The 72,089-nt window shown below is 41.1% G+C and overlaps 3 protein-coding genes across 4 annotated transcripts; 2 read left to right on the forward strand and 1 right to left on the reverse strand.

The window, feature by feature from the left end:
* The first annotated feature begins 14,553 nt into the window (after positions 1–14,553).
* On the forward strand, positions 14,554–17,310 carry LOC147868860 (NAC domain-containing protein 37-like). Its single transcript, XM_087324116.1, has 3 exons — positions 14,554–15,019; positions 15,491–15,807; positions 16,471–17,310. The coding sequence occupies exons 1-3, from the start codon at positions 14,587–14,589 to the stop codon at positions 17,086–17,088; spliced, it is 1,368 nt and encodes a 455-aa protein (XP_087180242.1). The 5' UTR covers positions 14,554–14,586; the 3' UTR covers positions 17,089–17,310.
* Positions 17,311–19,510: 2,200 nt separating this feature from the next.
* On the reverse strand, positions 19,511–28,046 carry LOC147868861 (Thioredoxin family protein). Its single transcript, XM_087324122.1, has 12 exons — positions 27,674–28,046; positions 26,541–26,608; positions 26,196–26,268; positions 25,373–25,391; positions 25,167–25,286; positions 24,953–25,022; positions 24,190–24,233; positions 24,021–24,062; positions 20,466–20,525; positions 20,307–20,374; positions 20,172–20,229; positions 19,511–19,799 (listed from the first exon to the last, which is right to left on the reverse strand). The coding sequence occupies exons 1-12, from the start codon at positions 27,991–27,993 to the stop codon at positions 19,692–19,694; spliced, it is 1,050 nt and encodes a 349-aa protein (XP_087180248.1). The 5' UTR covers positions 27,994–28,046; the 3' UTR covers positions 19,511–19,691.
* A 5,184-nt stretch (positions 28,047–33,230) lies between these two features.
* Positions 33,231–45,603, forward strand: SNX2B (sorting nexin 2B). 2 transcript variants are annotated; one of them, XM_087324134.1, is made up of 6 exons: positions 33,231–33,383; positions 34,256–35,366; positions 35,483–35,692; positions 37,290–37,550; positions 37,761–37,847; positions 45,295–45,603. In XM_087324134.1, exons 2-6 carry the CDS (start codon positions 34,296–34,298, stop codon positions 45,394–45,396), a joined length of 1,731 nt encoding a protein of 576 aa, XP_087180260.1. In that variant the 5' UTR covers positions 33,231–33,383; positions 34,256–34,295; the 3' UTR covers positions 45,397–45,603. The 2 variants fall into 2 exon arrangements, with proteins under 2 accessions (XP_087180260.1, XP_087180255.1); XM_087324129.1 differs by having other exon boundaries at positions 33,242–33,388.
* Positions 45,604–72,089: the final 26,486 nt, after the last annotated feature.

A 72,089-nucleotide genomic window follows, 5' to 3' on the forward strand; every position in this document is an offset into this window, starting at 1 on the left:
TCGCATTTCCCATCTTCTGCAACAACGATTCGTGTGTTTCCTTGGTTGTGGCCGAGAGGTGAAGTTTGGAAAGTGTCGATTAATTTTCCATCATAATGTTGGTGAGAGTGGGCATCCTTGCTTAACACCAATAATGCTATTGAAAAAATCTGAAAGTCTATCTCTCATACGCACACAACATATAACCTTATCATATATTCGGGAAATTGCAAGCATATATTCACTTGGCACCTCAAGTTCTTCCATCCGCCTCCAAAGATGCTCACGAGGTACCATATCAAAAGCTTTCTTGAAGTCGACAAAGCAACAATATAAACCTTTGCCTCTAAGGTGACTTTCCTCCATTAATACTCGAAGAGTGACAAGATGATCAATGGTGTTATGGTGTTTTCGAAAACCAGCTTGTCCATAAGCTCTCTTACCATTTTTTTCTGCCCATAGATTTACCTTTGATGGATGTAGCTCAGTTGGAAAGTTTGCCCAATGGAGACCAGGTGGTCATTGGTTCAACTCCTACATTCCACCGTGGCATCTAGTGAATTAAGAGATATATATGAAGTATATAATAGAGAGAAGTGAGAAAATTGGGTTTCGAACCCAAGACGTAGTGCTTGTAGTGTTAACAACTTACCACTAGGGTAAGCTAATTACGAAAAAGAGAGAGAGAGAGAGAGAGAGAGAGAGAGAGATGTATTTGTCAAAGTTAGAGCTCCAAAAGGAGGAAATTTTAAAAGAGACATAGCTAACACGATACTCTAGGCTAAGGTAAGGATTGAGTTATTCTCAATCCTAAGGTGGGAGATCATTTTAAACTGTTTTATTACTTTGCCACTTATAATAAAATATGTCAAGTGTGAAACAAACTAGATCCTAGGGTTTGAACCTATATAATAAGGCTAGCTACCTTCACGAGGGTCCATCTTTATTATTTTGATAGAGAGTCTAAGAGTGTGCCAAAGCTCTAGCTTCATACACTTATACCTCCTTCATCTTCAAACCCAAGGTATGATCCATGTTTGAAATCGGTGATGTGGGACACTGACAAGGGACTCATATTCATATCTCACTGTCGTTGAGGGATGGTTGGATGGTCTAAGACTCTAATGTCATTTCTTTTTCTCCCTTAATTTTGCCTAATGCAAATTTTGAATCTTACAATATTGTACAAGGATAGTTCCTCAACAACCATAACATGCCCACCTAGACATAGTAATAACACATCAACAATTGTAACAAGCTACATAATTGTCTTCATCCATCACTTTCAAGTGGTCAATTTCAAGCAAGGAAATGGTTTGGTATCATGAGTAAAAAAACTATTATTAGATTTCACAATGATGAACAAAGAATTCTTAAAAACATTTGTCCAAGGACTAAATGGATCTTGATTGAGCCACTATTCGGTTTAAATTAAGTATAGATTGAAATGGTATAAGACTTTATCCTTTTGATGCACAATTGAAATTGAAGACCAAATATCTTCTCTCTAGTTAATGAATAGGTTCATCAGAGGACTATGTAGCCAAACATTGCATAACTACCTTACCTAGAATAAGTGTACCTCCCTCAACCAAACTTGGGATGAAATTATGACCATGGGAAACAACTCGTAAGGTCTCCAAATACCTAGGAAGACACCCATCAACAAAAGAGGACAAATGTATACTTCTCCTCCACCAAGTTAATCCACTTGAAAAGTAGAAAAAACAATGGATTACCCTATATGCCAAAACATTTGTTACTAATTGTTGAGCATGAGGTAGAGAGTGGAAGAGAGGTCCATGCCGGAAAACTCACACAATGAGCTCAATATGGCTTGCACTAACCATCTGGAGAAGTGGTGTCCATCTATATTAACAATACTTCCATTTTGTTGAACTTTGTAATAACCCCTTGAACACCTTCGATAGTCCTCCAATGATCGAAGTGCACTCTACTTAGCTTGGCAATGGTGAAGCAAATATATTTCAACGAGGATATATCTTCCCCAAACACAAAGACCCAATTCTTCAATCGAGCACCACCTTAAATCTATTAACATCCCCTCTTTATGATATATTTGGGTTAGCCAAGATCTAGATGCAAGAAACGTTATTTTGTAACCTCTCCCACTTCTATTCCTTGAAAGTTGGCTCTCCTCCACATAGTTGTTGTATCAAACCCTGACTATTCAAATTTGGTTGAGACTCTTGTATGCAACTCACCTAGGCATGACCACAACTCTCCCTGAGTGTCAGTAGATTTGCAACTCCCTATACATTCTCAATCACCTAGCATTACAACTTTGTGAAGAAATAGTGTTCACTAAGCAAGAGTTCATGACCCTCCTCAGATTCACCTTGCTCTTATGGCAAGAGGAATAAACATATGAAGTCATTTTCATCAAGGGAGAATTTCATATTTCAATGGAGGATTTCCCCTTGAAAAGCATACATCTACCCAAACACACATTAATGTAGCCACCTCGTTCTCCGTGTTCCATATTTCTTCTAATGCCTTGGAGATCCTCACTTTCATTGGCATCCACCCTATTTTCACAGCATATAACATTCGTGATGTCGTCCACCTTGTTTTTAAGATTGGTATCCACCATCCTCCCCATTGAATTTACTAACGATCCCATCATGTTCCCCCATGCCAATCTCTCAGGCCAATTCTCCACTTCATCTTCATCAAAACATCCCACACAACACCAACAAAGCATACACCTTATAAAGTAATTATACACTCAAATCTTTGGTAAATAGGGCTAGTTCGGGTCCATTTCTTCCATCTTTGGTAAATAGAGCTTGTTGATTCGAGTGTATAATTACTTTATAAAGTGTAATTTTTTGGACATAGGGGTAGTTTGGTAAATTTGGAACTTCCACGGGCATTCTGGTAAATAGACGAACTTCCAGGGGTATCCTGGTACTTTTCCTTAAAACCTATCTATGTCCCACACACATGAAGAGTTGTCCCTCTTTCATAATCTATCGTTTAAGAATTAATATTAAGTGTTAAGCTTCATCATGTTGTGAGAGCATGGTTGGTTTAACCACATGTGTTGGCAATAGAAGTGTGTTTGGTTGAAAATTCTTATATTAATGTATGCTTGATTTAATGATTAGTATTATGTGTTAAGTATGTTAAGTTGTCCATTTACCCATTATTACTAGTGGTGGTGAGGATATAGCTCAAGACCAATGCCCCACTTACCCAAATCATTACCTAGGAATTGTTACTCCACCATAACTTAGATAATGGTCAACTAATCATGTTAACACTTTTGTCATTAGTTACATAGAGGGGAACTCTTAGTGTAGACTTTTAAGTTAACATAACAATTGTAGGTGGGAGAAAGAGTGAATGTGTCTAGATGGGATATGCCATTTTTTTTCCCCAAAAAAACTCCTTCCATCAGTTATAAAATTTTATAGATGAGAGTGTTATATACAAGTCCATGTAGGGACACGATAATTCCATCTTATGTAGATGGGATATATCTTGGTCTCATTTGTTGAGTTATTAAGAAAATTACCACCAAGCCATAGGCATTGAATCTTACCCAACTTTCACAATCAACTTGTTCTTATCAATTTCCTTAAACATATGAATATACTTGTTCTTGTTAGGTTTGGTGTCCCAAACAATCTTTCGTAATTTGCTCCAACGAGATCATGCTAGCAATCTAACCAAATGTGATATTTCTACATAAACACAAGCAAGATTCACATTGTAAAGTTGTGTGGATGTAGTATTTTAAGAGTAGCTTACGCTTCAATTAACAACCTTAATGTTTATTGCATATCTAGCTTCTAAACTTGTTAAAGCATTTAATTATATATGGTTCCCCAAAGAAACACACCATTTCTTGATGATTAGCTATAACCTAGTGTGAGCATCAACGTTTTACATCATGACATTGATACGATCAAATGCAAAATTTTGCCCCTCATATAAATAATACATTTGAAGTTCTTTCTAAAGGAGTTGAAAAGAAAAAGTGGAACTTACACATAGTATATCTATGTTAATATTCAAATAGTTCATATGCAAATTAAAATATGCATTTAAGCATGCAGCTGGCAAACTTCCTTCACTTGGAAATTTTGTGCACTACCATGACGCAACCCTTGGGTTCTTGTTGTGCAAAGTTAATTATGGCACAATTTGATTCTCACGAGGCTATGAACATTCTCTACAATATGAATATATTTTTGAGTTCGTGTTAGTAGTTTTATTAATAAATTGTTGATGAGGCAATTGTTGTTAGAGTGAATCATACCAGGTGAAACATTCAACACAAATTATCAAAGTCTAAGGTTAATGTTACAACTATGCCAATAATTTATAACCAAAGGCACAATCCTAATATGTACATGGCAACTTACTTCCGGGAAGGGAGAATGAATTTGGTGCACATATGTATAAAGATAACATAGTTTTTCTAGCTCTATCCTTACAAAAAGAAAAAGCACAGGGGAAGCCCAAACATAATCTTTGTATAAACAATGTATTACTTCACATAAAAAGCATCAATGCTTTCTACTCTATATGCAAACGGCACACTTGCCATTCTTCTCAAGATTGATGCAAGTGATTACAAACAAGTTGGACAATTTAATTGTTGGTCACATGGCACAAATACCTTTGTGATAGTCCAACATCGCATTTCATAAATGTAAGGTTCAAGTTGTCCGCATTTTTGCCATATCCCTAAGGGGATTCCTTTCAATGCTTATAATGTTACTTGTCTTACCTAAAGGGATTCAATTGTATAAAAATGAATAGTGTTTCCTTTTGAACAATTGCTTTACGATGATAATTGTCTTGCTTTTCAATCCTATGGGTAATTTAGGTGTCATCTATCATATAATGATATCAATACTAATTACTACTCAATAAATATGATGTCAAATTATCTAAAATCAGTCTCCTTCTAAGGTTTCTTGATCTCATAATGGCACTCTTTCGCCAATCATGTATCATGTTAATTATTATTTTTCTAAATTATCTCTATGAACAATTTGAAGTTGCCTACATGATAAGAACATCAACTAATCTCCCATACTCATCATGTTGATCCCATGTAAATAAATTCTCAATTACAAACATTTGTTAACTAATGGTAATTATTTTGAGCAAGTTAACAACCCCCTCCCCCAACTTATTCATTCCTTATATTGATCCTCTACAATGGTTATATATGACTCTATCATATCTCCTTCCTTTCGTAAATGACTCCTCTCTCTCTAACGTGTTGAACTTAAGCATACAAAGGTTTGGGAAGTTTTCATACTAACACTGATGCATTACAATGTCTATGCGTGTGCGTGTTCCTTCAATTTCCCATGAGTAGTATACTCAATAAATTCCACGGCTTACTAGTTAGGTGTACAAGAGAAAAGACAAAAAGAGTGACGAGTCACTTATTCATTAGCACTTTTTATTTTTGTAGTTTGAACACATCTTCTTGTTTATTTTGATTTTTCTCTTAGTTTCAGAGATAAATAGATGAATAAATAAGAAAATAAATAACGCAAACCAAAAATGTGGCAATAGGTGGCCGACAAAAAGTGGCCCACCCCATCCCCCCAACTCTGAAAAAAAAAATTGTATTTTTGTTCTACATAATTTTACAGGCACAAAAAAGGATCCACATCGTATTTGTTACTAAAATAAATATGTATTTTTAAATCAATCCTTGGATTCTGCCCGAATGTGACCCTTCATAAGAAAGCAATAAGTAAATATGGGTTAATCTAAAAGACAAGTACACAATTCCATTCATTCGTTTCTTATAAACTATGTCGTATCTTCAACATAATGTTTCGACTCTCAATGGTCACGTAATTTTCATAAATATCTATTACTTATAGGGTTTTTCTTAGTGATCGGATATTTCAATGTTGCTAATTAATTATGAACAAAATGTACTTTTCCTTTTTTAGCCTCATTAACAAAGACCAAGGTTAGCCATAAAAGCTCTCGATGTATCCTTGGTTTGTCTCAACTATTGTACAACTTGTATCAATATAGGGGGTATTATTATTGTTCCAACCTTACAAACTATTGGTTGTCATATATGGTTTTGTTTACAGTAGCATGTACATCCTTGAATTTATCAATTTTACAACTGGCAATTTTTCGTTTGTAACTCATAGGTAAGTCATTACAGTGCCAGTAGTAAGCCACAAATTGTTGAGAAACTTGTTGACTTCTTGTGTTTGTGTGTGTACACATACATCCTTTTGAAAAATGTGGAGAGATTCTTGCACCATGTCACAAGGAGTGTGTTTCCTTGTTTGTTTTTGTAACTTCATCTTGTCTCAACGAATGATTTATGCATCATTGTTTATATGGTGTGATACCAAAGTTTGTGCATCTATCTCTCGCAACATGAAGAATTAATGTGAGCCCATGACAACCGTCATTTCAAGCCAATTGTTCATTGTTCCTAAATAGTCGTGGAGCAAGATATCCAAAAGTCCTCTATATAGCATTTGTCAAAACTAATTCTCTTGCATGACTTTCTTCATCGAAAGACTCATTGCCCCAATGTAAGGTAATGTTTACACGTCCTTGATATGTGGACTTTCTACCATCCATAGACATATGTGTCAATTTTGATTGTTTTATGAATCCATTGCCAATAATTTGCTCTCAAAATAATAAAGTCAACCATGCTTTTCCTAATCTTATGGGTAGATAGAGTTCATATGATGTCGATTGACTATCCTAGGAGGCCAAATTATTTCTAAATGCTCCCAAACAAATGTCTTCAAAAAGATTGTCTAACCAAAGTTTGTTGGCTATTCAAGTACAAGAGGATGTGTACACCTTCTATTGAAAACTATCCCATGTCTATTATGAAAAACTTAATCATACAATAGTCTACATCTATGACTTGGTGATTGCTTTTTAAGAAAATGGTGGCTTATTTGAATGATATTTTTGCAGTTCAACACATTCACATTCTAAAATTTAAACAAATCTCGAGTGATGGATTTTATGATATGCTCATTTAAAACTCATCATAGCTTCACATTTTGCTCTAGTTTTAGAAGATTACCATTGATAGATTCGAGAGAACACAATAATGTTGCAGTTTAAACGACAATGCTACTAAACTAAATGAACCTGCGTATTTTATAGGAGCCTAATTGTTTTGAATCTTGTTGTTTCCCCAAACACCTTAATCAACTTTGAAAACAAAAGGGCTCAATTGACCACATAATTTCTCAAATAATATATACCATTGGTATTTCTAGGGATGAACAAAGGTGTTTGAAACTAATGGAAACTTATATGGACATTAGAGAAAATAAAGACATGCATAGGGGTATTTTCATGTTTTCCCCTAATTGTTATCCCTCAAATTGTTGTCTTTCTAGTATTTTCTTTGCTAAATGAGGTGAGCTTCTGTTTTCAAGCTCAATCAAATAAAAGTTATAGATTAGAGACATAAACACGATCAATGGACTCTCTATACTTGGTGTAAATTCCCCTTGAATGGCATACATTTACTTTTCCTATATGACTCCATTCTAGATAATGAAAACATTTTAACAAGCTACCCGTGTTATTATATTCCCTAAACACATAAAAGTGATTGTCATTAAATTCTAACTTTTCATCTCAATTCCTACAATATCACAAGAATGCCTCCATCCCTTGAAATTCATACAAGTCACAACTCAAGGAAGATCATGATTCATTACTAGTTAGAAGCACACTTAAAACATACTTGTAAATTTTGTATTTGTTTTGACGTATACATTGGGATCAAAACCCCGTCAACTCGTCATAATTATCAAGGTAATGCGATAGACTACAGAGAAATACACTTCTCCCAACCAAATGCCCACAAGCTATGGATTGGTTACCATGGTTCAAGAGCACATCTCTCCATCCTCATGTAGATGAAGCACCAAAGTAAAGATGAACATGCATGATGGACTATAGATACCCCCATTTAGAGTTTGAAACTTAATCTAACTTTTAAAGCATAGATATCTTGAAAAGGGGTATGCACTTGTAATGCCCCTTTCTGTTTGTTTGATTTAAAATCATCATGGTTACATGATTTTCTTGTAAAATTTTGGTTACTTGCATGCATGTTTTCTTGCCTTTAAGTGTCATTTGCATTGTCATTAAGTAATAATTACCTAGATCATTTTCTCAAATCTCTAGAATTAATATCACCAAGTTAATTTTTATTTTATGATGATTTTTTCAAGCTCACATTAATAGTACTATGGGTGTCATGTCATACCAATCGTTAGTCATGTTTTTTTCTTTCAAGACAAGTTTATTATTGGTGTTTGATCCATTTATGTGATCATTAGCATTTCCTTAACTTTGGGTCCAATGATATAAAATCCATGCATACAATACTCATTTATTTGAATTTGTGATCTTTCAAAATATGGGGAAACATCACCTCTTCTTAAACCTCCCTTTCAACAATTGGCCTATTATTAATATTAGGTAACATGTTTATAACCCAAGACACTAACGATCTAGTCTTAAGACAACCTATGATATGTTAGGAACACTTTGCACAACCTACATTAGAATAGATCTCATCAAGATCATGGTGGCGCCTAGACAATCCATCCATATTGAAATTGACTAATCATTCCCTCATGTGCAATGTTGCAATCTCAATGGTAGATGTGATAATATCTATCAACATGAACCATTTGAAACGTAGACTATGTTTTTAGGGTTCAATATTTGAAAACGCTAAATAAACTATAATACGTAATGCATATATACACGCTCAAAATTACAAAACCCTGAACATATTAATAAAACCCTAGTCATGCAATTTCCAAAAGGTTCATATGACATAAGATAAAAGGGACAGAAGGAGAGGGGTAGCTTTGAGAAGTCACCAAAACCGTAACAAAACTCAAAACCATAACTTCAGCATGAATATGCTTTTTAGGTTTCATCTTGTACTTGAAAGACTATAAATGCCCTCTCAATAATGCCATAAATAGTTACTAATGTTGTGGCAACATGTACATTTTTGTTACTTACGATTACAATGATTGCCGTTTGTGGGCTCAATACGTTTCATATGAAAAGGATCTTAGATGTAGATACGAATTTGGTGTCACTATAATGATCAAAGAATCATATGTAGCTAAATAACAGAACTCGTTATATTTTGTAGCCATATTCCAAATTTAATGATTTCAAGATGATGAAAATCGATAAGAATAACTTGAAGATGTTGCTGACAGTACTTTTAAAGTTTAAAATGAAATGATTTAAAGGAGCATTGAATATGGTGTTGTGATGTGATCAATTGTATTTCATGATGAAACCAATTATATGGTTAACTTTGTTTCTTAAAAGACACAATGCCATTGTAGGTCTAGGATATATTCTGATTCAAAGTATGAACAAATATAGACAACAATGAGTCACGACTCACAACTCATTGTAAAAATATATGGAAATCAGTTCACTACTCCATACACCAAAAATTATATGGCCCTGAAACATTTATAGCCCAAACCAAAAAGAAACTTTCAAGGATCACGAGTCTTACGCTTAGAAATGTGAGCCCAATAGATTGGCACACATAGTCAAGTTGATTCTATAGTGTGGGTTAAGTTCAATTAATGTAGATAAAATCTTGATAAAAAATTCATAGGTAGTTCAATTTCATATTATCATCATATGATGTGTCAAATCTTATTCATAACACATGAATTATAAAATGCCCTAGGCTTGTCAGCCAATCAATTTACTCTCTATTCATGCATATTTGTCCATGATAGTTATCTCATTTGGCTCAACACAATTTGGATTATTTATCCATGTTTAACCAAATTTACTTCTCCATTAGAAAACTCACATGTCTTAGTAATAAGTTCATATACATGAACTTGAACAAGATTAACCACAATGTGGATTATTTCATGGTGATCTTCATATAACTTGCATGCTTAACAGGTTTGCATTAACCCTAAATACTATTGTGAAAGTTGGTGTTGATCTTCACATTTGTTTTGATGTATTGTGCAATCATCAATGGTTAGTTATATGGTTCTATATAAAAGTGAAAAATAACAAACCTAAAGAAGAGTAATAAATGTATAATTGTTCTAGGATGATCATCGTACATGATTCTCAAACAATAAATAATGCATATCCCAACATACTCTTTACATTTGTATATGAAGGAATTTATACGATAATATCATCAATTTCATCGAATATTGAAATATAAACCCAAATATTTCTAAACCCTTTTCTTAAGCATGCACAAATAAAATCCATTTCAAAGTTCAAATTGTATGGAAAACACTTCGTCTTGATTTGGTTAAAAGAATCAATTTTGATCTCCACCTTCCATGATGATAAATTCACTTTTGACATCATCTTACAAGCGATCTCCTTACAAAGTGGAGCAATTATATCTTTTGTGATATTTTTAAAAAGATATGGGTGATGGAGACGATGCAACTTAATGAAATTTTCAAAGGCATTCAAACATCTATAGATGTAAAATTGCACATGTGGGACATGTCTAGTGTGTAAGAGAATATCCTTACAAAGGAGAAATCAAAGAGAGACCAAGGATGTCATGGATGTTCAGAGACTCTCTCTACAGGTCGCACATGGGTGTACAAAACTAGGTGTCTTTATTCCTTACTTTAAAATTGATAGGAAGCCCTGTCCTTCATTTCAAGAAGTGGAGAGATTTACTCTAAAACTTTGGATAACGGAGACAATAATTTCAACCTATATATATTATATTTAAAACTTGTGCATATGCATCTAGGTTGGTATTTTTGTGCTTCCAAACATGGCATAAATACCACGATAAATATGTGCACGTACACGTAACATATATTAAATACATTTCTAAGTATGGGTGTGTGTGCAAATGAGTTCATGTATAATGTATCTACTGTGCACACGCTCACAAAATTTGGCTAGCCTATTCACATAAATGTCCAATATGAGCTTGCAATCTTGGCACCATATGGTGATAAGGGAACATCAAAATCAATGAAGAGTTTAGTCCTCCATCGAGGCCAACTCTAATGTGGGTTGTACATGGTGTTTTTTACTGTTATAGAGGGTAGTGCAAACACTTAATTGTTAATTTATTGTGTGGATTTACCCAAACATAGGAATATGTTTCCTAATGTGGTAAATAAAATGAAGCATGTGAGTTTGTTTTGAGTGTGAGTGTGTGTGTGCACATGTGTCTAAAAGAGAGATAAAGTGAAGTTTTGGATTGTGGAACGATACTCTATCTACAAACTGCATTAGCCTTTACGAAAACCATTCATGTTATTTACAGTGAAAAGGGTAAGTTTTGGGATCGATGAATTTTATTACATATATATCTAATATGAAAAAGATTATGAATATCGTCTGCACAATGCAATGTTACTCTTCATGCGAACCTCTCATTTTATTTACTGTGAAAAAGTGAAATTTTGGAATAGGCAATGGTTTAGGAGACACAGATATTTGTAAAGCAAAACTTTGGGAGATGGAAGAGATGATCAACAAGTACTATGGGCAAAGCCCCTCGACATACATAAAACGTAGCTTTTCTATAAGAAAGATAAAACTAAGTAAACATATACAAACAAAAGTAATTGATAAAGGAGGGAAGACCTTACTTTTTCTATCCATATATGTACCAAGGAATAACATGGAACCAATACACAATCAAATCCATGAAGTATGGTTTGAAATTCAAAACTATATGTAAGGGGTGCACTAATAGGAGCAAGGTGAGTTTTTCCTTGCTTGCACTGATTTCTAGTCGAAATGAACAAGAGATCAAATGAGAGGATTAAACTAATAAAGAGAACATTCTTAGAAACATGAGAGGATGAGGATGAGGGCAACATGCGTAGAAAATGGCCCATTTGTAGCGAGCAAAGATATAAAAACAAATGGAGTGAAGTTGATTGGATTGTGCGTGAGAATGCAAGATGGAAACTACAATGATAATAGAAGTCATGTAGGTTAGGACACAAAAACCTAGAGGAACAACAAAAGTGCTTTCCTTGCATTATTAAATGGAGAAAGGAGATAAAAGTGGTCTACCGCATTCTTTTAAGGTAAATGACAACTAGACGTTTCCGAGCGTGGCTATTTAAAAAACTTATATACCCATTGGGCCCCATCCTAGAAGCAATTGAGCCAATATGTAGATTTGTAGGGAGGATTTCGAACACGAAGCTAGCGAATGAGCTCTTTCAAGGATTGTTGAAATTATGTTATTAGGAAGTATTGAAATTCTTTTTTAGTATTTCATGCTTGAAATATTCATAGCTTGATGTGCTCATAACCTCTTGTCTTGCTAGATATTTATTTAAGAATTAATAACACCCCTAATCCTTTGACCAAAAGCTTTTGAAATGATTTATCCGATGGTCAAAAGTTACAAGAACCTTACAATATACATTCATAATCATGAGTAGCTACATGGATTTCTTACTTGACATATTCACGGATTGCTATGCTAGCAACTTCTTTTCTTGCTAGACATGTGGTAATTTGAGAACTAATATCACCCATGATCCTTTGACCAAAAGCGTTTAATTATTTATTTGATGGTCAAAAGTTACAATAACCTTACAATATACATTAATAAGCATGAGTAGATACATGGATTACCCTTGGCTTTGTCGTTCATTACAACATTCAATTTTCCAAACTTGTCTTCAAAGCTTCCATACCCAAGATTCCAATGTGAAAAAAACTTTGTCGTTCTAATTCCAACAATGGTTTAGATCTTGATTCAATGTTGACGTTGCTTGCTTGGCATTTGAATCCTTTTACCAATTTAATGAATGCTTTGAAGTTCTCACGAATTTGAGAATTATATCCTTGATATTAATATTTGAGTTCAGCTTAAATGAAAATCCTAATTAATCTACAAGCTTGTTATCAAACAAATGAATAAGTCAATTTTACTACTCGTGATCCATTACACTAACTTCATTATGACTAGAGAAACATTGAGAGACACAAGAAGAGGATACTCAATACCAAAGAGGCCAATGATGTTATTTACCACATATCAATTCCAATACACTAAACTACATGAAAATGTTATGCTTTGGTCCCATTAGTATTTTGACATGCTAGGACCCCAATTCATAAATCTATCTATTTCTTTCCCTCTCCGGGAAGGAGGGAGCATATCATTTCACCCATTACACCTTCACATCATTTTGTTCATACGATAACCCCACACATCCTTTTGTGCATATTCCCAATCGCAAGGACAATTTGCTTTGCCTCCCTATTGCTTCGTTGTGACACCAATCACTTGGGAAAGGGGTAATCCTTCCCTCCATCTATACATTGCTTGTCATATGCAAACTCTCGATATTCATCTATCTACTCATTCAAGTTCTCTCAGTGTTGGCATCAACTCACAAATCATTCTCAAAAACTCGTCATCTCTCACCACCACCTTAACACAACATAGTCACCCTTGGAGAAACTCCCACAATGTTTTTTCTCACACTAAATTCCATGGGAAAATAAACTTGGACCCTTAAAAAGAACATCAATGTAAGTACGAAAAATTATTGATCAATCTTCATTTAGGATCTCGAGACATTCTTGGATTCTCTCATTGATAGAGGACATGTTTTAATCATTACATGGTCTCTATTATCTATTAATTACACAAAGAGGGAGGGGGAGTTAATATCCCTATTTGAATAAAGGTTGTAAGATGCACTACTTTACTAGATGCCATTGTGGAATGTAGGAGATTGAATCCATGACCTTCTCATCTCTGACGAACAAACCTTATCGACCAATATGGATGTAACCCATGATGTTCTAGTGTCCATACGAGGCAAATCTTACCAACAAGTGGGGCTACATTCTCCTAGGGTTTTTTAACTCTCTCTCTCTCTCTCTCTCTCTCTCTCTCTTCGGTGTCATAAATTTGAAGAGAACACAAGTTTGATCCTCGCCATGGGCTAGGTCTCCCGTGCAAGTTTAAAAATATATATTTCTCTTTGTCTCTCTCATTCCTAACTCCGAAGACATAATAGAAATTCACCCAACAATGCCTAGAGAGGATTCGATCCTGAACATTTGTCTTGAACCTTAACACCACACCCATACATACATAGATGCATACATGCGTGCATGTATGTATTTATATGAATGAGTACCATCAATGCCCACCCATCATTTTCACTCTAGTCATGTATATGTCCACGTCTCTTTCTCTCTTATTTGGTCTTATAGGCCATTTTGGCCTCTTAAAAGACGTTAATATTTCTTTCTTTCTCTCTCTCTCTCTCTATAATATATATATATACACATGTACATAGACATTATTGCCCTCTCTTCTTCTTAAATTTCCTTCATCATCACCTCCTTCCACCACACATACATACAAACAAATCATCCATCACTTCAATGTTTCTATATACATATATATATATATATATAACTTATATCATTAGTTAACTACTTCATCAATCATCAATCAATCACCCCCCCACCCCCCCCTCCTATCATTCTTATACATACATACATACATACATACATACACACACGCTCATTACTTTCATCAAATTATATATGCTGCCTTTGCAGGCCTTTAAAATTGATGCTGAAGAAATGAGTCATTCACAATGCATAGCATTAAATGTGAACTCATTAAAGAAGAAGAAGAAGAGGAAGAATCATAAGATTTCACATGGTCATATGATTGCCCACCATAATAACAGCAACAATAACACTAGAAACAACAAAGATGATACAAATCATAACATTAACAATAATATTAACCATGATAATGATAATAATCATGGTTTCAATAATGTTGTTAATATGAATGTTCCCCCGGGATTCCGATTCCACCCGACAGACGAAGAACTGATAAGCTTCTACCTTACCAACAAGGTCATGGTTGTCGATCCAATGACAGCACCATCCGACATCACGAACTTTGACCTCCACCGTGTAATTCCTGAAGTTGACCTCAATAAGCTTGAGCCTTGGGATCTATATGGTAAATTTTTAATAATAATGATAATAATAATATGCAATTCTTCTAGATAAATCTATTTTTTGGGGTTCTGTTTTGGGCCTTGAGATCTAAATACTTGGTAAGGTTTTAAACAAAACAAATCAGAATCTTACCATAATTTTGATTTTATCTACAAATTATTATTACTAATTTTCAAGCTGATGTCTAGATCTTCCTTAGATATACAAGACAAACTCTTAGTCAATAATAATGAAGAAACCAATTTTGTTTTGTATGTGGTGGTGTTTTTTTTCCAAAAAAAAACTCATTCCATTAGTTATAAAATTTTAGAGATGAGAATGTTATATACAATTGTTTGTTTGTTTTTTCCTTCAAAGCATCAAAAAAATGAAGACAATGATTTCAAAAGAACATCTATTTAAGTACATAGTACAAAAACAAGCCTTTTTAAAAAATAATAATTTAAAATGGCATTGATCATGCTACATGTAGAGAAATGCAAAGTGAGTAGTGCTTCACACCAGACAAGTACTGCAGGGGCAGCGGCAATGCCGGCGACAGAGTGGTACTTCTTTAGCCACAAGGACAAGAAGTATCCGACAGGGACTCGTACAAACCGTGCTACTGCCGCCGGATTCTGGAAGGCGACCGGGAGAGACAAGGCTGTCCACTCCGTGACTTCCCGGCGCAGCATCGGCATGAGGAAAACGCTCGTATTCTACCGAGGCAGAGCCCCCCATGGCACCAAAACAGACTGGATCATGCATGAATATCGCCTCGAAGACAAGGACTATGAGCCGAAATGCAACGTAAGCCAGCCGTTGGCTTTTGCTTAGCCAAAAATGCCAGTATTATTATTATATCATTCCTGAATCCTGAGTATGTTTTTATGCTGTTGCATTTATTCAAGAATCACAAGAGCAAAGTATGTTTAAGGGTGGACATTGTATTTCTACCCATTTTCTATGTTAATCTTATGTCTTAGAGTTAGTTAGGTAATGAACTGTATGTATGCTGTTGAGTTTGTGAATCACAAGAGCAAAGTATGTTTAAGGGTGGACATTGTATTTCTACCCATTTTTCTACGTTAATCTTATGTCCTAGAGTTAGTTAGGTAATGAACTGAGGATATAAGGGTAAACAACTTCCATTGGTTCTTCTTCTAACTGTTTTAAGTTTTGCCAGCCAAATGCCAGTATTATATCATTCCTGAATCCTTACTGTGCTGTTGAATTATGATGTCTAGAGTTAGTCATGAACCCAGGATAAGGGTAACAACACCCATTGGTTCTTCTTCAAGTGCCTTACTTTGTTTCTCCACTGCATCAAAGAGTATCTATGTATAAACATGACCTTCTGGCTTGTATTAGGACAATATTCATAAGCAAATTTTGTGATTTCAACCCAGATGTAGCCTTTTCTTTTTGCCAAGATTTAGAACTAATCATTGCAAGCATTTTGTGCTCGAACAGGAGGATGGATGGGTTGTTTGCCGCGTATTCAAGAAGAGATGCCTTCAGGACAAGGAGGCCACAACACATAGCAACTCAAACATGTCAGATGAGGAGACCCTAACCTATCCACAAGGGAAAAGATACAAGAAAGACAGTGATGAAATAGAGACAACCACCCCTATTGCACACTTGCCTTGCAAATTAGAAGTCATGGAAGACCTTCCCCCTCTTCAACCAACTTTCTTACAACTGCCTCAGCTTCAAAGCTCAGAAATAGCATCCACACTCTCCATTCCAATGGAGAATCACAACAAAAACATGGTAAATCAACCCCCATCATTATGTTCGGACCTCGACCCCGAAGAATGTGATGATGATGATGATGATGATGATGATAATAACAGTTATAGCAATAATAAGCCTTTCTTCATGTCAGAAGATGAGCTTGCAACCTTCATCTACAATGGCCACTTTCCAGATGGTTGGAGCATGTATGATACCATGGGCAGATACAATCCTGAGCTTTGCAGCTTTCCAATTGACCTTCCACAAACCTTATACTTTAGCAAAATGCAACCACCACCTATAGAATATCCATCCAATTGTGATGTTGACCTTTGGAACTTCACAAGATAATTATACCAGTCACAGTCATAAGCTAATATTAGTACATCATTCAGAGTTCTTTTCCAGACTTGCAGAACCCCTATATGCCAAAAAAGAAGATACCGAAGCATCAAATCCAATTGCATCCATGCATGGTCCTTCAAGATCTACCAGATCTACCTATGTGGGACTGAATTCTTTGTGTACAATTGACAGTTTTAATATAAGTACTGCGAATGATTTGCATATCAATATTGATGTGAGCTCAATCAGATGTGTGATTTGTACATCAATATCCATATGAGCTCAATCAGACTGTTATTGATGTCCATGTACTAATTATGGATAACAATAGCGGACGTCAATAAATTCCTTGACATAATTAATCAACACTGAAATTGGTGCAATTTTCTTACTTCTTTTTCTTCTGGAGAATTATTCAACACTTAAATAAATTGGTCTTGCTTTCTTGTTTTCATCTGGAAAAAGCTTGACGTCCATGATCTGAGGCGAAATGATATAAAGACCCCTTAAAATTAATAGTGCCTTCCTTAACATAAATAAACTTGCATACCATATCAGGCAACAATGCATGAACAATGGGCATTACTCAGAGGACATAAATTAGGGAACAGGATCGGCACATGACATTCGAATTTTGAGAATGGATGTGGTGTTCCCTTTTTACATAAGGATATCATTGTAGAACGTCTTGTAGGATTATAGAAAAATGACAAGATGCAGGGGATTGATGCAGGGATAGAACCTTGGGGAAATGTGACCTCATAAATGGACAAGCAAGCTAGGAAAATCAGCCATGTCTAATCATTCTGAAGTTGAGCAATCGAGCAAAAAACATGTATAATCATTCTGAAGTTTTAAAATCATAGTCAATTATATTCAGTGAGACAAAAAAATAAACATGAGATAATGCATAGTAGCTTCCATTCCTAAAACTCTCATGACTTCAGAAATGCACACTAATTCATTCCTCAAAACTTCCATCATTCCCATGATTTGCAGAAGGAAGCTAACGCATGTTTGTTGCCATAAAAGTTTAAGTCAGTAGTTTTTCTAGTGCCAAGGTAACACCATCCCTCTTTTAGATGATGAGTACCAACACATAAACTTTGGCTTGGTTTATTGTAGCTCTCATACTATAGGTTCCCTATCCACGTCTGCCCCTCTTGCCAAGAAATTGTATCCTTAGCTTTCCATTGCATCTATAGCTCTTATTACCCTCCACTTGTATGTGTACAAAATTCCATCCCCACCATGACTTGAGCTCAAAACCATTCACTGTCACTTTGTCACTAATCTTGAATGCCTTCACTTTCTCCATTTCCGATTGTCTCTAAAGTTCACTTGGAATTCCTTGATAAAACCTTAAAAGTTTTCAAACAAATGAGACTTTTACTCTTAACAACAATGCAAACAATTGTACTCTTGCCTTTTTCAAAACAATGTTTGAACTAACCCAACTTAAGGTACATCAGTTGCATACACAAAAGGTTGCATATGAATCTCTAAATGCACCTGGTTTAGGAGTTCTTAAGGTCATATTGAACTTTCTTGGGAAAGAGAGATTCAGTTTTATGGGGGAAGTTTTTAGTATCGATGCATATTGAAACCTATTCAGTGTTTGGGTCCTCCAAATATGTTACATTTAACAAAAATTAGAGCACAATTTTAACAACAATAAAAATATATAAGCCTGTCTTTGGCTCAGGCTCAGAAAGTTTGTTTAATAAAAAGGCTAAACGAATGGAAGGATAAAAAAAGTTCCTTAAAAAGGTTAATTTATCACTATATTTACAGAACAAGAGGCAGTGTAGCATGCACATCACACTGTGCTCTGCATGCATTTGTTTTGTATAAAGCATATTTCATTCACATATGCTCTCTACATGTTATGTTGATTATGTATCTGGTACTGCCCAGATTTTCCGAATAATTCATTTCATTTGTTGCTTTCTCGTGGAGTGCTATTTACAACTGATCTTTTCACGTCTCACAACTCAAATTTAATAAAACCTAAGCATGTGCAATATTATCTCATACCTGGATCACGTCAAGCTTAATTCAAGATGTCGAAACAAGAACATCAAACTCATTTTCTTCTCGTACTCTATCCTTCAACAGCCCCAAATTGTGTTAGTTTCTATCCTTCAATACAGAAAGATCTCTTTCCATGTATGTATGATATGCTTTCCAAACAGTTACATTTACTGTTGTGTATGATGTAGAATAACAAAAAGGAACAAGTTCCTTATGTATGAAAATCTTCTGCTCTCTCATATATATGAAAAACATACTAAATTAGCCAGAGTGTATCTAGCAGAGATTGTACATCCTCATGTCCAGCAACCCACATAATTTCAGTTTCAGAAGTCTGAATTCAGTACAAAAGTTTTAAATTGACAACTGTATTCATTTTATTGACACCATTGGATAACACCCAAACATGGATAGCAATTCAATCCAATAACTAGTGTACATGAGAATTTTTTTACAATAAATCATGAATGCAGAGTGGAGTCTTTGAACGGCTTAGATAACTGCATAAACCTGATATGTGGTACAGATTGTACATTGTATTCGGCATATAAATAAATTTTGAAATTCAGGAATAATCATGCTGATTTACCACTTGGTAAAGCATATGTTGCTTGCAAATATTCTATAATGTATGCACTTTCAAACATCTTCACTCCAGTGTTCGGATCTTCCAAATATGGTGCCTACAACACAAATTAGAGCACAGGTTTAAAAGTGTATAAAAATATAAAAACACCAATTGCAACCTTCTTCATTTAAGAGGCTCATGCTCAGAAAGTTTGTTTAATAAAGGCTGAACGAATGGAAGGATAAAAAAGAGTATAGTTCCTTACAAGATTGATTTATCATTATATTTACATAAAAACAAGAGGCAGTGTAGCATGTGCATCATCTTGTGCTTTGCATATAACTGAATTTTATATAACATATATCATTCATATGCAAATCATATATAAGCATGTGAACATGATTATATAAAATGTGTATTTAAGATCTACAGAAGAAACTACATTAATATTTGCTCTCTTAAGTGTTACATCAATTATGTATCTGACCTGAAAGTGCCCAACCCGTTGGAATAACTCATATCGTTTGCTGCTTCCTCGAGGAGTGCTATTTACATAGATGAAGACACTTCAATAAGATTTATTAAAATGTATATGAAAAACAGGGAAAGAAATTTTCTTTACCTGTGATATATATGAGGTAACTCGAGCTCAACCAGCACTTCCCTTACTATCTTACAGAAAGGTGATGCCTGTCCATTAAGCATCATTTACTCCATGTCACAGGTTCAACAAAATCCAATCAATTATCGATAGCAATTTTATTTAGTTACAAGAGCTCACCTCATATGCCCACAATTCTACAGGTTTTTCAGGAACCTTCGAAGGTACATATCTACTTCCCTGCCACAAAAGACAAATGGAAAGTTATTAATGAGCAATAGATGTGTTTTTGACACATGTAACATGCATCTTGATGTCACCTACAACTGTACATCCCTAATGTTCATAAACAATCATATACACTACTTATATATCTTACTACATAAAGAAACAAAGGAATGTTCTTGATAGAGAAGAACAAATATTTGTGTTCTATAATTAATTTGATTTCAATCATAGTTGTACTCAGTGAAGGCTGTTGGAAATAAAGGGCCATTGTGCCTTTTATTCATGCACAGGTGTGAACTCACCCTTAGCACCCTTAGTCGCTGATGAAAAAAGTGTTTGATTTCAGTAAATCAGGTTTCAAAAGAGAGATTTGAATCGTACCTCCTCCCTTACTTCCAAAGTATATTTCATATTCAAGAAGGAAAAATGTGGTGCAATAAGTTTAATGGTGCTCAATCTTTCATACGATTAGGAAATTCCATGGTGTTAAAGCAAGGACACCAATTTTATTTGGTCTATGCGGTGATGAATTAGAACAAATGGTTACCTCGGGAACAAATGGTTGCCGCGGGATGAATTAGAACAATGCATTGAGTTTGTGAAGGAAGAAGACGTTGAAGAGGTTGTCATTAGAAATGTAGTCATCATGCTTTGTTGTATGCACATGATGTGGTGCTTTTTGCAAATACATTTGAAGATGCACAAAAGATTATGAAGCATTTGAAGCCTTTCGCATGCACATTAAGTTAAGTGTCAAATTATACCTCTAAAACAAAGATTATGTTTCTGAAGAGCCAAAATCAGGATTAACATGCATAATGTAGAATAATAAACCACTTGAAATCGTCGAAAGCTTTGAATACCTTGGCCTCAACGTTCCTCAAATCATAGATGGAATGAATGTATTACCCACTGCTTAAAAGCAACAACATGAGCATATTATGTATTTGAAAACATACGCAATGGTTGAGAAATTAAATACCTTTTGACTTTAGTGACACGAATGCTTCTCTATGGGGTGGAAGTATAGTGTGGTACTGGTAACATCTCTAAGTCTACTTGGACAAAGTTTGAAAATCTCCAAAAGCATTTTTGTACAAAGTTTCTCCAAGTAAAGAAACAAACCCCATACACCCTCCTACTTGTGATAGGATCACTTCTCATTGAGATCATGGCCATAAAAAGGGTTGTTTGAGTACACGCTTAAGGTTCAAAAAGGTCGTTTGAGCATGCAGCCATTGGTGCTCTCGAAAGACCATATGCAATTCCAAGAGCCACGACTAAATTGTGGCTATTTGATACACTTGTGACACCAACTCTTCTATATAGAGTAGAAACGTGGGGACCATGTCTTAACAAGCCGAATTACTGGAAATTTTAGAGTGACCTTTAGTGCCAATGATTGTCCACGTGATAAGGAGCAAATCATTGGTGCCCCATAATATAATTCAGGCAGAGATGGGAGCAGCCCCTATTATCACTGAGGCATTATTCTGATCAGTGACCTGTATCCAACGTCTTTGGGAGCTCCCTAAAGGAAGGTACTCAAGGTTGGCACGTATGTCATCAAGACAAGTGGTTGAACATGGAGACACTCATTGTTGGTATGCTGAAATGCAGCAACCGTTCGAGTCACATGGATTTAGCATAAATGCAATACCTCCGTTCCAATATAGCTTGGATTGTCCCCATCTAAACATAACCAAACTAGAAAAGAATAGAGTGATCCAAACTGATATTATTCACTTGGAAAGTAAGATAGCATGGATCAGACCCAAAATATCACTTGGTTCAAAAATGGCCCACTACAACACACTTTTTACGCACACCAGAGGATGGATTCATCATCAGGCCAAATTATATGGACATATATCTATCCTATGCATTGCACAATGTGATAGGGCAGCTGCAAACTTCATTGCATCAGTTAGCGATGAGGTAGGAAGATATGCACAAATACCTCTAGAAGAAAGAATTCTCCAATTGTGTCAGCAAGGAGTAGAATCCGAAGAACACTATGTTTGTCATTCTAGTGACTTTTATGAAATAAGAGGGAGATACCATTGCCTCTTTAAACAAGGCTTTGGCCCAATGGTGCCTAGGACTTTTCTTCCTAGAACTCAAAAGACACAGGGAAAAGTTGTTGAAGGACAACAGTACAACCACACAAGCTCATCCACGAAGAGCAATGACAACTTTCTTTAGCCCCATTACTCCGAGTGATGCTACAAGTCAGTCAAGGGCTACGCAAATGGGCTCTCAACCAAGAATAACAAAAAGGGTTACAATAGATTGGGTAATAGCAATTTGTCGTGCACGTAGGCCCCGGCTTCATGGACCACAATCTCACCACCCTTGTCATCAACAAATTAAGGCCATTATCTCCCACCATCACAGGTGCTTCCCTCACTTTGAAGACCTCTCTATTCGGGATCAACTATGCTAGAGATCTTTCAAAGACAAAAGTTATAGGCCATTTTGGCCTCTTAAAAGATGTTAATATATCTTTCTTTCTCTCAAAACGTTAGATGTAAGCTCCAGAAGAAAGATAAGGGCAAAATTCTCTCACTTGGTTGGGTGGTTCATGTAAAAAATGGTTCAAAAGTTGGGGTGTGGAAGACCTCTTAGAGCTTTCAGGTGATGCTTAACAATATGTGGTTATTGAGGAAAGGCCAATGGAAAGTTTGAACATGAAAAGGCTGATGCGAAAAATACCAAATTGGAATATTGCATTGCAAACATCAACCTTGAAGGGTTTTGAATGTGTTACTACATTGCACTTATTTGTGCAATTTGTGTCTACCACACTTACTATTACACTCGCCGACCATACACCATTACCAACACCAACAACACCCTTCACCCTCATCACCAACCTCGCCCCCTTGTACTAGCATCCACTTAACCTATGAACTAACAGAAATTGGTAATCAACCCATCCACCATAGACTACCATATGAATTGTCAACCTAACTATAATCCATACCTCTCCCGTCAATAATTTTCCACACTACACCCTCACGACACCCACTTCCAAAGAGCATGCCCACTCAGCACAAACATTCTCTACACTAGCATATATCTCCTAGAATGACATTCTTGGTGGTATTACCATTAATATGGATCAATTTGATATGATTCATGTGATAAATATGCAATCAATTGATCAAAGTTTTTGGAGTGAACAAGCCTCCTTGTCTTTCATCCTACAATATGCAAGTAGGATACATATATTGGTATTATAGCCTATTGCAGTTGCTTAACTAATATAATAATTGAAATTTCTTTTGCATATCAAAGAGCATTGAGAAATATCGAAAACTAATAGCATTTGAGGACACCACATGCAACCTTGGCAGTGCTATTTATGAGATCTCGGGATTAATACAACTGTGTTGGGTGGGTGGGTTGGGGGGGAGGAGAGACAGACAGATTGAATGATGCTTATTTAGGAAGGTTGATGCTCAAATAAATCACTAACGAAGAAATAACAAAAAACCAACTTACCCTTCCCATTCGTGCAACCATGGCTAGACCTGCTGTCAATGTCTGCAATGTGGAAATAGAAGACATGGATGAGCTTCAAGTGATAAGGACAAAGAGCTCACTTAACAAGTTAAAATACACAACTCTTCAATCACAGAGACATGCAAATGACAAAAAGTTATGTACATACTGTCACAATTCCAAGTGAGAGCATCAAAGGCACTTTTCCATCACCTGGGTAAAAAACTCAGTTATGATTAAAGGTATGAGTGTCTACAGACATTTCCTGCTTGAAAATAAGCAATAGTCACATTGCGATTTAGAACTCGTTTTAAGTGCATATGTAATCCAGATCGATTGTACAAAGATTAATTGGCTGTTATTGATCCGTAAAAAGTATGGGAAGAAACCTATATTACAAAATACATCTGCATTGATAACATCATGGCATGAGAGTTCCTACAAGAGAAAGTTAATTGCAAGCAAGGGAAAAGGGCATTGTGGTCAAATCATCCAGTGAATTTAACAACACCATGGATAATAAACAGACTCATATGAACTACATGTCTCCAGCTGTAAAGTCACTATATTTGATATATGACCACACTTTAAACTCAGGTAGCAGTAGGCGTACCCTATATAACTGCAGACTTTTAAACAAAGATAATATGACCACAATAAAGTGGTTCACGTGCAACTTTCAAGATCACAAACCATATGAACACATCGCTGTCATTGTGGCATATGACTATATCGCAGATAAAGGTAATTTCAAACAGTGAAGATAGATGTTATTGCCATCCTCAATCTACCTGGAGTATCAGCATATTTGACTACAGCTGTCCCAAGCTCTACAAATGCCTTATGACTGATATATAACTCTACTGTCTATTAAGCTGTCGACCCAAATTAGTGAGGGACAAAACAAAATGAGATGTCAAGGGATGTGTTACCATATTTCTCTACTAAATATTTGATGATATCATCTGATTCATACATTGAAATGCCAGTATTTGGATCAACCTGTATAAAGCACAATAAAGATCATTAGCGTGATGATTGCAAGGTTGAATGAAATATAATACCAGAAAGCATGCTATATTTATTGAATCCACAACATCTTCAACACAAAATCTCCACATACAATTGGCCTTCAAATAGGCATACCATATAAGGAAATTGTTTCTTCCCACCAAGTTCAATTGCTTTTGGTCTAAAGTTTGGTCCACCCTGAGGACATGGATAGTAAAGAACATCGAGATCCAAAATAGAAATAATTTCCCGAACCTGTTCATGAGAAAAATAGCAGTGACACAATATAAGTTTTACATATCTCATAGTAAATCAACAATCTTGATCATAAATGTGCTTACCTTACGACAAAAAGGACACCTGTGAAAAAAGAACTCTATCTCTCTATCTCTCTCGGCTCTTCTCTCTTTATAACAAAACCTCAATGTTTCTCTTCATCTTTTGACTTTGGAACTTGAAATTCTGCGAAACTCCAGAACCTATTTTGGCAAAATGAAATTGGTCTTGGAGAGCTGTGAGGGTCTCTGGAAATTTAACATCTCCATTATTATTTATCTATTTCTTCTTGCATAATAGATTGAACCAATCATCAACCTATGGTAACTTTCCATTTTGTGGCACATAGTCCCCTTTGCCCTTCTCTAAGTGACATGGAATGATTAACCTGATACATCTTTCCTTTTTTCTTTCTCTCATGTAAGTCTCATGTAATATCAGTCACTATTTCATTACATGCTCCTTCTTCACAACTAGAATGGTTTGTAAAGGGGTATAGATTAGAATACAAACATCCAACAAGATCATTGTTGTGAATCTTGCTCGTGCTGTGACATATTGGAACCTCCATTGGCATACATATTAATCATGCCATGTTTGAGGAGCAATGCTTAATCATGGCATGCCTCTAATAGAAGGCTAGAGGCCTCATGGAACCAAGACACTATAAGGAATTATGGTTTAAGCACTCATCAAAATCTACACAGCAATCTGAGGAAAGTTGGAATGTCTGATGATGCTAGATACAAAGGGCCATTACATATCCTGAATATTCCTACCAAGTAGACAAGTATGGTAAAAGTATTGAATATATTGAATCTAAACAAGACATTGAGAACACATAACATTGCTTTTAAATATCACAATTTAAGATGCTATTTGTCATACCCTTCAAACTCATAGATTTCAATAGGCTTTGGAGGTCGAGGCCCAAGGCTTGATGTCTCTTTCAATTTGCGACCTGCAATAGAAAAATCAGAGATTAAAATATTCAAATGGAGAGACTTAGCATTCCTAATATACTAGATGCAACTTCAGGTTTAGACTAATTATTTCTTCATCCATTAGCTATAGCATAAGCATGGTTTGCAAAAGACATTTGACTTTTAAACACTGTGTTCAACTGACATGTCTTATGTTACATATAATTCTGTCTACAACTTCATCTTCTAAACCTCGACATGATATTCCAATAAGTGGGCCTATCACAGTGAATAAACGAGAGTTACACACCTGCAAAGGTGAAAGAAGCATAACTATCAGCTGGGAATTCATCCTCTGGAACCCAAGATGCTGTATAGCTGCAAAATACCAAAGCAGGTGATTAAATAATTATCTATGCTAGCCATAACTCAGTTGTAACAAATTTATGCACATTAGTGCATGTTCCAAGTTACCATATAGAGTATCCACAATCCTAATTCCTATAAGGTTCCCTGAGGAGGTGTGCCACAACAATGACATTGAGGAACAAAAAAGAAGAGATTAACATAGAGACAAACAGACAGCTGGAGACTTGAGAGTTACATGGATGCCTGCTCCTATGCTAAGAGTTCTCGAATTACCAAAAAATCACAAGTGCTGTGCTATTAACATTTCCATTTGCAGATCTAATTTTATTCATTGATCTACTTAATCAGGAATTTCACATCATGAACTTAGGGAATCATCCCTCCTCATTCAAACCCATAAATATTAGTTATGCACTTCATGATTGTAAAACATCCCCAAAACCAAGTCTACAACATGCCTAGAGATCATAATCATAGATCTTTAGGAAACTTAGAGCTTTTATTTTTGTTACAGGATGGATAACAGGAATTCACCTATATTTGTATTCAGTGTTCACTTCATATGCAAATTTTGGCCTCTAGTAGACATATATGTACATTGAATGTGTATAGCATGTATATATATGTGCGTGTATGTATAAATGTATAAATGTGAATGTATTTACATGTATGTCTGTATGAACCAACAACATGGACTTGGCAGAAAGGAAATTGGCATCCAATCCATCTTGTTATTCGGGATTTCTCTCTCATGACATTGGCAAAAAAAACTATGTCCTATTGCGTTTACATGTTTCTAATCTGTTGTCTCTCTCATACCATTAGCAGTCATAATTAATCTTAAGTTTTTTCATTGTTTCTAATCTGACACGAAAAAGAATCTTCTTTGTGGATTCTTCACTTCATTGTGATACCTCCCACTGGTAATATACAATCCATTGCTGAAACAAAAAGCCTTGTGCATGAGTATCACATTTATATATACCTAACATACCTGTGTAGTACACACACAGAAACATATGTGGTGTGCATGTGGACGCACTTATATATGTCGATACATTCATGCATACATACCCTTGAGCAAGAGCTCCAGAGCCCAGTCGCATGGGTAAGGCCAACGAGGATCCCAATATGTCGAGGAACTTATCACCTCTCACATAAAACCTCTTGGGTTCCGGGGCCTTGAAGTTAGAGGATGATTCCTTCACAACCGTCGATGAGGGCTTCCCCTCTTCCTCTTTAATCTCAGCCCTAGCAGCTGGAAAACACTTGTAGTGTTTTCTGCATTCGCTGCTGCTTCTTTGTCCTATTCTACACACAAAAAGTGAGGAAGAGGATGATGACGAGGAAGGTGGAAGGAATTTGAGGTACGATGGGAAGGTCACCATCGCCATTTTCCTCTGCGCCTCCTCTGTTCCTGTGACTGATAGATGAGTGAATGAATGAATGAATGAATTGAATGAATTGAGGAGGAGAGGTGTTGCCACATACACTGGCTTGTGAGGGGATATAATTCAAAATTACAAAACTAGCCCTGTTTGAAAACATAATTAAAAAAAACTAATTACAACCTACCCTCCTCCTCTTATGCTACTACTACTTACTATGTACAAACATAGTACGTAATATACTCGAATGTATAGCCAAACATTCTTTTTCATACGCATGGGAACAAATGCGTATCTTAACAAAACATTTTTATGTTTTTTATTTATTTACACTTTTTACCTTATCATTTAAATAATGGATACAAAAGTACATACATATGGTATTTACTATACTTCGAGGGTGTTTACCATACTCGAATTATTGGCGCATTCTCAAATGCGAATGCACGTCTGGTACGTATGGTTCATACTATGTATACAAATATATACACCCCCATTTCGTTGCAAAAGTATTTCTTTTGATATTCTAAAGCCATGCTTATCTCGTTGTACTCTCGCTAAAGTCGTCCAATAATTTATAGGTTTTGTTCCATGGGACTTGATATCTAGGATATTGTCCATTAACACGATTTTTGAAGCGTTGTAGATTATGATCACTTGCATTTAGTTTTAGATAATCCGCTGTCGTGAAGATTTTCGTCCATAGGCGGAAACCGGGGTGGAATAGGCAAATCGGTGGTGTGCACCATGTGCACATATATACTAAGAAATGGTGTATAGAAATAAGAGGGGAAACTCTATCCCACATTGTAAGGTCCCTCCCTCCTTGGGCTATAAAAGGAAGGGAGGGGTCACTTATGAGGGGTTGCCTATTTTGAGGGAGAGAGGCATACCACTTAGGTCGAGGGTTTCCTATTCGGTTTTAGGGTTTCGGTTAGGGTTTTCTTCTTGGGTTTTCCTTTAGGGTTTTTGATATAGTCGTTTGGTGCGGCCATGGCGGCCACCATTGTAAAGCGTTTATGTTTTCTTAATAGAACTTCTTGTTGAGTATCTTGACTCCTTCTTCTTCTTCTTCTATCATAATATCATATTCGTTCTCTTATCCTCTTGAGCTATGAGCTAATCTTCCATTCGTTGTCTTAACCTTTCTCCTCTTCTCCCTAGTCTGAGACCCCCGTGGCGACACCGCGCAAACTTGGATTTTGTTGTTCTTGTTCATAGGTTTGAGTCATCCACGTTGTCTTTTTCGTGGGTTGGTTTACTTCTACATGAAGCAATTTGTTGATTTCCTATTTCATGTTCATCGCATGATTCAGGTATATATGTTATCATCGTCATTAGTGTGGCATCAAGTCATCCTTCGTGTGGATTCTAAATTGATCAAACTTGAAGGTGGATGTTTTCTTGTACTTTTTAGTCAATGAGTTGCACTTTGTAACACTCTCACTACATATGTTCAGGAATATGGATACGCATCATGTTGAATGTATGACTCATCTATGCACAATCCATCCCTAAGGCACAAATCACGAATGTTTAAAAGGTGGTATTGGAAAAGCCAAGGATGCCATGATTGGTTGCAAGGGCTCCCAAAGTGTTAATAGAAATGTACTTTTAAGGTTGTCCTCATGGAGCAACTTATGGAGGATATGGTGGAAGCATATGTTGAATTGTGATAACCCTTCTTTTGAGAACTAATAAGGCACATAACAATGTTGATGGATTTGTTTTGGATAAACTTTATGGCTAAACATGCATAGGAAATATTTCCAAGTGGCATCAAACTCAAATTGGTTTGCATTAAACCTAAATGGATCGACAAATGAGGATAACAAAGTCACACAAATGGGTTTAGGGAAGTCCTTAACATCTCACTTTTGTTCTTACAATATGGGAATACATAGTGAGACAACAAAGTTTCGTAAGCATTCTTCCTTGTGAGATTCATTGATGCTAGAGCTCAAGCCTCTCTCGTCCTCTTCCTCGTGAGATTCTTAACTCGAACATTAAACCTAGCTATGGCACAAAGGCTTGTCATTAAATCATGGACTAATGGAAGGTTAATCGTGTTGGTGATTTCTAGCCTTATTGCTCTTCGATTGAGTGCTCGAATTAGGTAAAGTCTCTCATAGGTAAAATAATCATTTAATTGTGTGAAAGTGATTAATTAATAGCTTAGGGTAGAGTTTTCTCTAGTAGTTACCTTATATGTTAGTAGATCAAGAGTGATCCACTCTCACTCTCACCTGCCTCACCAACAAAAAGGGTAGATGATTATGATTTCTTGCACACTAACCTCAAAGGTGTTCTCATGAAGAATACTTGAGTGAGAAGTAGTTTTTGGCAATAACACCAAATATATGCACATTAACCTATTCTTAATGTGGGGCTTTTTTAGAACCATTAGGAACTTGGGTTTGTGACGAGATTGAAATCAATATATTGGGGCTTACTTGGGTCATTAGTATAACTACCACTTCAAAGTTGTTCAATATGATGTGTGGTGTCCTATCTTCCTTGTGGATTTTGGTTGTAAACACACTTGAGGCTAGGGATGGCTTGATCTTCAACGGGGCCTCCATAGGAGATGATTGGCTCAAGGCCATGCTTTGCACTAAGAGTTCGTGTTGAATTCCATCTATTGTCAAAATGTAGACCAATTGGGCATTGTGCGTGACATTAATACATTTGTTTGAGTCACACCAATCTAGGCGGAATAGTACTCTCAAGTGCTTTGATTGTGGTAAAATGTCTCACAAGTTAAGTGATTGTTTAATCGCGTCAAGGTGTTGATTGGGTCATAGAGTAGGTTGCCATTAGTGTTAATGGTGAACCGTAAAAGTATTGCACAATCCATAACGAGGTCCTTGTATAATGCTTATGTTTAAGTAATTTGTATTTATAATTATGTCTTGTCTACCAAAATTTAAATATCCCTTGATAGAGGGCCAACAATCTCAATCCATGGGATACAATATATATCCAATTGTAACATAAATACATCCTTAGTGTTGTAAAAAAATGGTCCTAACATGACAATTTTTACACCTAACTCATATAAAAGTTTGATCCATACCTCATGATCTTTAGTTAAATGAGATATTCTGTGATGTCTTTGTTGATCTAGGAGTGAGTGGGTGTGAGTGATGGTGGATGCAAGGAGTACTAGAAGGGACATAGAAATTATGAAACTCAATCATAATGTCATTTGAGCATTACCGATATGATGCATCACTCTCATTTGCTTGCTATTTATAACTCCATAGCTAACATGATGTACACATGTCAAGGAAACCACCATGTACTATGAAGAAGAACATTAACTTTGAGATTTTATTGTGTTTAAAATTGTTATGCAAACTCTTCGTCTAGTTTAGCGAGAAACAACTTTCAGAATTAAATATTAAAGTTTTTTGAGAACCCAAAATCAATAGATTTTGTATGTGAATGCTAATAGTAGAGGACCCATTATTAATGCATTGTTTGCAAATCATAATGTGTAGTGTTAGAACCATTGCAACCTTTCTAATATTTGTTGAGTACGAATGCTTAATCTCAAACTACTTTAGATATCATGGATATAAAGGTGTCTCTGCAAACCTCCATACATCAGAGATGACATTTCAAACTAGTTCCCCAAGTATGGCACTCCATGGATAAGTGTAACCACAATTCGTTATGCCTCCCTTGAGTGCATGCTATTTGAGCCTTGACCAATGCACGACCAATCGTGATAACGAGGTACTTAACCATTAAATTAGGGTCTCATGAATTGAGTAATGACAACCCTTGTACATAACTATCTCGAACATCAAGGTCAACAACTTTGGAACATGACTTGGGCATTTTTAAAGCAACAATGATGGCATCACGACGGTGTACCTTTCCAACACACATATGATCAATAATCTCATTCAACATCCCTATCATGAACGAAGTGGAAATGGAAGAGGCAAGCCATTAATGAAAGTTCGTCATGGTCGTGCTACACTTGTACGCCGTGATGGTGAGAGAAGTTGGGATCAAGATTCTCATGTGTAAAGAATCGGGTATGATTCTTGTGTAGTGGAATAGGAGTGAACCGTGTGTGTGTATGAGAGAGAGAGAGAGTGAATGAGAGAGACAAGGAATAAGACACAGAGAATACGCAAGGTAAAAGTGTATTAACAAAGGAGAAAGACTCAACATTATACAAGGTGGGAGGAGGGTGCTTTATATAGTCACCCTCTCTCTTCATTAACTACAAGACTCACGGAGCATGGGGAATGTGAAAGCTCATAAGTTATGTGTCATAGAATATGATTCTATGACTCATACTAAATGCTAGAATACAAAGTGGTGACATAATGGTGACTCTTGGCCGTTGGAGTGTCTATTCACTCTCAAGGTGAGTTCACACACAAGACCAAGTTGAGCTTGATTCTCAACATCATGGTTAAAATTGTGATGACGAGTATGATAGGTTTAATGAGAGTCATAGACAAGAGAAGAAGTTAGGAAGAGACAAAAACTTTACATTTAAATGTGATGACGAATAGAGGTTATTTACAATGGCTTATCCCAAGACTTGGAACAAACACATAATGACTTGGGACATATGGAAACATGTGACACAATGGGATCCCAAGGACTTGGGGATTGGCTACCCCTTCATAATGACATCTCCAGACATTGTTGAGACTCTATTAGTAGGCCAAAACTCTAATATTTTGGATATTTTCATATAAACTTAAAAGGTACAATATAAGGGAATATCAATGGTATGGGACATTGATGATATTTTATATCGATCTCTTATCTTTTGCTCAATGGTGGTTGGTGTGATTAACAACCTGTAAACAATTAGTTCCTCACTCTTAGCATTCGTTTCTTATAATCTGTATTCGATTCCTAATAAGAAAATTATCATTATTGGACAAAATGAGAGGAAAAAAGACACTGCGTAGTGAGGTAGAGTTCAAGAGTCTTGGATTCATCATCATACTACTGGTTATGTGAGGTATAGTATTTGAAAAACACATTGTCCCTCCTATTCTCGATCAGGGTAGTTTAGTCAATGATCCTCTCCAATGACGAGTTTGTAGATCTGTCCCACGCCCCGAGCCCCATCAATTGCCCTCTTTTCAGCAAAAACGAGGGGTAACCGAGGGATTTTGTGAAAGCGTGGGGGTATTTTGGTAATTAATTTCCCTTATTGCACTATTATTTTGTTCCTACTGACTCTCTTTTCTGTTGGGTCTAATGGTAATGTGAAAGCAGCATCTCTCTCTCTCTCTCTCTCTCTACTTCAGCTTTCATGAAAACGAAGACGGAGAAAATGCAAGGGGATTGAAGGAACCCGCTCTCAGACTGTTCTCAATCATTTATTATTGTTTTTCTTTTATTAGATTCGTTTGGTAAGGTATAATTTCCCTACTCTCTATCAATCCTCTGTTCTTTTCTTCTTCTTTTCTTTTGCCTTTTCAAACCTAATCCTGGAAAGGTCCATATGCATTATCACGGTTTTCTGCAATATTTAGCTCTCATTTTTGTCTTTCACATTGACGTTTTTTATTGGGTAGCAAATTGATGTGCAGAATGTGTATTTATAATGCATAAAATTAGCTTGATCTGAAAATCTAGGAAAGTTTGAGATTGATCTTTTAAAATTATGGTGGTTAAAACTTGTTGATATTTAAGATTTCAGAAAATGAAGAGATCTTGAACTGCTTATTTTCAGGATTCATTTTTTTTTTGTTTATTATCAGATAAAGAAATCAGGTTTTTTTTTTTGAGTCATTTTTCTATAAGTTTCTTAATGTTTTTTATGCTTTTGATGATATGAAGGATTTCATGAAGGCCATGTTTTTTATTTTTTGTACCACACCTGGATAAACCCTTGCTGTTTTATTATTCATTATGTATACAACATATCCGCCTAAAGTCTTTGTTTGTGCTTTTTTTTGTATATAAATTGTTGATCTAATTTGTTGAGACTATATGGTTTTTGGTTGTATTCCAAATCTTTGGGTAAGTCCTTTTTGTGTTTTTTTACCATAAACTATTGAGCTGTTCCTGTAGCAAATTGGGACAGGAAATTTCGTATCATGTTCATGTGGTGGATGCTTAAATAACACATAAAGTCTATGCATTTTCAACGGAATACATCTTGGATTTTTTTTGTATGTATCATGTTTGTGTAATCCATAAATTTTGTTCGTTGATTTTTTATTTCATGGTTTTGCAAAGCCATTGCTTTTTATTTATAATTCTTTGCCTATTGTTGCAGCTTATTGGCACTTGAAATTTCCCATTTTTACACTTTCACGATGATGGGACCTGAGAAAGATGATGGGCAGGGTGGCCATTTCTACCCTGGAAATGAAATGGAGAGCGTTGTGCTTGATTCTTCTCCACATGCGTTTATTTCAAATGATAACTACAAAAACACCATTTCAGCTAAAGAATATTTAGATCCTCTCTCTGTGAATAAATATAATGAAGAGGAAGATGAGGATGTGTTTCAGATCAGTTCTGGTGGGTCCTTTTCCAAGAGCCCAAAAGAACTTGCCAGCAATGTTGGTAGGGAGGATCCACTCATAGAGCCACCATCTTATGCTGATGTTATTTTTACACCGTATGAGACAGTTGGTGAAGGGAGCAATGGAAGCTTCAAAGATCTTAGTTCACGCTCGTTTCCCTTCTCATCATCATCATCGATTTCATTTCCGGATCACTTAAACATTACAGTTTCTGACCCGCAAAAGATACAAGATACAACAAATACATCGATAGTACCTGGCTCAAATACTTACATAACATACCTCATTGTCACCTACACTGACATACCACAATATGGGGGAGGTGAATTCAGTGTTCGTCGACGATTCAGAGATGTTGTTACGTTGGGTGATAGACTTGCAGAAGCTTATAGGGGTTACTTCATTCCTTCCCGTCCGGAGAAGAGTATTGTGGAGAGCCAGGTCATGCAGAAACAGGATTTTATTGAACAAAGAAGGGTTGCACTTGAAAAATACCTCAGGCGATTAGCAAACCATCCGGTTATTAGAAGAAGTGATGAATTGAGATTGTTCTTACAATCTCAGGGGAAGTTACCATTAGTGCCAACTACTGACATGGCCTCGAGGATGCTAGATGGGGCAGCCAGCCTTCCAAGGCAGCTCTTTGGAGAAGGAAGCGTTGTGATGTCACCAAAGGACGTTGTACAACCTGCTAAGGGAGGAAGAGATTTAGTTCGCATGTTCAAAGAATTGAAACAATCGGTTACCATTGAATGGGGTGGATCCAAGCCGGCTGTGAATGAAGATGACAAAGAGTTCCTTGAAAGAAAAGAGAAACTTGAGGATCTAGAGCAATATTTGAGTGAGGCATCTCAACAAGTAAGACTGGAAAAAAATCTATTATTCCATGATGTCAAACATGCGAGACAGATATAATTATTACTTGATTTTCTTGTGATAAAACTGATAATTTTATCAAATGACTCCTTTTGCAGGCAGAAATATTAGTGAAGGCTCAACAAGAAGTTGGGGAAACAATGGGAGAACTTGGATTAGCATTTATCAAACTAGCAAAGTTTGAATCAGAGAATGCCATCTACAACACTCAAAGAACCCATGCTATGGATGCAAAAAGGCTGGCAACAGCAGCGGTGAAAGTAAGCCGATTTTACAGGGAATCAAATGCCCAGTCAGTAAGACACTTGGTATGTTTTCAATATTATTGTGTCATCTGAAGTCTGTCTTGCATAATGACATAATACAATAAGCAGAGATAAGACAGTCATCAGTGATAACAAGATGGCTCCAATGAGGAGTACATACAGGATTTCCTCTTTATTGTTCATTGTGACCACATTAGACATGTTAGTTCTTAGTTATCAAGGGTTTAACAGCCCAATTGGTAATTTTCAAATTCAAATTGCAAATTGGGGTGTCATTCCTCTGCCTTTATCATGCATGTGGTATCCATTGTCTAAATGCTACGTGTACACATACACACTTTACATGCATGAATTTATTTTTTTGGACGGGAAGGGGATTGACTGAGAGGTTCATGGACTATACCAAGCTCTTGCCTGTACTCCTGAATCATGACGACAATGTAAATGATAGGCTGAACTACATACAATATTTAGTATTTAACAGTTTCACAAAGTTAGGGTCCTATGGAAACAGGATTAGGCTTCATCAATAAATCAACCAAATTTTTACATAGGATATATTAAACTAAATGTATTTTTTAAAGTTAGTTAACATAAGACAGATTCTATACATTTTAAAACAGAATGATCCAAGGCGTTAGATGATTGGATTTCCTAGAGATAAAGGATGAGTAAGGGTCGTGAGATCCTAGTATTGCTGTAGTCAATGTTTGTTTCATATAATTCATTATGATAAAATCAAAGCTAGTGTCAACAGAAGTGTCGCCTGCTCATGATATGCTAGATATAAAAGAACCCACAAAACATCTAAATGCCATAGCCAGCTCCAGATATAACAGTCACCCAACTATCCGTCTCACTGTACATTATATGATAATTACTCCTAATACTGCTTCTGGTTTCTGATGACAGATCCAACTTGAGACATTCTCGCTTTTATTGTGAAAAGGAGCATTGCTAGCATAGGCTGCACACTTGCTTGTAGAACCATATCTCATTCTTTAGAAGAACAATCACAATAGTGTACAATATTTACTCCTAAGATGGGCCCATTCTTTTGCTTCTAGTTTCTGATGACAGACCTGACTTGAGAGATTTCGGTTTTAGAAGGCAAGAGGTAGACTGCAATGTCTGTAGAAACTTTACTTCATTCTTTAGAAGCATTCACAATAGTGTACAATACTGAATAGGTTGGCTGTTTACAAATATTACTGAAAACATCATATTAGGTTATGGAAGAGAGCAAAGCATTTGTAGCGATGGTTAAATCCATGTGGTGTGAACCTTACAGTCACCTTTGAGAAACAATTTGGAAACACCATACTAGGTATATTCGAAGCATTTGTAACTAAGTTTTGAATCCACGTAGTATGAACTAAATAGTCGATCACCTATGAGGAACAGCAATGTGAGTTTACCGTTGGTCAAGATGCTGTAGAGTTTGGCTATTGAAAGTTTTTGAAACTGGCCCAAGAACTTTCAAGGTGATATCAAGCATAGTTCATTTTACTTTTGATTATTATAAAGCAGAGTGCTGATGTATTTGTTATTCTGTCTCTCGTGGACTTAAATTTTTTTTTTTATCTATCAATCTCTTTATCTCTCTAATGTTAGGTTGATATTTTATGTTTTTTTATAGGACCAACTTCATGAATACCTTAGTGCGATGCAATCAGTGCATACAGCTTTTAATGATCGATCAAACGCTTTGTTGACTGTCCAAACATTACTGACCGAGGTCTCATCTATCACCACAAGAATAGACAAACTTGAAGTTGCATCTTCCAAGATTTTTGGAGGAGATAAATCCAGGATTCGAAAGATCGAAGACCTGAAAGCTGCCCTTGGAACCACAGAAGAAGCTCGTGAAACTGCTATAACGGAATATGAGCGGATCAAGGTTATGTTTGATTATTTGTAGTATCCATGGTAGCATAATGTTTCTTAAGTCATTTTTTGTACTGAGATGACGTATATTCAATTTATACATTTTCTCCCTTTTTTTTATCATCATTTGATTCGTTTGTTGGCAGCAGTGTTCATGTATTTAAAGTATGTTTACAAAGGGGATACTTCACAGACTTGTATTGACTGTTTAAGAATTTATCAGGACATCAACCACAGTGAACTTGAGCGGTTTGATGCTCAACGGAAAGTTGACTTTCTTGAGATGCTCAAAGGCTTTGTTCATAATCAGGTTTATCCAAAATTTCTTGATTTTTGAGTCTTTCTCTTTATATAATTTATATTGAAAATCTGTCAGACTGGCGAAATGCAAATGGGGATTTCTATTTTCCTTTCTAAGTTTGTGGATATTTGCATGATAACGTGGATTAACTGCTTTATTTATCCGGTACTCAGTATAACCTGGTGTAGCTTGAGAAAGAATGAAAGGTATACACATCTCTAGAAGACTTTAATGGCCTCTGAGACTTTAGAAAGCTCATAGCTGTTTATGTTGACCCGTTTGATGCTAGCGATAGAAGGATATGCCTTTCTACTCTTAACTTCCTGCAACACACAAAACAGTTTGTTCATACAACTGAAAACAATCAGATTTAGTGCACAACCACTGAAACTGAAGTTGCCACTCTGAGTCACGACTGCACTTTGGTTGGAATGGCTGATGCATCACTAGGAGTGTCCCTTACATGTGTGCAGAAGAAATCTTTCAAAGCTCTCTGCTTTGATGGATCTGTGTGTCTTCCTCTCCCTCTAGAGTATGTCTCCTTATCTCTTGAAGTAAGACCACTAAGTATCTTTGATCACTCTATGGTAGAGATCCTAATCCTTTTCCGAAAATATCTTCCTTTAAGAGGAACAAAGAGAAGGATAGGCCCTTATATGTGTTAGGAATATGTCCCTCCTATGGGAGCAGTGGACAGTTGAAGACGAGGAAGGAGTCGGCAGTCGGATCAACAAGCCAAACACAGGATGGTCGATCCCATCGACCAACGAGTTGATTGGTTGAGTCGACAATATTGGATAGATGGTCCAAGTCAAGGATGAGGCCGACTAGTCGGGCCGACCGGATAGTCGACAGTGGAGTCGACTAGTCAGGCCGACTGGAAAATCGACACGGGAGTCGGCTAGTCAGCTACATTTGTAAATAGCCCAGACTATGTATAAGTATAAATACACCTAGGGCAAACATAATGATGTGTGTGCGCAGAATATAACTAAGAGTTTTCTGTGCGTAGTGAGTAGGAAGGAGAGAGCGTGTAAGAGAGCGGCGCCATAGCTGTGTTACAAAATAGACACCAAGAGACATGTGTGGCTGATCAGTGATACACTCTGTACAGAGAGTGTTGTAATCTGTTCTCCCTTTTATACCTTTGATATAGTGATTCTCTGTTGGCCATGGTTTTTCCCCTGTGTAGGGTTTTCTACGTAAAATATTGTGTACTGCGGTTTTTTCCTTGTTTTTCTGTTTCACATTGTGTGTGTTTTCAGTCGTTCTTTCTCACAGATGTACGATCTGAACATTGCAAATTGGTATCAAAGCACGAGGTGCAGAAATGGAAGGAGGTGTGAGCGGCTTGCTAGGCATGATAGTCCTAAACTCACATAACTACTCCGACTGGAAGATCAAAATGGACGATCTTCTCATTGTCAAAGATCTGTAGGAGCCCATTGACAGAGAAGAAATACCCACAGGGCTTCACCTTGTAGACCCATTTATTCCTGAGTGCTCTCTTACCTTTTGGTAGCTCCACCAAGTCGTAGGTATAATTTTCGTGCAAGGAGTCCATTTCGTCTTGCATTGCACTCTACCATTTCTCTTTGTGCTCATCGGCTATGGTGTAATCATAGCAATCCGGCTCGCCTTCATCAGTCATATGCCTCAACCGACTCCCATAGCTCTGTCGACTCTGAGTCATATGTATCAGTCGGTTGCTCCGAGTCGACTATCTTGGATTCGGCTGTTCCGACTGGTTGTCTTCTGACAAACGACCGTGTCATGTTGACTAATCTTGTGTTCAGAGTCGGCTGAGACGACAACCCCGATTGCTGTTGTTCCAGTCTTCGATTGCCTTGTCTTCCATAAACACTATGTCTCGATTCCTCACAATCTTCTTATCAAGAAGGTCCCACAACATGTAGCCAAATTCATCCTCCAAGTACCCAAGGAATATGCATGGTTTCGACTTGCTGTTGAGCCTCAACCTTTGATCCTTAGCTACATGCATATATACCAGGCATTCGAACACCTTGAGGTGTTGATAGGAGACATCTTTACTTGTCCACACCCTTTGTAGAACATCCCCTTTCGAAGGCACTACGGGAGACCTGTTGATCAGATAAACAATCGTGTACATTGCCTCAACCCAATACGATTTCGGCAGCTTTGCATGCAACGTGATGCTTCTCACTCTTTCCATGATAGTTCGATTCATCCTCTCTGTAAGCCCATTCAACTCAGGGGTATTTGACTCAAATACCTTGGGCCTTGCAGTATTCTTCGACTCAAATACCTTGGGCCTTGCAGTATTCTTCGAATTGTCCTTTGTACTCGCCACCGTTGTCGGTCTGGACAGCCTTCAACTTTCGACCAAACTCCCTCTCTGGCCTGCAAATCTTTGAAGACTGACAACACCTGATCTTTCGACTTTACCACGAAAGCCCACAACTTTCTATTGTAGTCGTCGATGAATGTCACAAAGTATTGTCCACCACGATGCGATGGCCAAACCTCTTGTGCCATATCTCTCTACTCGAGTCGGCAGCCACATTCACTTCATTCTTGCATAGGTTGGCTTGCATCATATACAATGTGCCTTGCGTCTATGCTTGGGCCACTATTAGATTTCCTCGATAGAACTTCCACTTGTCGTTTCGAAAACTACCACTATAGCCTTCATCGTCAAATCTTCCAGTTGATATCAGATTCAGCCTGATATCAAGGACATGTCGAACATCCCTTAGGGTCAACTGACAACCAGTCGACGTTGTCAGGCACACACTTCCAATGCCGGCTATCTTGCATTCTCCATTATCTCCCATCTTTACATAGCCATAGTCACCGGCTGTGTAAGATGAGAAGCACTCTCTTGAGGGAGTTATATGGAATGATGCACCGGAGTCAATCACTCAGGTGCACTCTTTATTTGCAAGATTTGCACTTGCCTGTTCACAAATGAATAGAAGATCATCGCTCATAGCGACGGCTGAAGTGCCCTTCTCGTTAGAAACCTTTTTGGGTTCGACATCATTTGAGACATCTTTGTCCATCTTAAGGTGTTGACAGTCCTTCTGGAAGTGTCTAGGTTTTCCACAATAAAAGCATGTTAGCTTACTCCTGGACTTGGATGTGGCATGGGACTTGTCTCTTCTTTGTGGACTTCTTTCTTTGTTTCTTCCTCTGCTCGAATGTTGTGTCACATTTGCCTCCGACTAGGACAGGACATGCTTGTGCTTCCTTCTCATCCCTTTGTTCAAGATGCTTGTCTTTACCACTTGTAAAGACAAGTTTTCTTCTTGACAAGAGGTGTTGAGAGTCACCACCAGGTTCTCCCAGCTGTCCGGCAAGCTACACAACAACAAGAGGGCCTCCATAACATCATCAAGGGAAAACTTGGCTGCAACAAGTTGATTTACAAGCCCCATGAAGGCGTTTATATGTACCACTATGTTGTCTCCGTCTCTATACTTCAACCTTACTATCTTTCTCATCAAAGATGTCTTGTTGAGAGCGTTCATCCTTTCGTACAGTCCTGACAACTTCTGCCACATCTCGTAGGTATTAGTGTCGTTAGCCACATGCTGAAGGACACTCACATCTACGCACTTTTTGATGGTGGCCACCGCCTTCTTGTTTAGGAGTTTCCATTGAGATTCGAAGTTGACAACACACCCAGATATAAAGCCCGCATTGTGGTGAAGGGATTTCAATAGAAAAAGGGTGTCAACTTTGACGAGATATTCGCACCAGTCGTGAAGATGACATCCATCTGAACTATTCTGAGCATAATTGCCAGTATGGATTTGGAGATTGAACAGTTAGATGTCAAGACAACATTCCTGCATGGAGAATTAGATGAAGAAATCTATATGCAGCAGCCCAAAGGCTTCGTGGAGAAAGGAAAAGAGAATCTAGTGTGTCAATTGAGCAAAAGCTTGTATGGCCTGAAACAAGCTCCACACCAATGGTACAAGGAGTTTGAATCCTTCATGCTGGAACACAGGTTCCACAAAACACAAGGTGATAACTGTGTGTTTGTCAAAAGGTATGATGAAGATGATTTCTTGATTCTTTTGTTATATGTGGATGACATGTTGGTAGTCGAACAGGATACCAAGAAGATTGGGAGCTTGAATAAAGCGCTAGGCAAGTCGTTTGCCATGAAAGATCTTGGACCGGCCCAACAGATCTTGGGGATGCACATAGTTCGGGATAGAACTAAGAACATGTTATGGTTGTCACAAGAGAAATATGTGACAAAGATCTTGGAGAGGTTCAATATATCAGAAGCAAAGCCAGTCGCTTCTGCATTGCCGACAAATTGCAAGCTAAATGCCAAGCAATGCCCAAGGGGGAGAAGGAAAAGGCTGAGATGAGGAAAGTACCACATGCCTCGACCGTCGACAGTTTAATGTATGCTATGGTCTGTACGAGGCTAGACATAGCATTTGTTGTGGGAGCAGTAGGCCGATGCATGACTAATCCAGGAAGAGAACACTGGGCAACAGTCAAGTGGATATTCAGGTACTTGAAAGGCACCTCGGGGTTGTGCCTTAGGCATGGCGTCGGAAAACCTATGCTCGAAGGGTTTACCGACTCAGACATGTCGGGGAACGTAGATTCATGCCAATCCACCTTAGGTTATGTGACCTTGGCAGGGGGAACAATGTCGTGGTAGTTAAGATTGCAGAAGTCCGTGGCCTTGTCAACCGTAGAGGCAGAGTATATGGCCGCGTTAGAAGCCAACAAGGAGCTGATATGGATGAGAAATTTTCTCAGTGAGTTGGGAATGACGCAAAGAGAATTCTTACTTCATTGTGATAGTCAGAGTGCTATACATCTAGCCAAGAACTTTGCTTACCACTCTTGGACCAAACACATGCAAAAAAGGTATCATTGGTTGCGAGAGAAAGTGGACGAAGGAGAGTTTACCCTCGTGAAGATCCATACTGATGATAATGGATCCGACATGCTCACGAAGAACCTACCTATGGACAGACTTAGAGTCTGTCGATAGAAGGCTAGAATGACCGACTCCACCCATAGGAATGAAGGGGGAGTTTGTTAGGAATATGTCCCTCCTCTGGAAGTAGTCAACAGTCGAAGACGAGGAAGGAGTCGGCAGTCGGATCGACAAGCCAACACAAGATGGTTGATCAGATCAACCAACGAGTTGATTGGGAGAGTCGACAATATTGGATATAGATGGTCCAAGTCAAAGATGAGGCCGACCAATCGGGCCAACTAGTCAGCTGTTTCACTGGGATTATTGATAATAATAATAACAGCTACATTTGTAAATAGCCTAGACTATGTATAAGTATAAATACACCTAGGGCAAACATAATGATGTGTATGCACAGAATATAACTAAGAGTTTTCTGTACGTAGTAAGTGAGTAGGAAGGAGAGAGCGTGTAAGAGAACGGCACCATAGCTGTGTTACAGTAGACGCCAAGAGCCCTGTGTGGCTGATACACTCTGTACAGAGAGGGCTATAATCTGTTCTCCCTTGTATACCTTTGATATAGTGATTGTCTGTTGGGCGTGGTTTTTCCCCTTTTTAGGGTTTTCCATGTAAAATATTGTGTACTGCGGTTTTTTCCCTGTTTTTCTGTTTCGCATTGTGTGTGTTTTCGGTCGTTCTTTCTCACAGATCTACGATCCAAACATTGCAATATGGTTGGCTTCTCTCTATATAAAGATGTTATTTTTGCTATCCTAGATGTATGCAGTTAGCTGTGAGCACATCCCCTAGTCCAAATTAAAGATCTTCTCGGATCGCTAAGGCATTAGCCACGAATTAATGTTTGGTATTAAGTTAGAGAAATCAAAGAAAATAATGGATTAAGGGTTCTTATCCAACCCAACCACTCCTAAACAGGAGACGAGAGAAATACAAAACCCCATCAGCATCCCATGTCACTGAACCACCCATCCAAGTGGCATGTTTGGTACAAGAAAAAGGGGACGAGAGAGAAAAACCAAAGAGAGGGGACACGTGGTGTGAAAAGTGCCTAAGGGCTGCGTAAAGGCTATTAAACTCCAAATTTACCTTTTTTACACTTGTTATTGATCTCGTTTTAACAGTAACAGATAGTGTTGTATTCCACCTATTTCACTTTCTTAAGCTGAATCCTTCACTATCAAGTGTCCAAGTCTTAAGCATTCTATCTGAAGAACTTTGTGTAGTACGAAGTGGTAATCAAAAGATGTATGGTTTGTCTTGAATTTATTTTCTAGTCATTTGAGTTTTCTTTAAATGTGTAGATTAGCTTCTTTAAATAAGTCATATCTTTTGATCCGTACTGCTCGTAGGAATGATTAAGTGAAGCTCGGCTAAGTGGTTAGCTATACATCGGGGGGAGTCTATGAGAGAGTGAATCTGAAATATGAGAGCTTCTATTTACCAACAGAGACTTTATGAGGGGGTAGCTAGTCAATTAAATCCATTAAAAGCAGCCTTAAGGCTATACTTAAGGCCATGCTATTTCTTGTGTCTTAGGTGCATGTACTTGCCATGAGGTCACTCCCTAGGCTTAATTAAAGATCCCCATAGATTGCTAAGGTACTAGCTATTATGATCACGAATTAGTGATTAGCAATAAGTTGGGTTGGGTTGTTTGGCAGCGATTGGCTAGCTGTCATGTCCTAAATCCTAAGATAATTGGTTTCCCATTTATTCTACCCCTAAATAATTAAAATTAGCCTTCAAAATTTGTCATCATTAACACTATGCTTGTAACATATTCCCTGTTTACAATATACTGCACACATGCACACATGCAGTTAATGGACAAAAATAATGGGGGTAAACTGTACAATGGCAAACATAGTGTTCTTTCAATTCCACTCTCTGATGACACACAATTGGCAGATTTTTTCTTCCAATGGTGTGCGTACATATTTGCCTTAATCTCTAATTGGTGCAAAGAAGTCTGGAGCTGTTGTATCAGTGTAGAGCGCATGTGATAGATGTATATCCATATAAAGAGGACCTGATGATGATTTCATCCCTGGGTCTTTGTAGTAGGGATTGATCCTTCTCAAATGCCTTTATGTCAGTGAGTCTTGCAGCACCTAGAGGGTTTTCCTTGTGATGAAGATCCACACTACTATAGTAGGGATGTTAAGGTTGTTTTGTTTTTTCATGTTTTAATTTGCAAGGAAAAGAAGAGAAGAATATGCCTGGATGGTTGTAGCTCAGTTGGTAAAGAAGGTTGTGTGTTCAACCTTTACATCTTGTTGTGGCATGTATTAAATTAGTGCATACAGCTAGATTTGAATCCTGGTGCATGTGTTAGTAAAAAAGAACTTGGCTTACCACAAGGTTGTGTAGCAAACTAATACAAAAAGAGAAGTAAGATAATATAAACCCCTGTTTTAGTATAATAATAAAAATAGAGTGAGAAACGGGTAGAGTGGGAAGGTTGATGATACTGCACTTCTGTGTGTGATTACAGGTTGGCTATGCAGAGAAAATTGCAAATGTGTGGCACAACATGGCGGAAGAATGTAAACCTTCACTTCCACAAAGTCCTGTCTTAGTCTCTCCAAGGCCTTGATAGGATTATGTTGTTCTGTACTAGAGGTTTGAGCAGAACATGAACGGGAGGCAATATTTGTGGCCACTCCACGCATGGGAGCTGCTTATGTATGTAGTATGGTCTTGTTTGTAAGAAGAGGCTTTGTATTTGGTACATCGGTAACATTATATGTAGGCATGTGCTGGAAGGCTTACTGTTTAATGTTAGGCTTTGGTTTGTTCGTCATTTTTGTATGATTTCTGTTCGTTGTAGTTTAACTTCTACAATTTGTAGCAATTTAGGCATTGACTATAAGTTTGTCAAGTACGTAAATGGCAATCAATCAAAAGTGTGTGCCATTATTGTTCTTCCACAACTTTTTAAAAGAACTCGTTACTCTGCCAAGTGTTTTGAAGCGTTGTAATTTTTATCAGTGTTTGTGCTATCATGCATTAATTTATTTATATTGGACTAATAATCTTAGTTATGGACCATAAAACTCGCTAGGATATGCTGTGTTATTGAACCAGACAGCTGACCAGGATGTAGTGCCGGGAATTACAGGAGAGCAGAATTCGGGGGAGGTTTCAATATGAATTTAAGCTTTTCAAAATGAATGTTACCATGAATGTGAAACCTCTCGAAGAACAACTTTAATTTGAAACAATTCATGCCATGGATAAGAAAGTATCGATGCAAAATATAAGACACCCTCAGTATTATGATTTGGGAGTTGTTTGGATGTGTCTATTGCACGCAAAGCAAATGTCAAGCTTAAGCCTCAACCTAAAAGGGGGTTATGATCACATTATATGTAAAGTTCTAGATTTCTTGTGTGTGTTGCCTTCAATTGCCGATTCTTTATGGATCAAGGCTAAGGTATATTCTTTCTCTTGTTTTAATGTCCCTATGGCTTAAAGCAACGATCTAATAGATTCCTATAAAGAGTTTTGTCTCTAATATTTCTTTTTGCTTCCATAGTTGGAAGGTCTTGTTTTGACAAGAATGTGACGTTATTCTGAACTGTATTTAAAGTCAAAACTTTCTGTCCTCTTGAAGCAATTCACAAAAGCTACAAGTTGCGTTAGAATGCCCTCAAACACCCTTACAAATAGTATAACAACAGAATCTACAGAAGTTACATGACAAGTTGGAATGCTCTAAAGCATCCTAAGAGTATCTTTGATGGAATCTTATCATTGAGGATGACATCGACAAGAATACTTGATCAAATGTTGATGATGGCGTGGAAGAGAGTGACATGACACTGAAGAGAGTCTTGGATTGAACAGGGATGATGGCATCGAAGAGATTTGTGGATTGAACAGCCACGGTCACATCAAGAGAGTCTTGGATCTGATGGCATCGAAGAGATTTGTGGATTGAAAGCTGCGGTCACATCAAGAGAGTCTTGGATCGAACAGGGATGATGGCATCGAAGAGATTTGTGGATTGAAGAGCACATCAAAGAGATTTTGTAGATTGAACAGCCACGATCACAGCAAGAGAGCCTCGGATGGAATCACATCAAAAGCGATGGATCCATAATCAAGAGCTCGACGAGGTGTGATATTTGTTGGGATGGGGGAAGTGAAGACGGGGGAGGTACGATGAAGACGAAGAGAAGAGCGACAAAAATGGAGGAAAAGGTAGATCATGATGAATTAGACTGGTGTAGAAGGTGGAGATGACATGGAAGAAGAGGAATAATGCTAGAGTGAGCTTGATGAGAATGTCCATAGATTCTGAAGCATTATCAGGATGAATGGCCTCCACATATATGCCAGGACCCTCTCGCCACCCACTTAATAAGGCATTCATATTGAGAAAGAAGAAGAAGAAGAAGATGATGATGCTGAAGAAGAAGGTGATGGTGATGAATGAATGACAGAATGGATGAATGAATGAATGAATGAATGAATGAATGAGTGAGTGAGTGAATGAATGATTGAATGAATGAATGAATGAATTGAGTGAATGAATGAATGAATGTGTGGGTGTTATGGGTTTTTATAGTGTAGAATTACTCCTTCATACATGGACCAAGTCAATCCCCCCCCATCGATTTGGGCTTTTGACGCTTCCCGCTCCTCTCTGTTGACATTTCCCTGCGCTGTCCTATAAGCTCTTGGCATTGCTTCAATTTGCTTCGCCATTGCTTTCTATTATTGCATTACGTGTCCTGCCCCAAGAAAAGGATATTCTCTGAAAATTCTTACCCCTACCTACAGTATTGTGTGTGAGAGATTAGAGACAGAGACGTCTTTACCTTTTCCCAAACATTGTAGCTCACTATCATTAGCCATATCATCATGAGACTATTAAAACTTGCATGCATGCACTAGAGAATGACACTTTATCTTCTCCCATCGTCCAACATGTAATCCCCGATGCGATGCAATGCTCGTGTCTATTATGTGTAACTTGCATAGGAAAAACCCATGCAAATCTATGAGGTTGTAGACCATATATTGACCTCTTAAATTCCAATACACAAATGTGTCATTATGTATACCACTTTCCATGAATCGTACACTTGAGCTATCCATGTCCCTAACATCTAGATTTCTTTGTGTTTTCAAGTAATGCGCAACATTTCAAGCTTCTTGTAGTGAGATGGGGTGCCCGATGTATCTAGCTAGGTTTGATGGAAGTTGCAAGTAATAATTAACTTGAGATGATGCCTCCATGAAAACCATATACAATTCATTTTAGACATTTTCTCCACGTTGTCGAGAAGATTGTGGTTGTGTGTCGCAACCGCCGGGGTTCTGTGACTCGGGGATGATCGGGGTGAAAACGCGTAATCGCAGATGGTGCGATGACAAGAAGCCAAGAAGGCAAGATAAATGCGACGTTGTCGCGAAAAGAATTTTATTTGTAAAACAATCACTTACAATATTTATTTGCCAAAATTTACTTGGCAAGACTTGAACTCGCAAAAACTCTATTTGAGAAGAAGCATTTGAGATAGACCACTCCAATCTCTTTGGTTCCTATTTGTTTGTTGTTCTCTTTCACTTTATATATACTAAATTTATATTACAAAATTTGATTACCAAAAGAAGATTTTCTAAGAGGATTCAAACTCACGACCTTTTGTTTACCAAAAGAAGATTTTCTAAGAGGATTCAAACTCACGACCTTTTGTTTACAAAGAGATGCTTGAGAAATACCACTTCAACTTCTTCCTTTTCTTCTATTTTCTTTTCTTTAAATCTTCTCTTGATTTCTACAGGCCACCCACCATCTTCTTTGGCGAGCTCTGCCTCTTACACCCACGCGAGTTTCTTCATTCGCTTTTCCTTTCTCTTCTTCTCCTCCTTTCCCCCTTCTCTTTAGCCACCATAGGCGTGGCTTATATAGGGTGGTCAACCGCCCTACCACCCTCTTGAGGCGGTTGACAAACCGCCTCATGTAAGCAGTTGTATTATTTATTTATTTATTTATTTTTTCTTTCTTTCTTTATTATTTATTTATTTATTGATGCTACAATTCAATTTTATAGTTCTATATTTGAGAAATTATAGAAATAGCCCTCATTTAATTTTGACTCCCCCTTTTGACATAATTACATTTTTGTCCCAAGTAACATTAATCCTTCTGAAGCTTGTATCTTGGGCTTCTGAACTCCAATTCACGAACCGAAAATTCCTTCATGCTCCTTGTCATAAGCTCCAAATGTGAAATGTACTTATATAGATTTTTGACATTGTTTTCACATCGTGAAGTGTCAACTTCACAACACCCACCCCCTCTGAACTTGCACACCTATGGGCGAGTTCACACTACTTCATTTTGATCCTCTTCGAAAAAATCTTCATCCTCATTTTCTATGAAACTAGGTTCGGTGTCTTCTCTTCTTTTAAAAATCTTTATTCTTTTTCCCGCAATCGGCATCTGGATCTTAGTCCCATCCAACTCATTCAGGTAGTAGGTAGCCTTATCAGTCACCTTCCGTACTTCGTAAGGCCCAAACCATCGTTTTGCGAACTTCCTCATTGTACTGTACTGGTTCTCGGGGCTACTATCTAGTACCAACACCTAGTCTCCTGCTTGAATCTTTCGTGGTCTTAATATGTTTACTTTGTCAAATCTTGCTTTGTTCTTTATCCGAGCTTCCTTCAATTTCTCAGCAGCCTTTTCTACATCTTCTGCTTGACATTGTAGTTGTCAGATACGAACTGCTAGCAAGTCTTCTCTACTCGTCTCTGACTCCCATGGTAGCATTGCCCATGTAGCAATATGCTCTTCAATCGGCATCATCGGCCTTTGTCCTGTCATGAGCTCTATCGGCATATATCCTGTCACCGAACTGTGTGTGGTCCTATCCGCCCACAATGCATATGGCAAGACCTTCGGCTAATTACCTACTTGGCCTTTACATGCTTTTGCAAGTGCTTTAACTATCGGGCTATGAGCTCTTTCTATCTTTCCATTTGCCTCAGGATTATATGCTATTGTCAATGATAACCGAATTCCAATTCTATCAAAGAACTCTCTTGCTTCATCAGAATTGAGCTCACCTCTATCAGCCACTATCTTCCCTATACACCCATACCTACATATTATATCCTCTAATATGAATTGACATACTGCTGATATGGTCTTCAATCTTAGTGCTCTTCCTTCAACTTGATTTGTAAGGTCTTCTCTAGCGAGTACCAAGAACTTCTTTTGACTTGCCCCCATTGGCATTGCCACTATATCAACCATCCACTTGTAATGTATAGCCGGCGAATAGCTCGGGTGCAACTCATCTCTATGCTTAATGTTGGAGTAGATTTGACAGGTTGGGCATGTCTCGACATACCTCTTGATTTCGTTGTAGAATCCTGGCCACCAATATCTTTCCTTTATTTTACTAAATGTTGCCTAGACTCCACGGTGTCCAACCCACTCCCTGTCATGTAATTCCTTTAATATTTGCTCCCGCTACACTTGGTCACAGATAACCCGTTGTGGATTTCCCATTTTATACTTTGGGTGCTTCCAAATGTAACCTTGGTGCAAGAAAAATCGGTGTGTCTTCTTTCGGAAATTTGAGAAGTTTCTCCCACTCCAAGTTCCTTCCTTCCATGGTGCGTGTAGATACTTCCCGATTTCCTTAAACTCTTCATTACACTCTTCTTCTTTAAACTCATGTTCTTCATGTGGCTCACCCCCTCTAATTGCATTTATGACCAAAGCTGATTCTTCTTCGTCACTATCTGATTCTGCCACTTCCTCTTTTTCATATTTTGCTCTGGATAACATATCAGCCATTGCATTCTTCTCACCAGATATATGTCGAACATCTGGGTTGATGGTTTTGATGTAGATACACCACCTAAGCATTGCTTGGTCTGGAATATTGCAATTTGCAATTATCCCTAGAATTGGCAAGCAATCTGTCTCCACAATCACCTCAGCACCAACCATATAGTCCATATATGTCTTGATAGCAATGATTATCCCCTAGAGCTCTCTCTTCACTTGCGCATACTTTTGTTGACATCCACTAAGTACCTTCGCACCAAATCGAATCGGATGTCTTTCTCCGTCCTCATCTTGTTGGCTTATTACCCACGCGATTCCAATTGGACTTGAGTCAACTGTGAGGATTATTGGTTGGGTGTAGTCAGGTTGTTTCAATGCAGGAGCTTTAGCTAGATTCTCCTTCAGTCTTTTAATTGCATTTGAGTGTTCTTCTGTCCACTCAAATGCTTCCCCTTTTCTTAATAGCCGATACAATGGATCTGATATGTGGGCATAATGTGGAATCCACCTGCAATAGAAGACACATGCACCCAAGAACCTCCGAACTTCAGATACAGAGTTGCATTCTTCTTTCATATTCTGTATTGCGTTGATCTTTGTTGGTGTTGGCTTTCTTCCGTATGGCCCACACATATGTCCTACCACTAGTACTTCTTGAACCCCGAATATTGATTTTGGAGCCGAAAGTGTTAGGTGTACCTCCTCTAGTCTTGAAAGCACTTTATCACAATCTTCTATGTGATCCCTGACGAACTTCCGACATCCACTACTATCCAATTCTTCATTCTTCATTCTTTCCTCGCATCCTTTAATGGGTATATCATCCAAGAAAGGCATGGTTATGTGAGGAATAAAATCTCGGAGAGCTTTGTGCATACCATTCATCATGTGAGCGACCGAGTTGGTCGCACCTTGAGGTTGTTGGGATTTCGGTCCCTCCGGATGGGATGTCCGGAGATGAATGACGGCAAGCCCGGAGGCTGTTACGGAGCCGGATGCTGAAGACCCCGGTTACGGACCCGGATGCTGAAGACCCCGGTTACGGAGCCGGATGACGTATGTACCCGGAGAGAGATCCGGATGCGGGGACATATCTGTGAATATGTTTGCCAAGGGCCCTTGAGGCTATATTTGTAAATAGCCCGAAAGTCATATGTGTATAAATATGACTTAGGGCAAACAGTTTTGTTAGTTGTTGCTCATTTTTCTGTTTTCCACTAAGAGGGAGCGAAGTGAGAGCAGCCGAGAGAGAGTGAGAGAGAAAGAGGAAGGAAGAGGTCGACGCCTCTGTGTAATACCGCCGCCTGTGGCGAGGACAACGAGCTCAAGGTCGTCGCCTTGCAGCTCGCCATTGTACATTCCCGCGCATAGTGATAGTTGGAGTCTTGCACTCCCGTGGTTTTTCCCATTTAGGGTTTTCCACGTAAAACATCCAGTGTACCCTTCTCTCTATTGTTTTTCGTGCATTCTTGTACTTCCCGTTTTCTGTGAATCGATCCTGTTCCTCGGTGGTGGCCGAGCACGGAATTGCGACAAATTGGTATCAGAGCGACGGTAACACAGAAAATGGAAGGCGGCAGCAGCGGGCAGCCGGGGATGATGGTGCTGAATGCGCAGAACTACGCCGACTGGAAGATAAAGATGGAGGATCTGCTCATTGTTCGGGACCTGTATGAACCGATCGACAGGTCGGAAATACCCAAGGGGGTACTTGAGACGGAGTGGAGGCTTCTGAACCGGAAAGCCGTTGCAACCATTCGGCAATACGTCGACGTGAGCGTTCTACAACACGTGGCGAACGACACCAACGCATATGAGATGTGGCGGAAGCTGTCGGGCCTCTACGAGAGGAAGAATGCGTTGAACCGGACCTCCCTGATGAGAAAGATAGTGAACCTCAAGTACCGGGACGGCGAGAGTATGGTGGAACACGTAAGCACGTTCATGGGATTCGTGAACCAGCTTGCGGCGATCAAGTTCCCGTTGGAGGATGCAATGCAAGCCATCATCCTGATGTGTACATTGCCGGACAGCTGGGAGAACTTGATGGTGACTCTCAGCACCTCCTGCACCGAAGATAACTTGTCCCTACAAACGGTAAAGACAAGTATTTTGAACGAAGAAGCGCGTCGGAGAGATAAAGAACCGGCCCCCGACTCGAAGGCGCTGCTTACCGAATCGGAACGGGGAAGACAATGGAACCGGAGTCCGCAAAGACGGGAGAAGTCGGGGACCCGGTCGCAGTCAAGAGGAAGACCCGCATGCTTCCACTGTGGGAAGCCGGGGCACTTCCGGAAGAATTGTCGGCATTACCGAAAAGACAACGGAGCCGACGACACCGATTCGAAGAAGTCACCGGAGAGAAACGGTGCATACCGGGGAGCCACGGACCGGAGAGGTCCGGATCGGCGAGGGCAGGACCGGAAAGGAACAACGGCACTCGCGGCAAGTGAGGAAGAAATCATGCTCATCACCGAAGAAGGTGAACTAAACATTGCCGGCGATGAGACTACCTGGGTGGTCGATTCCGGAGCGTCGTTCCACCTGACCCCGGAAAGTAGATACTTCTCATCCTACACAGCCGGTGAACATGGCTGTGTTCGGATGGGAAATGAAGGTACGTGCCGGATTGCCGGCATAGGAGATGTATGGTTGACAACCCCGACCGGATGCAAAATGCTGCTGAAGGATGTCCGACACGTTCCGGAGGTTCGATTGAACCTGATTTCGGCCGGGAGGCTAGACGATGAAGGCTACACAGGTAGCATCCGGAATGGCGTAATGAAGTTCAGCAAGGGAAGCCTGATAGTGGCTCGGGCCCGGAAAGTCAACACACTGTACCTTATGAATGCCTGGTTGTGTCCGGAAGAGCTGAATGTGGCAGCCGACACTGCCGGAGAGCTGTGGCACAAAAGACTGTGCCACATGAGTGAGAAGGGGATGAAGAGGCTTGCAGAAGACAACCTTATTCCAGTAAAGCATGTGCACCTGGAGAAGTGCACCGATTGCCTGGCCGGTAAGCAGAACCGAACCTCCTTCCACTCAAGGCCACCGACGAGACGTAGCGCACCATTGGAGTTGGTGCACACTGATGTGTGTCAGGTAGAAACGAAGTCACATGGCGGAGCCCAGTACTTCGTGACTTTCATTGATGATCACAGCCGGAAGCTGTGGACGGCGCCGTTGAAGACAAAGGACCAAGTGTTGTCCGTCTTCAAAGAACTCCACGCGAGAGTGGAAAGAGAATCCGGCAAGAAGCTGAAAGCGATACGAGCGGATAACAGAGGGGAATACCGGGGGCAGTTCCAGGAGTACTGTCGCTCGAAGGGAATCCGGCTCGAGTTTACTGTGCCGAAGACGCCGGAACTAAACGGGCTGGCCGAGAGGATGAACCGGACCATAATGGAGAGGGTCCGGAGTATGCTGGCGCATGCGAAATTACCCAAGGGGTTTTGGGCTGAGGCAATGTCGACGGCGACATATGTGATAAACAGATCACCCTCAGTACCTTTGGACGGAGACACGCCGCAGAAAGTGTGGACCGGTAAGGAAGTGTCCTACCGGCATCTGAAGGTGTTCGGGTGTCTCGCATACGTGCATGTGGCAAAGGACCGGAGAGGAAAGCTAGATCCAAAGACCCGGCCATGCATATTCCTCGGTTACGGCGACGACGAGTTCGGCTACCGAGTATGGGACCCGGTCGACAAGAAGATATTCAGGAGTCGAGACATCATCTTCATGGAGGACAAGACACTCGCCGACTGGGAGTCGAAGAAGAAGATGAAGAGCTCCAAGTCGACCGGTGAGGATCAACTCTACGAGGAGCAGTCCCGACCGGCAAGGGACCGGTTAGCACTCGAGGATCCGGCCGAAGACGGTGAAGAAACAGAACCGGCCGAAGAAGATGAAAATGATACCGGAACCGGCCCCGATCCCGAAATGGATTCGGATGAAGAAGAATCGGAAGAACCGGTTACCGAAGCTCCGGAACGGAGATATCCTCTAAGAGAGAGAAGGGCCCCCCGGAGATTTCCGGAACCAGAGCACGTGCTGCTAACCGACGAAGGGGAGCCGGAGAGCTTTGAAGAAGCAAAGCATGACACCCAGAGCCGCAGGTGGTTGAGTGCCATGCAGGACGAGATGGATTCCCTGCATGAGAACCACACATATGAACTTGTGGAGTTGCCGAAAGGAAAGCGGGCACTTCGAAACAAGTGGGTGTTCAAGCTGAAACCGGGAGATGCCGGAAACCCCCCGAGATACAAAGCCAGGATCGTGGTGAAGGGGTTTCAGCAGAAGAAGGGCATCGACTTCGACGAGATATTCGCCCCGGTAGTGAAGATGACCTCCATCCGGACGGTGCTGAGCATAGCGGCAAGCATGGACCTCGAGGTAGAACAGATGGACGTGAAGACGGCATTCCTTCACGGTGACCTCGAAGAAGAGATCTACATGCAGCAACCGGAAGGATTCGAGAAGAAAGGGAAGGAGCACCTGGTATGCCGGTTGAAGAAGAGCCTTTACGGACTGAAGCAGGCTCCCCGGCAATGGTACCGGCAGTTCGACTCCTTCATGACCGACGAAGGGTACCACAAAACGCAGTCTGATCACTGCGTGTTTGTGAAGAAGTTCGAAGGAGGAGACTCTCTAATACTCCTCCTGTACGTGGACGACATGTTGATCGTCGGACGGGACCAGGTCAAGATACGGGCGCTGAAGAAAGCGCTTCACCGAACCTTCTCAATGAAGGACCTGGGTCCGGCGAGGCAAATACTAGGGATGCACATCATCCGGGACCGGAAGAAGAAGCAGTTGTGGCTGTCACAGGAGAAGTGCGTGACAAAGGTGCTTCACCGGTTCAACATGTCGGAAGCAAGACCGGTCGGATCAACCCTCCCGGCAAACTGCAAGTTGTCCAGCAAGCAAAGCCCCAAGACAAAGGCTGAGAAGGAGGACATGATGAAAGTACCATATGCCTCTGCCGTCGGAAGCTTGATGTACGCAATGGTGTGTACAAGACCGGACATAGGATATGCAGTTGGAGTGGTGAGCCGGTACATGAGCAATCCCGGCAAAGAGCACTGGAACGCGGTCAAGTGGATACTCCGATACCTGAAGGGCACGGCAAACGTGTGCCTCCGATTCGGCTCCGGTAAGCCCGAATTCGACGGCTTTACCGATTCGGATATGTCGGCTGATGCAGATACCAGCCGGTCCACATCAGGGTATGTGATGACGTATGCAGGTGGAGCTGTTTCGTGGCAGTCGAGGCTGCAGAAGACGGTTGCGCTGTCAACCACGGAGGCGGAGTACATGGCGGCTGTTGAAGCCGGCAAGGAAATAATATGGATGAAGGACTTCATTAGAGAGCTCGGTATCCGGCAGGAGGAGTGCCGACTCTACTGCGATAGTCTGAGTGCCATCCACCTTGCGAAGAACGCGGCCTACCATTCCCGGACGAAACACATCCAGCGTAGATACCACTGGATCCGGGAAAGGATAGAAGACAAGGAGTTCGTGCTGACGAAGATCCACACGGACGAGAACGGGTCGGATATGCTGACCAAGGTGCTCACACCCGACAAGCTGGAAGCATGCCGGAAGAGGATCGGGTTGGAGAGACATCCCATGCCGAAGTGAAGGGGGAGTTTGTTGGGATTTCGGTCCCTCCGGATGGGATGTCCGGAGATGAATGACGGCAAGCCCGGAGGCTGTTACGGAGCCGGATGCTGAAGACCCCGGTTACGGAGCCGGATGCTGAAGACCCCGGTTACGGAGCCGGATGACGTATGTACCCGGAGAGAGATCCGGATGCGGGGACATATCTGTGAATATGTTTGCCAAGGGCCCTTGAGGCTATATTTGTAAATAGCCCGAAAGTCATATGTGTATAAATATGACTTAGGGCAAACAGTTTTGTTAGTTGTTGCTCATTTTTCTGTTTTCCACTAAGAGGGAGCGAAGTGAGAGCAGCCGAGAGAGAGCGAGAGAGAAAGAGGAAGGAAGAGGTCGACGCCTCTGTGTAATACCGCCGCCTGTGGCGAGGACAACGAGCTCAAGGTCGTCGCCTTGCAGCTCGCCATTGTACATTCCCGCGCATAGTGATAGTTGGAGTCTTGCACTCCCGTGGTTTTTCCCATTTAGGGTTTTCCACGTAAAACATCCAGTGTACCCTTCTCTCTATTGTTTTTCGTGCATTCTTGTACTTCCCGTTTTCTGTGAATCGATCCTGTTCCTCGGTGGTGGCCGAGCACGGAATTGCGACAGAGGTAGGGTAAACATTCGAAGTAATCCAATAGGAGTCCTAATGGAGGTGATATCCCGACTATCGACCGCAAGCTGGAACTGGTCATAGCCAGAGTAGAGATCACCCATAGAGTAGATCGTCCTTCCAGCAAACATCTCTGCAAACTCATTTACTATCGGCCCTACTCCTGAATTCTGGATAGTAACTTGATTCATAGGTTACATGTCTTGAATGAATCGAAGCTGCCCATCCTTCTTTTGCACCATAAACCATCTACTCGAGTATGGAGCGTTCGATGGTTCCAAGATGCCCATGTTCATTTTCTCTTTTAGAAGCTCGATTAATTGAGGTATCCTTGCTCTTGGCACTGGGATTGGCTTCAGATTCCATGGAATGTGTGGGATCGTGAAGATGACCATTGGTTCAACTACTTTCGGATTCACACATCCAATTTCTTCAGGGTTGAAGGAGAATGCTTTCCCATGCCGCCCTAGCATTTTTCTGAATTCTGCTTCTTCTATAGGTGTTAGGAAGTCCTCCCCTCCAATTCTTAGTTCTTTAATTGTTTCTTCCATGAACTTGTGCCCAATTCTCTTTCGATCCCGAAGAATTGGCTCGGTCGACACCTCCTTCATTATCTTTTCACTGTCTTCTGGAAGTGGTGTTGTTGCTGGCCGGACCTTCTTCTCCACCATTTTGTACTTGGTGTTTATTCGAGCTTCTTCATTTTGAACATACTCCTTGATGGTTTTGAATAGCTCGATGGAATTTACCACAACTTCAACTTCGTCATCTCCCGTCATTAGAGACTCTAACTCTCCTACTGTATCTTTAAAACATTATTCTTCGAATATATTCACTAATTTTTCTTTTGAATCTATCATACCTCCACCTTGTAATTCTTTTTCTAATTTTCGGAATTTCTTTCCTTTCAAATCTTCTATTATAGTTGCGCCATCTACCGACGCAACATATAATTTACCTTTATCTTCAATGCTATGAATGGGGCTTCTTACCTCCCTTGGGCCATCACAACCCCTTTTTGTAAGGGCCCCCTCTAGAAATCCTATATGAAATCCCCCACATCTCATAGTGGATGATCTCGTAGATTCTCCTTATTCCTCTCATGATTTGGTCGAACAGTAAGGAATTGTACCGACCTCTTCCCATCCTAACTTTGAATCCTAGCAAACGCCGCTCCATTATCAATCACTTTAGTCTCCATCCGCATTGTTGTGATGTACAGTTGCCCTAGGATTACTGGATAAAATGACTTCTCTTGGACAAAGAAGTTTTGATCTACTGACACGTCCCCAATTGTAACTTTAATATTTGGGCATGCGCCACATAAATCCTCCACGACCTCAGTCGCTGCTCTCACCTTGCAACCATGGCTCCTTTCTATTGGCCATCTCCCGCGATTGTAAAAATCAGACGATATGATATTTATCTCGGAGCCATGGTCGATGAGTGCCACACATGGTTCCATCTGATCTCCAAATCTGATTGGAGCCTCGGTTGTCGCCCGAGCCCAGTGTGTGCGGGTGTAATGGCTTCGTTCCTCTTCATGACTACATTGTGTGTCAGCACTCCGTACCCCGGCTAACAATGTAGTCTCCATATCTTCATCTCCTCCCGTATCATGACGGTATTTACTCCACCCGTTTCTTCAACCACTTGTCTTTTCCTCCGAATCACATCAATCATCACTTCATGAAATTCCTTCTTCGCGATCCCTAGTACTTCTCGAAGTGTTAACTCAACTTTACTATCAAGAATCCTTGATTCTAGCACATGCTTTAGGTCGGTGGATGTTTCGATGTCGGAGGCGAGTTTGAATGACGGGGCTATCTTTTGCTTACCTTTGTCTTCTTTCATTGCCTCCACAACAACTCGTTCAATTTCTCGTCTCTTTTGTTCTCGGGTTTTCTAGAAGGTCCCACTTCTTCAGTTCTCCTTCGTTTTGCTTCGACTGTCACCTCGTGGGCATTCACCCCTGCTATCTTGGCGATCGCAGTGAGTGAATCTACTAGGTCATTCCACCCAGTACTACTCCTTATCTCGTCACCAACCTTTCGTAAGTCATGTGGCTGGACTCTTTTGTCAGTAACGGACTTTATCACTTTCCCCCAAAATCCTGATCCAATCTGGGTATCATCGACCTTCAATTCGGAAGTATTCGAAAAGTACATTGCCTGAACATTCTTCGACTCTTCGTCATCCATCACTTTCTTCATCCCACCTTTGCCGAAGTTGGTTTTTAGGGGTTGTCGGGTCTCTCAAGAGTGAATTCTCCCATTTTGATAGAAGATAAGATTTCTTTCTAATGCTTTCCTTATGGCTCTGACAATCCCTTTTTTGGTGCTCCCCACTATCGCACCATATGCATCGGCAGATGAATTCACCCTTTTCTCCTTCATTGGGCTTTTGTCGAACACCCGAGCTTTCACCCTTCTCAAGCTTTGTGAACTTGAGTTGTAGATCCCACATTCCCTTTATCAGTTCATCAATCGTGGATTCTGCCTCCTTTCCATTGCTATCATCCGTTCGAGTTCCTGATTCTTGTTTTGGATGTTCTCTGGTTGTTGTCTTTATTCTATTATCATAGTCATCCTCCATCCTTAGCGCCCTCCTTCTTAGTACTCGACAAGCCTCGAGTACTTCCGCCCAATCGGACACCAAACCAGTTGTGCTTGTCCGGTCTTCAAGAAGGATGGTGATGTTGAGAGACAGGTCCCTCCGGATGGGAAGGAAGAAGATCAGTGACGATGAACAAACCTGGTGAAGACCGGATGAGGAGTACCCGGCTACGGAGAGCCGGATGGTGCAGGCCCGGTATGAACCGGATAAGGAGTACCCGGCTACGGAGAGCCGGATGGTGCAGGCCCGGTATGAACCGGATGAGGAGTACCCGGCTACGGAGAGCCGGATGGTGCAGACCCGGTATGAACCGGAGGAAGAGACATATTCGTAAATATGTTTCTGAGAGCCCATTGTGGCTATATTTGTAAATAGCCGAAAAGTTATATTAGTATAAATATGACTTAGGGCAAACTAATATTAGGTTGTTGTCAATTTTCTGTATTACATGAGATTAGTGTGCGTAACGTTGTACAGAGAGAGAGAGAAAGAAAGAGGTCGTTGCCTCTGTTGTAACCGCCGCCTGTGGCGAAGAGCGTGAGTCCGAGGTCGTTGCCTCCGTGAACTCACTGTCTTGTACATTCATACATAGTGACAGTTTGCAGCCTGTGGGCTGCCGTGGTTTTTCCCCTACTTTGGGGTTTTCCACGTAAACCTCCTGTGTACCATTTCTCTTCTTTGTGTCGCGTTTCATTACCTGTTTTTCTGTGTATGAAAAGAATCTCGGTTGTGGCCGAGTCTTGCGCATAAGGAACGACAAGTTCCCGTCAGGTGATATCTTTTCTAAAAGAGTTATCTGTCGCTCAGACGAATAAATCCACCTTCTTTGATTGTAGTAGTTCTCGGTCTCTTACCAAGAGCTCATTATATCTTTTCTCAAACTCTCTCAACAATTCTGAAACTAAGAGTCCTTTACCCACTTTCTCGGTCCATTCGAGAAAGCTTTTCTTTGACATTCGGGTTTGGTCGTCTAGCATGTATTCATCAAGCAATGCTTGACGGAACCCGGCCATATCTTCACAGAATCTCTCTGATAATTCCGTTACCCTCACTCGGACATCAAGTGTGCAAACCCAGTTGATATGCGACACCATTTGTACCCCGGTTGCCCCTCTACTGGCCATCTCGTTGTCGCGTTGCTACGCGCGTGCGTGTAGAAAGGGGCGGGACCACGGGGGTCTTGGACGAGGGAGCTCGAGAGACAAGAAAACCGACTCCGGACACGTCCCAGAGGCAACCGAACAAGAGAGAGAGAGCTTGAGCGCGCTACACCGACTCTTATGCACGAAAAACAGAAAGGGGTGGAAACACCCGACACTACCAGAGACGCGGATGTGCACAACCAAACATATATATATATATATATATATATATATTACAATGGAAGAGATTCAACCCCGGCTTCGAGCCGAACCAAGGTAGGGTAGGTTGCAACGACAGTCTACTGCCAAGACGCCGATCGGGGAGCTCTTGGGCTCGTCGCGTTGAGCGAGGTCTTGCACAGGGGACCGAGCAAAAGCAAACCTTAAACAGACACGAACTCTCAACCCACACGATGACGAAGAAGATGAAGGAGAAGAAGAAAGAAACTAGGGTGAAAGCATGCGAATGGAAACACTATTATAGCTATTTAGTTGCTAAAATGACCACAGTTAAATAGATTTTTTTAAAGCTAATTTTTAGTAGGAAGATCTTAAAGATACGTATCATTTATTATGGAGATAGAAATATTACCATTTATGGTCCACTGTTTAGCTAGTCTTTTTCTGAGATCAATTTCTAATCATCCCTAAATTTGCCAAAATATAAAGATTACATGTAGCTTTTTAGATAGCTAATTAGCTATGTCAAGGACATAGCTAATTGTTCCCATTCCCATGCTTTCACCCACTACCTAACCCTAAATCTAACGGTATACCCTCCTAACTCAAAATGGGCAACCCCATACAAGAGACCCCTCCCTTCCTTTTATAGCCCAAGGAGGGAGAGACGTTACAATGTGGGATCAATACTCCCCCTTATTCTATACATCGTTTCCTACTTTACACGTGCACATGTTGCACACCACCGACTTGCATGTTCCACCCCAGTTTCACACTATAGCCGAAAATCTTCACGACATCCACCCCCACCAAACCGCACATCCACCAGTATGTGCCAAGAAAGGAAAAGGGTGAGAGATTTTGGCGACGGTGATCAACCGGATCCTCCGCCTTACCGGCACCCGATCCGTCTTGCTAGCTTCTCGCCGGCGTCGATCCATCGGCTCCATCCGATCCACCACTTCCGCCACACGCGCCTTCTTCTTCAACCGTCCCTCTCGAACACCGTTGCCGACCCGGTCTCTCTTTCTTCGCTCGTCGTGCATGTCCTTCCGTTGGTTCTTCCGTTGGTTCTTCTTGTGTGCCATTATCGTTCCCCGAATGCACGTTCATTCTTCAGTCCTTAGATGACCCCTATACGCGCTCCCTGTTCCTTCTATGGTCGTTGCGACGTCTTCCGCCTTCCTTGTTTGGCACCGCTTGTCTTGAACGCCGTCTTGTACTCATGCTTGCTTCGACCCTTGTTGGCCACTCGCACGTCTCTTGTTCCACTCCATGCTTACCCCTCACGGACTTTCGTTCGAAACCGTAACCAACCGGTAAGGGTTCGACCCTCGTCAACTCCGGTCTTGCCGGCTCCCGGTCCGCTCTTCCTGCATCGTCGGTTCCCGTTTTCTTGCCGCCACCATCCTTCACACTCGGGCTCACGTTGCCATGTCGGCTCGAACTGTCGGTGTCTCATGATTGGTGTGAGGGTCCCATAGGACCGTCTTTCTTTCCTTCTTCTTTCGACCTTGCTGGAAGGTCCGGTTTTGGTTTGTGACCGCCTCGCCGGCCCGATACCTTCTTGCCACTGTGCCCCCGTCGTCCAATCACGTTCACCTGCTGCCACCGTCCTTTCCTATAGGACTCATGCCGGCAATCGGTCCGACCGCCGGATCAGTGTGAGGATCTCTGTGGGACCTCCCCTTCTGCCGCCACCATTGTTCTTCCCTCTAGGTCTCACGCCGGCTCTCGGGCCGACCGCCGGAGTCTCTAGAACCAGTATCACCGCTTGCCGTTTTCCTCTTGCCGTAGTTCCGACCTCCAAGTCGGCCTCTTCTGCTGGTCATGTTCACCTACCGCCACTGATCTCTCCTATAGGACTCACGTCGGCACTCAGGCCGACCGCCGAATCGGTGTGAGGATCTCCGTAGACCGCCCATCCGCGGTTCCCACATCGTCGGTTCCCGTTTCCTGCCGCCACCATCCTTCTCACTCGATCTCATGTTGCCACGTCGGCTTGAACTGCCGGTGTCTCCGGGTTGGTGTGAGGATCCCATAGGAAATCTCTTTTGCTGCCTTTGCCCTCGTTGTTGAAGACAAGGCCGTCAATGCGGAAGATCAAGTAGCATTCGATTCGAGTTGAGTACCTGCGTATGACAGAATCGAAGATCGTGCACAGAGATAGAGAGAGAGAGAGAGAGAGAGAGGAGGCACAAAAGACTCTTTCTATTCAATAGAAACAATAATACAACCAACCTTACAAAAAGGTTACTAGGTCACTTTATATAGTGACAAACTTAGGGCAACTACCATTTATGCTAATTACACAAATGGCCCAAACTTGAGCTATACAAAGGGATAGTGTGAATACGTCCATTATACACTTGTATTCGACACTCCCCCGTAATGGGCGTATACATGGGTTATCTAAGATTACAGGTATAAACCTAGGTTCTCGGACATATCAGTTTTGTTCGAGTCGGCAGGGTCCGAAGGCAGAAGACCGGACTGGTCGGGTCGGAAGAGTTGAAGCCGATCATTAAGGAACTGATGTCGGTTGTCTGAAACCATCCTGCGCTGTGTCCGGCTCTAACCGGACTGGTTTGTCGTTACGCCCATCTGATGCCGAAGGGACCGAAAGCGGTCTGCCGAAAGACACTTGGTCATTCCATCTGCGACATTGTCGGTTGTGGATATTTTCTCTAGACCGATTTTCCCTGAAATGACGCAGTCCCGAACGAAGTGATATCGAACGTCGATATGTTTGGAGGCGTTGTGGTGAACCGGATTTTTCGACAAGGCAACAGCACCTTGACTGTCGCTATAGACAACTGGGGCCGAGTCATGGTCGACTTGTCGAAACGTGTGCGCCAGCCGGCCGAGCCACAAAGCTTCTTTTGCAGCGTCGGACGCAGCTACATATTCTGCTTCGGTCGTTGAGGTCGCTGTGCACTCCTGAAGTTTCGACTTCCACGAAATTGCTCCATTGCCGAATTTGAAGCAGTATCCAGTTGTTGATTTCCGACTGTCTATACAGCCGGCGAAGTCCGAGTCGGTGTAACCGACTACGCCTGAGGTTGAGTTCGGACCGAAAAGAATGCCGTGGTCTTTTGTGCCAGCCAGATATTTGAACACATGCTTGACTGCGTTCCAATGCGATCGGCCAGGATTGTGCATAAATCTGCTAACGACTCCTACGGCATGAGAAATATCAGGCCGTGTCGCGACCATCAGGTACATAAGGGAGCCGACTGCCGGTGCATACGGTACCGACTTCATATCTTCCCCCTCCGGACCGGATGTCGGGCAGTCTCGCTGAGAGAGCCGAAGATTCATGGGGAGCGGGGTTGAAGCAGATTTGGCTGATTGCATGTTGAAGCGTTCCAAGACACGTCCGATATAGTCGGTCTGAGACAAAAAAAGATGTCGTTTATCGCGATGCCGACTAATCTTCATGCCAAGTACGTGTCGTGCCGGCCCGAGGTCCTTCATGGCAAACTTCAACCGCAATTGCCGAATGAGATCGGCAAGTTCGCCTGCGTGGCGTCCAGAAATTAGCATGTCGTCCACGTAAATGATGAGGAAGATGGGTGATCCATCTTGAGCTGTGTTGGTAAAAAGACAATGGTCCTCATCGCTTTTTGAGAAGCCGATCGATTGGATGAAGTCGTCGAACTTCTTGTACCATTGTCGCGGTGCCTGTTTGAGGCCGTATAGACTCTTCCTGAGTCGGCAGACTAGATGTTCTTGGCCAGTTTCCACGAAGCCTTTTGGCTGCTCCATATAAATTTCCTCTTCAAGATCACCATGGAGGAAGGCTGTTTTGACATCTAGCTGAATCAGCTCCAAGTTGTCGGCTACCACTACGCCGAGTAGAAAACGAAGGGTTGTCATTTTCACCACTGGTGAAAAAATCTCGTCGAAGTCGACGCCATATTCTTGTCGGAAGCCCTTCGCAACTAATCTGGCCTTGTACTTTGGGGTGGTCGAATCAGACGTCTCTTTTAGTCGATAGACCCACTTGCAAGGAAGAGCACGTCGATTCTTAGGTAATTCGACCAGATCCCAAGTCTTGTTTGCCCGAATGGAGTGCATTTCCGACTCCATCGCCAGATGCCAGGTGGCTGAATCGACAGATGTCGATGCTTCTTCGTAAGACGTCGGTTCGCCGGCGTCGGTGAAGAAAATTCCAGGAGAATACCTCTCCGGAGGTTGCGACAGTCTCTCGGATCGTCGAGGTATGATTGGACTGGTCGTATCGGGTATCGAGGTCGGATGGTCCGAAAGCGAGTTATTCTGCTGTGCCGAGTCAGAGTTGTCCGAGTCGGTAGTGTAAGGTTCAGCTACCCGTGAAGCTGACCGTGTGTTAAGAGCGGGGCCTTCTTGAAGGGTCGGCACATCGGAAAATGTTACCCTTCGGACTTCGATCGGTGTTTCGACTGATGGATTCATAGCCGACTCGTTGAACACAACGTCCGAACTTCGAACGATTTGTCTGCGTTCGGGGTCCCAGAGTCGGTATCCCATTTCGCCGTCTGATCCATATCCAAGGAAAATGCATTTCCTGGACCGAGGTGCAAGTTTTCGGCGATCATCTTTCGAAATAAGGGCGTATGCCTCGCATCCGAAGATCCTCAGCTTGTCGTAATTCGGCTTACTGCCGATCCATAGTTCCTGAGGTATTTGAAGTCCTAGAGGTCTGCTTGGCGACATATTGATTATGTGTACTGCCGTGAGTAGAGCCTCTGCCCAGAAGCCATCCGACAGTCCGGAGTGTTGGAGCATGGAAACTATCCGTTCTTGGATTGTCCGATTCATGCGTTCTGCAATCCCGTTTTGCTCCGGACTGTGTGGTGCCGTAAATTCACGTCGGATGCCGCGTTGTCGGCAGAATTTGACGAATTCTTCTTATTTGAACTCTCCCCCATTGTCGGTCCGAAAGCATTTCAGTTTTCGGTCAGTTTGATTTTCTACCATAGCGAGCCAATCGGAGAAGATCGAGAAGACACGATCTTTGGTGCGAATTGGATAAGCCCACACCTTTCGAGTCGAGTCGTCAATAAAACTGACGAAGTAAGAGGCACCGCCGAGAGACTGATGCGGCATTGGGCCACAGACGTCCGAGTGGACTAAATCGAGAGGTCTCGTTTCTCTTGGTGCTGATGTCGGGTGTGATGCGGCTGCTTGTTTGCCATACTGGCAATGTTCGCAGAATTGATGGTCCGAGAAGGAGAGTTTAGGGATGTATCCGGCTCTAGATAGGTGTGTAATGCCGGCCTTGCTGAGGTGTCCTAATCTTCTGTGCCATAGTGATGACACAGGAATATCCACCAAAAACAGGTTACCCTCTCTGAGCGTAACATGTAACGGATACAGTGAGTGTATCTTGGGTCCTCTAGCAAGCAGGAGGTTCCCCCTGTGGAGTGTCCACCCTCCCGAAGAAAAACCGGCACGAATGCCGTCTTCATCTAGTTGTCCGACTGAGATCAATGGCCTTGAGAGCTCGGGTACATGTCGGACATTGTGAAGTACAAGTGTAGAGCCACCTGCAAGGTTGAGCTCTACTGTGCCGATTCCAATGATGTCACAGTGTTGCGAGTTGCCGACTCGAACTGAGTCGGAGTGACGGATCGTGTATTGCCGAAATTGGGATCGATGAGGAGTCACGTGAAATGACGCGCCCGAATCTAAGAGCCATGTGCTCGATTCTTCAGTCGTGAGCAGAACTTCTGATCCGACTGGATTTTCGATTGATAGTATATTCGGGTCGTTTGGTAGCACATCAGCTGAGAAGCTGACGTAATTGATCTCCTCATGCCGGCCACTCTTCTTGTCTGATTTCTGAGACTTGTCGTTCTTGTTCTTGAGTGCGCGGCAGTCGGCTTTGATGTGTCCGGGTTTCTTACAATAGTTGCAGATTCGATTATCCCGTGATTGGCTTCGTCTTTGCTGATTGTTTGGCTGCCGTGAGGAATCTCTTCCTCGTATGTTCGATCGGTCTGTCGAACCTTGTACTACATAAGCGTCGTCTGTTGAGTCTTTGGCGAAAGACTTTCTCCGAGCTGCTTCGGTCAGGATTGCGCTCGTGACTTCGGAGTATTTAACAGCCGTGGTTGACGCGTTGCACACGGTTGTGACGAAAGTTTCCCATGATGAGGGAAGGCTGCTCATGAGTATCATTGCTCTGAGTTCATCCTCGATTGCCGTCCCCTGAGATGAGATTTGGGAGCTTATGCTTTCGTACTCATTGAGATGTGCTTGAACCGAATCTGATTCCTTCATCCGCAAGTTGTAGAGGCGCCGGATCAGAAACATCTTCGTTGCAGCGACCTTCTTTTCGTAGGTGTCCGACAGTGTTTTCCACAGTTCGAATGCTGTCGTACACGATTGCACCGTAAAGTATACCGATTCCGATAGGTGCATCCGAATCGTGGCGCGGACGATTCTGTCCAGCTTCTGCCACTCAATTGGTTTGTATCCTTCTGGAGGTTCTTCATTTTCGATGGGATCGATTTGCCCCTTGACTATGAGATAGTCCTGCATTTGCTCCTTCCAGAAGTTGAAGTTCGATCCATCGAACTTTCGTAGACTCATTTCTGACGAACCGGATGTTGATGTCATGACTCTGCCCTAAGTCGGCTACGAACTTTGGTGAAGTGCAGCGATTTGGCCCACTCAGTGTCGTTCTAGCCGAAGTTGGACACAAGTGATGTTGATTACGGAGAATCGGGGATTTGGTTCGGATTGACTACCGACAACTGTCTTAGTCGAGTTGAACCTAGATTTAACGATCCGACAGTACTTCAAGCCGATTCGGTTTCGGTTGACTGCAACAGTGAGAGCAATGGAACCGACTGGTCCTTCCGATTATTGTCCAATCGAATGAAACACGAACTGGGGTTGTCCTTGAAGTCGTCGTTGTGCAGAAAGCCCACCTCAAGCAGTTACGATCAGGGAAGTAGAGTACAGCCGACTGGCTTACTCCGAGTGATGATCTAACGCAGCGAGATTCAAGCTTGTGTTTGCCTACTTTCTTCTCTGTTTCTTCGAATGACGCAAGAGGCCGAATGCTTTGCAGACTAGGATGAAGCGAAAGGCCGAATACTGTGCAGGCTGTGATGAAGCGAAGAACCGAATGCTGTGCAGGCTGAGACGACGGCCGACAGCGGGTTGAGGGACCTAGCTCTGATACCAAATGTTGAAGACAAGGCCGTCAATGCGGAAGATCAAGTAGCATTCGATTCGAGTTGAGTACCTGCGTATGACAGAATCGAAGATCGTGCACAGAGATAGAGAGAGAGAGAGAGAGAGAGGAGGCACAAAAGACTCTTTCTATTCAATAGAAACAATAATACAACCAACCTTACAAAAAGGTTACTAGGTCACTTTATATAGTGACAAACTTAGGGCAACTACCATTTATGCTAATTACACAAATGGCCCAAACTTGAGCTATACAAAGGGATAGTGTGAATACGTCCATTATACACTTGTATTCGACACTCGTCCCCTCGCCGCCACAATCAGTCTCTTGGTCTTACGCCAGCTCCGTTGTCGACTGTCGAAGTCTCTAGATCTGGTGTGAAGGATCCTCCTCGGGCCTCCCGTCTTCCCAACCCTATCTTGGGTTTTCCTTCTCCGCGTGTCGAGAGGGTGGCTTGCTCCACACCCTCTCCCGTGGTACCGATGTACCGTGTTCCAGCCTCCTCGTAGGCCTGCCTCTTCCTCCCTTCCAGATCAGTTATCCGGAAGTCCGCTCCACCCGGTTCTCGTCCGGGTCCGTCCGTCATTCTCTAGATTGTCGGGTCCCAATCTCCTGCCGCCACCGTCAGTATCTTCGTCTTACGTCGAATCCGATGCCGACCGCCGAAGTCTCTAGCCTGGTGTGAGGTGACCCATAGGACCGGTCTTCGTTCTCTGCTTCTGTTTCTCCCCGTCGTTGTTGATCCCTTCCTTACGCTTCCCTACCATCTCCCTTCTCTTTTGGACTCACGTTGCCTTGTTGGCTTGAACTACCGAAGTCTCCGGTCAAGATGTGAGGTTACCGATTTCGTAACATCCTTCGGCGACTTGTCCTAGGCCACCGACCCTTTTAGTGGTGTCGGTGGATAGCATCCGCTTTGTAATCAATTAAGCCTGCCTAGGCTTGATTCTCCAATGTCCGGAGTTTCGGCTCCGATGCCGATCCTACCAGACGCGTTTCGAACCCTTGATCACCTCCCTCCGATTCCCGACCTTCGCTCGATCGGTCTTTCTCCCCATGTAAAAGAGGGCGGCTTGTTCCACGCCCTCTCCCGTATCAACACCTTCATGCCGATTTTGGCCCCGGTCGAACAATCTACGACCGGATCGCGCTCCACCCGAATCGGAGTGCCGCGCGGTTAGCTCCCCGGTCGGGTCGTTTCTTGGTCTTTTCGTCGACCTTCTCGTGGGCCATTTCCCATCCATCTTCGCTGGCATCGTGCCAGGACTCCTCGATACCGTCATCCATCTCCTCGGTCTCACATGGGCATAAGGGCCCGAATGCGGAGTTCTCCGGATTTGGCCCCGAGGGCTCTTGTTCGTTCCTTCCCCGCATCGTCTCGCCGGTGATTCTCGGTCTCACGCCACCGCCTTCCTCCTCTTGGGACTCACATGGGCACTCCAGCCCGACTGCCATCGTCTCGGGAGCAAGTGTGGGAAGACACGAAGAATCGCCCGTCCGTTTTATGCCCTTGTCCGTAGCCACCGATTCCTCGTGGTTGGTGGTCGTCCCCTTACCAATCGCGCAAGCCCCGCCTAGGCTTGCTTCTCCAATGTCCAGAGTTTCGGGCTAACGTGCCCGAAACCGCCGGTCCCAACGTTTTGATCCTGTGATCGGTATCTCGGCCTCATCCTCGTTCGTTCTATCTCCGCAAGTCGAAAGGGCGTTTTGTTCCACACCCTCTCCCGTGGCACCGTCGTACCGATCTTCTACCATCTCGTGGGGCAAGTTCGTCTCCTCGGCATCGGCTCGCGGCCTCGATCTTTCCTCTTCCCCGAGCATTGCCTCGAGAGCTGCGTACGCCTCCGCAATCCTGGCCCCGAAGCCGAGCCTTGCCGACTCTCTTTGCCGTTCGGCCTCTTCCCGTTGTGATGGCACGCCGTCGCGCGCCTTCCTCCTAGCCTTCTTGGCTTGCTCGTCATCCAGCTGTTGGCATACCCTTCCGACCTTCAACCAGTCCTTCGTAAGGCCATTCGCTCCGTCCTCATCTTCGAACTCAATCCCGATGGCCTCCTGTTCCGCTTGGTCGATCAACTTAACGAACAACAGGACTTTGTCCGCCCCTACCAAACCTTGTTCCCGCTCCGGGAGCGGAGCAAGCCGTCGCTCGAACTCTCGGAATGCCTTCATTGTGCCCCAGTAGGTCTTCGCCGATGCCACCCACTGGTCGAAGCCACGTCGTCCCCGGCTCTTCTGTCATCCTCCATATTCCTACAAGAGCGCCTCTTCGAAGGCCTCCCACGAACCATGAGCTTCTCGGAGCTCCTTCACTTCCGCATGCATACGAACGACGACGACCCGATAGAAGAACTCCAACCTCAACGCCTCGTCTATGTCTCGCTCCTCCATTTCCACGTTGTAGGCTTCCAAGTAGAATGGGACTCTGTCCCCATTGAAACGGCCGACTCTTTCGACCACTCGCTCAACAGCTTGCTGCGCCGCCTCTCTTCTCATTGTTGCTCGTCCAAACTCCCTCACCGCTTCGACAAAATGTTGTGCGAAGTCGTCTTCTTCCAACTCCATTCTCCCTTGCCGTCGTTCACGTCGGGTTCACCAAATATGTCGTGTTGCTACGCTCGTGCATGTGGAAAGGGGCGGAACCACGGGGGTCTCGAACAAGGGAGCTCGGGAGACAAGAAAACCGACTACGGACACGTCTCGGAGGCAACCGAACAAGAGAGAGAGAGCTTGAGCGCGCTACACCGACTCTTATGCACGAAAAACAGAAAGGGGTGGAAACACCCGACACTACCAGAGACGCGGATGTGCACAACCAAACATATATATATATATATATATATATATATATTACAATGGAAGAGATTCAACCCCGGCTTCGAGCCGGACCAAGGTAGGGTAGGTTGCAACGGCAGTCTGCTGCCAAGCCGCCGATCAGGGAGCTCTCGGGCTCGTCACGCCGAGCAGGGTATTGCACAGGGGACTGAGCAAAAGTAAACCCTAAACAGACACGAACTCTCAACCCACACGATGATGAAGAAGATGAAGGAGAAGAAAAAAGAAACTACCTAACCCTAAATCTAACGGTATACCCTCCTAACTCAAAATGGGCAACCCCATACAAGAGACCCCTCCCTTCCTTTTATAGCCCAAGGAGGGAGAGACGTTACAATGTGGGATCAATACTCCCCCTTATTCTATACACCGTTTCCTACTTTACACGTGCACATGTTGCACACCACCGACTTGCCTGTTCCACCCCGATTTCACACTATAGCCGAAAATCTTCATAACATCATATTTGTAGACCTCAAGGAACCAAGTGATGTCCTCGCCATTAAATTTGCTTATCCTTCCTATGACCGTTTGTACGGCGAGCGTTAACTCACTTTCCATCCGGTTCATCACACTTTGTTCTTGAAGCATCCGATTCATCATCGTCATCATGAAACTTGCCATCTCTTCATTGAAGCCCTTGTTTGTCATCTTTGTGTTGGCACCGTTATCCGCCATCTTCTTTGATTTTCCGACCTCCTCTTTGGAAAACTTTAACTCCGAAACTCCCCTTTTGACATAATTACATTTTTGTCCCAAGTAACATTAATCCTTCCGAAGCTTGTATCTTGGGATTCTGAACTCCGATTCACGAACCGAAAATTCCTTCATGCTCCTTGTCATAAGCTCCAGATAGGAAATGTACTTCTATAGATTTTCTACATTGTTTTCACAACGTGAAGTGTCAACTTCACGACAACGTTGAACCGAGCCTACTTTTCCATCATATCTATGTATGATGCCCGACCTTATACTTTTTTCAATGCAAAACACAACATACATGCTTATATGTGATAAATTGTTAGGGTTGTTGGCTACAAAGTATCCAATAAATCTTCGCTCATTATCACATCGACATGCACCAAATCACAATAGCACCATGTTTGCATGTAGTGCTTAACATCATGAGCTTCTAAAATTTAGGTGGAGCATACCATTATCAACACCAACGCCTTCAAATAAACATTTTCTTAGGATCATATCTATGTGAACAAACAAAACAAGTGTCGAAGGGTTTGCCATG

This window comes from Azolla caroliniana, unplaced genomic scaffold, assembly GCF_043228905.1.
Source record: "Azolla caroliniana isolate FFs.n. ecotype wild unplaced genomic scaffold, voAzoCaro1.0.p SCAF_1, whole genome shotgun sequence".
NCBI classification, from domain to species: Eukaryota; Viridiplantae; Streptophyta; class Polypodiopsida; order Salviniales; family Salviniaceae; genus Azolla; species Azolla caroliniana.

Bases quoted from the DNA above. Each gene is read 5' to 3' on its own strand.
- LOC147868861 (XM_087324122.1), bottom strand. From the start codon at position 27,993: ATGGCGATGGTGACCTTCCCATCGTACCTCAAATTCCTTCCACCTTCC. The intron at 26,609-27,673 runs GTATGTATGCAT...GGTATTTTGCAG, and splicing joins TCTGGAGCTCTTGCTCAAGG to CTATACAGCATCTTGGGTTC. The intron at 24,234-24,952 runs GTAACACATCCC...TTTTTTACCCAG, and splicing joins ATATTTAGTAGAGAAATATG to GTGATGGAAAAGTGCCTTTG.
- SNX2B (XM_087324134.1), top strand. From the start codon at position 34,296: ATGATGGGACCTGAGAAAGATGATGGGCAGGGTGGCCATTTCTACCCT. The intron at 35,367-35,482 runs GTAAGACTGGAA...CTCCTTTTGCAG, and splicing joins TGAGTGAGGCATCTCAACAA to GCAGAAATATTAGTGAAGGC. The intron at 37,551-37,760 runs GTTATGTTTGAT...AGAATTTATCAG, and splicing joins CGGAATATGAGCGGATCAAG to GACATCAACCACAGTGAACT.
- LOC147868860 (XM_087324116.1), top strand. From the start codon at position 14,587: ATGCTGCCTTTGCAGGCCTTTAAAATTGATGCTGAAGAAATGAGTCAT. The intron at 15,020-15,490 runs GTAAATTTTTAA...TGCTACATGTAG, and splicing joins TGAGCCTTGGGATCTATATG to AGAAATGCAAAGTGAGTAGT. The intron at 15,808-16,470 runs GTAAGCCAGCCG...GTGCTCGAACAG, and splicing joins ACTATGAGCCGAAATGCAAC to GAGGATGGATGGGTTGTTTG.